This window comes from Protopterus annectens, chromosome 5.part0 (genome assembly GCF_019279795.1).
Source record: "Protopterus annectens isolate FY-2018-M chromosome 5.part0, PAN1.0, whole genome shotgun sequence".
Classification (NCBI taxonomy): domain Eukaryota; kingdom Metazoa; phylum Chordata; order Ceratodontiformes; family Protopteridae; genus Protopterus; species Protopterus annectens.
In genome coordinates, this window is record NC_056735.1 from 1808963248 (window position 1) to 1809035336 (window position 72089).

Here is a 72089-nt window from a genome sequence, read left to right on the forward strand (position 1 = left end):
TTAGGGAGCTGGAGGGAGGGTAAAGTACAGTTGTGTACACTTAGCATAAATGTAGATGTCAGAGTGTATTCACTGTTGCAGTCATTACATTTGGGTAATCTGCTGGCAGGTTGTCCTCAGTCGGCCTGCATAACAAAGTCTTGGGTCCTGCGTCAGTTGCAGTCTCCTCTTTTCATGACGTCAGGGGTATAAAACATGCAGCAGACGACATTTTATTCAGTTTTTCTTGCTCCATATGTCAGGTGCCCCCCAAATGGGGAGCAAAAATATATATAAACAGAAATGTATGTAAATGCACTTTTAGCAACATACACTTTACCTTCATCTAAAAGCAAATACACCACAAAGGCTTTACAATGTAGCGAAGGAAAGAGAAGTTATAGAAAAGGGGGATGGCGGATGGGTAACCCGGACTGCAACAGTGAATACACTTGAACATCTACATTTATGGTAAGTGTACACAACTGTACTATGTTCTTCGTGTTTCACTGTTGCAGTCATTACATTTGGGTAGAATCCCAAAGCTATGAATGGGAGGATGGAACTAAACAGCATTAGGAGCAGCTATAAGGCCCTGCAGAACTGCAGTGGCAAAGCCTGCCATGGATTTGGAGAAGAGAGGCAAATGATCATGCTTTGTGAAGGTATGAACAGAGCTGCAAGTAGCATCTTCTAGAATGTCTTCGGTTGGAACTCCTCTGAGAAAAGCTGCCGAGGTAGAGGCAGCCCTGGTGGAATGTGACCCGATCCCCTTGGGCACAGGTTTACCATGGTGCAAGTAGCAGAAACGAATGCAGTGGCTTATCCACTTAGAAATAGTCTGCTTTGATAATAGCCTTCCCCTCTGATCCTGCAGCAAAACCCACCAGTAGTTGCTCAGACATTTAGAGAGTTGGTCCTGTTTAAGTAGAATCTTAGTTGTCTGTGCACGTCCAATGAAAGCAGAATCCGCTCCTCCTTGTTCAGCGGATTTGGGTAAAATGTTGGCAGGTGAATTGTTTGGTTAAGAGCCACATTGGATACCATCTTAGGCATAAAAGGATTGGCCCTGAGGGACACCCTGTCCGGGTAAAATGCAATAAAAGGCTCCACTGCCATGAGAGCCCGTAGTTCTGAAAACCTTCTTGAAGTGACTGCCAAGAGGAAAGCTGTTTTCCAAGATAAAAAGTTTACATCCGCAGTAGCTGCAGATTCAAAAAGGAGGCAGGGTGAGTTTTTCCAGCACAAAACTGATGTCCCATGCAGGAGATGGTGATCTTCTGGGAGGCCTTAAATTTTTTGCCCCTCTAAGATACTGATTAAGCAGAGGATGAGAAAAGAGGGGAGGCTCCGTGTTGTAATGAGCCGAGATGGCAAAGGCATGGATTTTTATTGAAGAAAAAGATAAGCCCTTGTCAAGTATCTCAGTCAAATATTGAGAAATCGGAGGGATACTGGGCTTTGCTGTGTCCGTTCCTTGAGCTTGGTTCCAAGCACAGAATCTCTTCCATTTATCAGCATAAGATTCTAGAGTACTAGGCCTTCTGGCTTCCAAAATGACATGCATCACAGATTTTCTGAGAGGTGGTGTTCGAATAATTAAATGATCAGCCATGCTGCAAGGTTCAGAGTTTGGAGCGGAGTGTGCAGAATTTGATTGTTCTGCTGAGACAGCAGATGAGGTATTTGTGGCAAGTACCAAGGAGGAAGTTGAGATTCCACAAAATTGGGTACCAGTGCTGGCGAGGCCAGTCCGGAGCAACTAGGATCACTTTTGGTTTTTCCTGTCCGACCTTTAGTAAGACCTTGGAGAGCAGAGGCAGAGGGGGAAAGGCATAGACTGATAGGTTTTTCCAAATGAAGGATACGGCATCCACTTTCCATGCTTGTCTGTGATAAGTCCGTGTGCAGAATTTGTCCAGAAATAGATCTATGTCTGGGCTCCCCCATTTCTGTGTTGCCCTGAATGAATCTCCCCGCCAGGTGGGCCCCCCCAAGCATAGTCCGATGCGTCTGTAGTTAGGGTTTGGGTGGCAGGGGGTAGAGTGAATTGGTAATGCAAAAAACCTGCCTTGAAGCGGAGGTATCTTTTGCAAGATTCCCTTATTGGGATATGCAGGTATGTCTCTTAAGTCTAGAGTCACTAACCAAGCATTCCTGCCCAGCATAGGCAGTAGCTGTTATAAAGTCAGCATTTTGAATTTTGGAATGTCCAGGAACGTGTTCAAAATCGATAAGTCCAGTATAGGACGCCAGGCATTGTCTCTTCTGGATACCAGGAAAAGTCTTGAATAAAAACATTGTCCTTTTTCCTTTTCTGGTACTGGTTGAATAAGCCCCATATCCATGAGGGACATAACTTGTTTCTGAGCCTCTGCACACTGATATTGTGGCAGGTCTGGCCAACCATCTGGAATTGACAAAGTATGGAAATGAAATCTGTACCCCTGGGATACTATGTTTAATACCCACTTGTCCTGGGTAATTCACTGCCAATTTTGAGCATGAAGTGCTAATTTCCCCCCCAAGGGGGCTGCCAAAAGATAAGTGTTTGGTGAAGGTAGAGGGAAGTCATTGAGACTGCTTACTGTAGGGTTGTGCTGTGTTTCCTCCAGATTTGGAGGTGGAGGCTGGCACCCCATTGTTTTGACCTGTAGGAACCCTGTGATTGGCATCTAGAGCCTTTTGAGTGCCTGGATTTGCCTTGAGTGGCTCTGTTGGACACAAGAAAGGACCAATTTCTAGTAGGCCAGTGCCTGTTGAACCTGGGTGGCTGCACTTGTAAGAAATATTTTACAGTTTGCATAGATTTAGCTTTGTCGTCAATTTTCTTTAAAACCTCTTCTGCCTTTTTACCAGAGTATCATGCTGCAAGGGAGCATCCAACAATTTAGCTTTAACATGATCAAGCAGATTTTGCTCCATGAGCCAGGCATGCCTTCTAATCACAGATCCAGTAACTGCACCCCTGCAAGAGGCCTCCAAGGAATCAAAACCACATTGCAAAGTATGCTTTCCAACCTGTTCTGCTGAATGCAATAAATCCTGTAATTCTTTATTTTCCACACAATTAGAAATCATCATCATTTTCTGTTTCAATAAGCCCATAACATGCTGCTGATATTTAATCATATGAAAAGTACAGTTTTGTACCTACCATAAATGTAGATGCTCGAGTGTTCACCCTGCTGCAGTCATCACACTTGGATTATCCTGTCGTCAGGCGGCCCCCGCAGTCGGCCGGAATTCCAAAGTCTTGGTCCGGCGTCGGTTGCGGTCGCTTCTTCCCTGACATCAGTGCGCCAGGGGTATACATAATGCATCAAATACCATTTTCTTCAGTTTTTCTTGCCCCAGATGTCAGGTGCCCCCAAAAAGGTGGTCAGTAATTAGTACCAATTTAAGAAATTTTAGCACAAACACAAAATCCCTCCAGCTATAAGCAAATACATCAGGAAGGAATTTTAGAGATTTAGCCAGTTAGATCAGAGGGGATGGAGGGAGGGTAACCAGGACTGCAGCAGGGTGAACATTCGAACATCTACATTTATGATAGGTACAAAACTGTACTATGTTCATAGTGTTACCCTGCTGCAGTCATCACACTTGGGGAGAATCCCAAAGCCAAGGATGGGTGGTGGTCAGAGGAGGCTAAAAGGCCCTGCAGAACTGCAGTGGGGAAGCCAGCTCTAGTCTTAGATTAAAGTGGTAAGTGATGGTGTTTAGTAAAGGTGTGCACTGAACTCCAAGTTGCAGTTTCCAAAATCCCCTTGGTTGGAACCTCCCTGAGGAAGGCTGTAGATGTAGCTGCTGCCCTGGTAGAGTGGGGCCTAATGGTAGCAGGAACTTGTTTTCCATGATGGGTATAGCAAAACAAATGCAATGTCCTATCCATTTGGAAATGGTTTGTTTTGATATAGCCTTCCCTTGTGAAGCTGTAGCATAGGATACAAAGAGCTGGTCAGATTTTCTGAAAATCTTAGTTTTATCCAAGTAGTAACGAAGTTGCCTGTGAATGTCCAAGGAATGCAGAGTCTTTCTCCTTTGTTCTGTGGATTCGGGAAGAAGGTGGGTAAGTGGATGGCTTGATTTAAAGCCACACTGGAAACCACCTTAGGCATGAAGGAAGGATTAGTTCATAGAAAAACTCTGTCTTGATGGAAAATGAGGAAAGGTTCCACTGCCATTAGTGCCTGCAGCTCTGAGACTCTTCTAGCTGAAGTTATTGCTAGCAGCAGGGCAGTTTTCCATGACAGAAACTGTAGATCTGCAGAGAAAGCTGGTTTAAAGGGAGGTAGCGTAAGTTTTTCCAGAACAAAACTGAGGTCCCATGTTGTGTAGGTGCTCTCCTGGGGGGCCTAATGTTTTTTGCCCCTCTGAGGAACTGCCTTAGAAGTGGATGTGAAAATAAGGGTGGATTAGTGTTGTAGTGGGCTGAAATAGCTGAAGCATGGATTTTAATAGAAGAAAAAGTCCTTTGTGCAACATCCCCGTTAAAAACTGTAGAATCTGAGGCATGTGAGGCTGAAGTATGTTTTGGCCTTTAGCTTGGTTCCAGGCGCAAAACCTTTTCCATTAGTCCGAGTAGGCCTTCCTGGTGCTGGGCCTCCTAGCTTCCTGAACATCCATAACTGCTTGGGAAAGAGGAGCTGGCTGGATGCTTAGGTGATTTGCCATGCAGCCAGACTTAAGGTTTTGAGCTGGCTGTGTAGAATGACTGTTTTGTTGTGTGAGCAAATGGGCAATTTGTGGTAAAATCCAAGGTGGGCCCTGGGCCATATTCCTTAAAAGTGGGTACCAGTGCTGGCATGGCCAGTCTGGAGCTAGGAGTATCAGTTGTGGTCTCTCCTTTCCGACTTTCAGAAGCACCTTTGTGAGGAGAGGCAATGGAGGGAAGGCATATACGGTCAGATTTTTCCAACTGAATGAGAGTGCGTCCACTTTCCAAGCTTGATGGCGAAGTGTCTGCACAAAATTTTGTTAGCTGATGGTTTTGGGGGCTGGCAAACAGGTCTTTGTCTGGAAGGCCCCATTTTTGAGTTATCATTGCAAATACTTGTGGATCCAGTTTCCACTTGTGGGGATCCATGATGTTTCTGCTGAGGTAGTCTGCCAATGTGTTCTTTTTTCCTGGCAGGAATTGAGCTTGTAACTGAACTTGGTAAGCCAGTGCTGTGTTCCACAAGGTCATTGTTTGCCTGCATAGAGGGTAGGAGTGTGTACCCCCTTGTTTATGTACCACATTACTGTGGTGTTGTCTTGGATGTAATAGGTTCTTGAAGGCTGTCAGAGCATTCTGTACAGCTAGCATCTCTTTTTGATTGATGTGCAGATCCCTTTGATCTGCAGTCCATACGCCTTGAACGCACTGTCCTGCCATGTGTGCCCCCCAGGTGTAGTCCGATGCATCTGTTGTCATAGTTTGCCTGGCTGGGGGCTAGGTGAAAGACTGACCCTTGTTGAGGTGACATGCCTGTGACCACCATAGAAACTCCTGTTGTAGGCAGGGAATGAGAGATAGTGTCCAAGCTGTGGCGGTGTTGAGACCATACGCTTTTTAGGTACCACTGTAATTTCCTCATATGCAGCTTTGCAAATGGTATTAATAGTATGCAAAAAGTACAGTTTTGTACCTACCATAAATGTAGATGTCCGATAGGAATGCATCTGCAGTCCTTACAAATGGGTTGTCCTGTCGTCAGGCAGCCCTTCGGTCGGCCGGATTCCAAAGTCTGGGTCTGGCCTCGGCTGGTGTCGCACTTCACCCGACGTCATAGCTGCAGTTATTCGGGTATAAAGGCATCAGCCGACGCCATTTTCCTCTGTTTCTTGCCCCAGATGCCAGGTGCCCTCTTGGAAGGCTAAATTTGGATAAATGCCAATGATTCCAAATAGTAGACTGCAAACACAAAAAAAAAAAATAAGCATGTATGTACATATATACAAACAAATACACCATAATAGATCCCCCCAAGCTAGCTGAAGGCTGGCAAATACCCTAGGAGTACCTCAGAGGGGAAGGTGGGTGGGTAATCCTGACTGCAGATGCATTCCTATCGGACATCTACATTTATGGTAGGTACAAAACTGTACTATGTCCTTCAAGGATGCATCTGCAGTCCTTACAAATGGGTAGAATACCATAGCTAAACAAGGGGAGGAGGAAAGAGTAGAGATTATGGTGTAGCTAGGATCCCTTGCAAAACAGCAGTGGCAAAACCTGCTCGGGATCTAGAGTATAAAGGTAAATTGTAATGCTTGGCAAATGTATGCACGGAGGTCCAAGTAGCAGCCTCTATAATGTCCTTGGTAGCCACTCCTCGTAAGAAAGCTGTGGTAGTGGCTGTAGCCCTTGTGGAGTGAGGCCTGATGTTCTCTGGAGTTTTCTTTCCGTGGTAGGAGTAACAAAATCGAATGCAATTTCCTATCCATTTGGAGATTGTCTGTTTTGAAATTGGTTTTCCTTCCTTTCCTGTGGCATATGCTACCAGAAGCTGGTCAGTTTTTCTATTGGACTTAGTCCTGTCCAGGTAATAGCATAACTGTCTGTGTACATCCAAGGTATGCAAAAGTCTTTCTCCCCTGTTCTGTGGGTTTGGGAAGAATGTAGGTAGGTGGATAGCCTGATTTAATGACACTCTGGACACCACCTTAGGCATAAATGTAGGATTTGTTCTCATGGACACTATCTTGATGGAAGATCAGGAAGGGTTGCACTGTCATTAATGCCTGTAGTTCAGAGACCCTTCTTGCTGAAGTTATTGCCAGCAGGAAAGCAGTCTTCCAGGACAAGTATTGTAATTCTGCTGTTGCTGCTGGCTCGAAAGGAGGAAGTGTCAATTTTTCTAGCACAAAGTTCAAGTCCCATGCTGGCAATGGCGGTTTCCTGGGAGGTTTTACATTTTTAATTCCTCTCAGAAACTGTCTGAGCAGGGGATGAGAGAAGACAGGAGGATCCAAGCTGTATTGTGCTGAAATAGCTGATGCATGTATCTTGATTGAAGAATAGGACAGGCCTGTGTGGAAGAGCTCTGCCAAGTACTCCAGGATGTTGGCCATGTTTACCAGAGTCACATCTTCTCCCTTTGCAGTACTCCAAATGAGATATCGTTTCCATTTTGCTGCATAATTCTTTCTTGTTGAAGGTCTGCGAGCCTCCAGGATTATGTCTTTAACCCTTTGGGATAAGTTTGGGTTAATTGCTGTTATGTAATGTTCCAGGCAGTTAGCTGCAGAGTTTTCAGGTTTGGATGCATGATGTTGTAGTTGTTCTGTGTTAACAGTAATGGGATCAGGGGTAGTGTCCATATTTGTTCCCGAGACATGCTCCTCAGCAATGGGTACCAATGTTGTCTTGGCCAGTCTGGAGCTATCAGAATGATCCCTGGACGGTCCTCTGATCTTCAGAAGCACCTTGTGCATCAAAGGAAGTGGTGGGAATGCGTATGCTGTCAGGTTTTTCCAACTGAAAGATAGGGAGTCCACCTTCCAAGCAAGTGGGTGGTACGTCCTTATGCAGAATTTCTTTAACTGGTGATTGAATGGGGATGCAAACAAGTCTATTTGTGGTAATCCCCATTCCCTTGTGATGGCTTTGAAGATGTCAGGATGAAGCATCCATTCGTGGGCATCTGTGGTTGTTCTGCTTAATATGGCTGCTAGAATGTTTTCTTTTCCCGGTACAAAAATTGCTTTTAACTGAATGTTGTAGCTCAGGGCCACGTCCCATAGGTCCAGTGCCAGCCGGCATAGAGGATATGAATGGGTGCCTCCCTGTTTGTTGATGTACCACATAACTGTGGTGTTGTCTGTCCTTATCAACTGACCTTCTTGGAGAAATGGCCTGAATGACTGGATTGCCAATTTTACTGCCAGCATTTCCTTTAGATTTATGTGTAGGTGCAGCTGGTCTTGAGTCCATAAGCCTTGTATGCACTTGCCCTGCATGTGTGCTCCCCAACCGAGGTCTGAGGCATCTGTCGTGATGGTTTGGCTTGGTTGGCTGTTGCGGAAGGGCAATCCTGTGTTTGATTGACAGGCCTGAGCCCACCATAAGAACTCTTGTTTCAGGCATGGGATTATTGGGATTTTGGTTTCTAGGCTGTGCTTGTGTTGGGACCACAAATTCCTTAGGTACCACTGTAGCTTTCTCATATGCAGTCTGGCATGAGGGACCAGAATTATGCAGGATGCCATGAAGCCTAGAGCTTGCAGTATTTTTCTTGCAGTAAGGTGGTTCTGCTTTGTTAATGCCAAGAAGTAGAGAGGTAGTTGCTCTTTCTTTTCTGCAGTTAGGAATGCCATTTGTTTTGATGTGTCCAGCTCTGCACCCAGAAAGGTTATTCTTTGGGATGGAATCAGCCTTGACTTTTTTATATTGACTGTATATCCCAAGGCTTGCAGCAGGTAAATGACTCTTTGTAAGTCTTCTGCTAGCTTGCTTTTGTTGTCCACTTGTATCAGGCAGTCGTCCAGGTAGGGATAAATTTGGATTCCCTGAAGTCTGCAATGAGCAATTACTGATGCCAGGCATTTCGTGAACACTCTGGGCAGTAGATAAGCCAAAGGGCAATGCTGAAAATTGATAATGCTCTGATCCTGCAAGAAATCTGAGGTATCTTCTGCAAATTGGTCTTATGGGGGCGTGCAGGTATGCCTCCTTGAGATCTAGAGTTACCAGCCAAGACTCCTTGCCCAGCATGGGAAGAAGCTGCTGTAGGGTCAGCATTTTGAATTTTGGAACAATAAGGAATGTGTTTAAAGCGGACAGGTCTAGAATGGGTCTCCATTTGTTTTCTTTTCTTGGTACCAGGAAGAGTCTGGAGTAAAATCCCTTTCCTTGCTCCATAGATGGTACCTTTTCCACAGCTCTCATTCTTAATAGCTGAGATATTTGTTTTAGAGCTTCTGTCCTTTGAGTAGGTGGTAGGTTTGGCATTCCTCTCTTCCCTGGTAGAGTATGGAAATGGAACCTGTAACCTTGGTCTATAGTTTGCAAAATCCATTTTTCCCTTGTGATGCAATGCCAGTTTTTGAGAATAAGGTTAGTTTTCCGCCTAAGGGTGCTTCTAGTTGTTCCCTGGTAGGCGGTGCCACTGTCAAGTCACTGTGATTGAGTTGTTGTAGTGGTGGTGGCTGCATCTGTGCCTCGCTGGTTGTTACCTTGCCATTGGCGCCCCTGTAGGCACCCCTGGATTGGTTTCTGCCTCTTGAACGCCTATTCCTGCCTCTCTGAGCCTTAGAGGAGTCCGGAAAGGACCAATTCTTGGAGGGCCAGTTCCTGCTAAACCTTGGAGGTTGAACCTGTAAGAAATCTTTCACCGTTTGTACAGATTTCGCTTCTCTTCCATCTTTTTTAGCACTTGCTGAGCAGGGGAACCAAATAAATTGACCTTGTCCATGGGCGCATCCAAAAGCTTTGATTTGACATGGTCTGGTAATGCCTATTCTTTCAACCATGCATGTCTCCTGATAACTGTGCCAGTCATGGCTGATCTAAAGGAAGCCTCCAGTGCATCATAGCCACATTTTAAAGAATGGTTACTAACCTGCTGTATGTTATGTACCATTTCCTGAACATATTTTTTATCTAGAGATTCTTCAGAGGAAAGCTTTTTAGTTAACTGGTCAAGCATAAACTCAATTGGCAGTTCAAAGCCCTAGCTGACAAGGTAGCAGAAGTGTAAACTTTTTTACCCCATCTCTCTAAGGATCTGGATTCCCTTTCAGAGGGGAGGGGGTTTTTAGTAGAAGTAGCAGCTACAGCTTTAGGGCCCTGGGCGATGGTCTCTGGATCTGCAAAAGGAGCCTTGTATAAATGGTGATGAGTGTCCGGGACCCTGTAGAACCTATCGGGCTTAGCAGGAGCCGGAGGTAATGAATCAGGAGCAGTGCAAGCATCATTAAAAGCGTCATCTACAACAGAAAGAACTGGAGGTATAGCTAAAGGCCTATGTTGTGGCAAATGTAGAGCCTTTTTCTGGAGTCTGAGAAATCTTGGCCCTGCCAATGAAAATGTTCCCTCATAGCATGCAAGGTTTCCCCAAAGGAAAATTCCTCAGGAGGAGAGGCTGAAGGAATGGACTTCTTCAGCATCAGAGTCTTCGTAAGGAGAATAAGAAGCCTCAGGAAGGTCTGTATGTTCTGATTCATCAGAGGAACCATCAGTGGATACTGGTTCAGGGGGCTCTGCTCTAGGTCTCTTTTCTGGAGGTGGGAGAGAGGACCTGTCTGGATGAGGCTGGGATCCACGAATTAAAGAAATTAAATCCATAGCAAGATGAGAGCTGAGAGAGCTGGGTGGGCTGGGCCTGTGAGCAGGGGCAGATTTAGATTTTGAAAGCTTTTAGCCCTGGCAAACTGGCACTTGCCTTAACAGACATGGGGGGCAGGAGCAGCCAGCAGCAGGCAGGGGCTGCAAGGGATATCCAGGTGTCTGATGTCTGATGAGAAACCGCAACAGAAGGCTGGATTTCAGAAGCAGATTTTACCAGGTTAGAGGAGGCCTCGGTAGAAGGCATGGTTTCGCTGGAGAAAGAACTGCTTGCTCGGTTTCGCCGAAACCGAGACACTCGGTTTGCTTAATCGCGTTTCGCCGAGACCGCGGACCGCGAGTGTCGGTCCTTTTCTTTCGCTTTTGGAAATTTGCTGTCGGAGGATCCGACGGCATAATGTAGGCAAAATCAGAGCCGAAAATTTGTTCAGCAACTCCGACCGCGCCAAAGCGTCCGTCGGTTAAAAGAAGAGCAGGCTAGACAAGCTGCTACGTCGTGGTCTGGGCCTAAGCAATGTATACAGTAGGAGTGGAAATCTTTATGAGGTATTTGTTTCCCACAAGATAAACAGTTATTCACTTTCTCTGACATCGGCTGAGGCAAGAAAGAGTCCCCAATGGGGTACTTAGCTTTTTAGAAGTCTTCGAAGTAGTATTCGGTAGTAGTAATCTCTGGATCTGACCGACCGGCACTTGCGAACAGCTTCTGCTTCGGGCGCCACGCGGCAAGAAAGACTGAGGAAAATGGCGCCGGCTGATGCCTTTATACCCGAATAACTGCAGCTCTGACGTCGGGTGAAGTGCGACACCAGCCGAGGCCAGACCCAGACTTTGGAATCCGGCCGACCGAAGGGCTGCCTGACGACAGGACAACCCATTTGTAAGGACTGCAGATGCATCCTTGAAGGACATTGCCATGAAGCCCAAGGCCTGCAGAATTTTTCTTGCAGGGAGTTGGGTCTTTGCCGCCAATGTTTTGAAAGATTGAGTCAGTTGTAGTTTTGTCTGGCGTCAGATAAGCCTTCTGGGCCGTTGTATTCAAGCTGGCACCCAGGAATGTCATATTTTGTGAGGGTACTAGTTTTGATTTCGTTTTGTTTACTGTGTACCCCAGGCAACTTAGTAGATGCTTTACAAAAGCCAGATGTTGTAAGAGAATGTCTGCTTTCTGCTTGGATGAGGCAGTCGTCCAGGTATGGGTATATCTGAATTCCTCCGTCTGCAGTATGCTATTACTGGTGCCAGGCATTTTGTGAAGACCCTGGGCTCAGTAGGTAAGCCAAAGGGCAGTGCAGAGAATTGGTAATGGGTTGAACCTGCAATGAAATAGAGGTATCTTCGGCAACTTTGTCTGATAGGGACATGCAGGTATGCCTCCTTGAGGTCCAACGTTACTAGCCATGCTTTCTTGCCCAACATGGGAAGAAGCTGCTGTAGTGTTAGCATCTTGTATTTGGGAACTTGTAAGAAGGTGTTTATAACTGAAAGGTCCAGAATTGGTCTCCAGGCATTGTCCTTTCTGGGGACTAGAAAGTCTTGAGTAAAATCCTTGGCCTTGCTCTCATGCAGGTACCAGTTGAATGGCTCATGTCCATGAGAGCTGTAATTTGTTTTTGTGCCTCTGCCCATTGATTTTGTGGCAGGTTTGGCATGCCAGTTGTCTGAAAAAAGTGCGAGTTTTCCTCCCAAGGGGGCTGCCAAGAGACTGTTTGGCCAGATGAGGTGCAAGTCATTGAGTTTGCCTTCTGGTAGTTTGGGACTTGTCTTCTCTCTTCTGTGTTGCAGTGCCCCATTGTCGAGGTTTGTAATGGGCTTGTGGTTGTCCTCTGCCTCTTGAACGTCTGTATTTACCCCTCTGTGGTCTGTCAGTAGCTGGAAAGGACCAATTTTTTGTTGGCCAATTTCTGCTGAAGCGAGGAGGCTGTACCTGTAGAAAATCTTTGACTGTCTGCATAGATTTTGCCCTATCCTCCATTTTCTTTAAGACTTCTTCTGCTTTAACTCCAAATAGAACATCCTGCTGTAAGGGAGCATCTAGAAGCTTTGCTTTAACATGATCAGGGAGAGTTTGTTCCTTTAACCAAGCATAACAGAGCCAGTGACAGCTGCTCTGCAGGAAGCCTCCAAAGAACCAAACCCACATTGTATAGTGCGTTTGCCCACCTGTTCAGTTGCATGCAACAGATCCTGCATTTCTTTCAATTCAGACTGTCGAGGGAGTGTGCTCATTTTTTGTTTTAACTGAGACACTCGAAATTGCTATTTTAGCATGTGAAATTGGCAATTTAGTGCTCTCATAGCTAGAGTGGCTGAGGTGTAAACCTTTTTCCCCCCACCTGTCTAGTGCTCTGGATTCCCTTTCAGAAGGTACAGGATTTTTTGCCATAGAAGCCTTAGCCCCATTGGGACCCTGGGAGATGGTCTCTGGATCAGCAACAGGGCTTTTATAAAGGAATTTGTGGGAATCAGGCACTCTATAGTATCTGTCAGGTTTGGCTGGAGCAGGAGGCAGAGAATCTGGGTTCAAACTAGATTCAAAGTAAACATCATCCACAATGTCTAAAACTGGGGGGATGGCAAGTGGTCTGTGCTGGTGGAGTAAAAAAACTCTGGGCCTTTTTCTTTTAGTCAGAGTAGTCCTGACCTTCCCAGTGAAAATGTTCCCTCATAGTGTGTAAAGCTTCCCCAAAGGAGTAGTCTTCAGGAGAAGCTGAGGGAATAGAATCCCTCAGCATTAGAATCTTCATAAGGGGAGGAGTATTCTTGGTCCTCAGAGGAGCATGAGGAAATAAGACACTTGATCAGAGGAGGCAATCTTCCTCTTGTCTAGGCCTTTTGTCGGGTGGGGGTTGGGAACCCTTGATTAAAGAGATCAAATCTTCAGCCATTTTAAGCATCTGTTTCTTAGGCATGGGGCCTTGAACTGGAGACTGAAGTGCAGTCTTTTTAGATTTAATTGGAGTCTTAAGCTTAGGATACGTTTTTATGGTGAGCATAGTCGGTCTGAAGACACCTTTAGAAACCGAAGGTGTTTCTGCAGCGACATCTTTCTGCAGTGCCGTCGGTAGGGGCTAAACAAAATGGCTGCGTCGGCCTAGCACTCTCCGCCAAAGGCTCCGAAGTGGTCTCTGGTTCCAAATCTGCGGTAGTCAGGGGCTGCGTCGGAGCCTCACTGGAGATGGGTCCCAGCCAAGGCCTCGGAGTCTGGCTTGGGTCTAGGCTGCCTGTCTTTATCCTTGCGTTTTTTGTGCACACCAGTAGTCGGTTGCTCCGATGGCATTGTGTAGTTAAATTTTCTACTGAAGTAGTGTCGTGCGAAATCAAAGTGTCTTTTTATAGTGCGCTTATTAAACCTAGCACAAAAAAGTACAGTTTTGTACCTACCATAAATGTAGATGTTAGAGTGCTAATATAGCTGCAGTCATAACAGATGGGTTTTCCTGCCATCAGACGGGCCCTCGGTCGGCCGAATTCCAAAGTCTAGGTCCGGCGTCGGATGTCATCGCCTCTTCACTGACGCCAGTGCGCCAGGGGTATAAAAGAACCAGCAGACACCATTTTCTTCAGTTTTTCTTGCCCCAGATGTCAGGTGCCCCCAGAAGGAAGGCAAAACATAAATTTATGTAATAATGCAATGCAAAATAATCAAAAAACAGTAGTTGCAAGCAAATACACCATAAAAGAATACCCCAATCAGGTTGTATGAGGAGGTGCTAGCCATTAGGCCTGTCCCAAGAGGGGAAGGAGGGAGGGAAACCTGGACTGCAGCTGTATTAGCACTCTAACATCTACATTTATGGTAGTTAAAAAACTGTACTATGTTCATCGTGCATACAGCTGCAATCATAACAGATGGGTAGAATCCCAAAGCTAAAAAAGGGGTGGTAGGCACTAAGTGGAACTAGGAGGAGCCAGGATGTCCTGCAAGACTGCAGTGGCAAAGCCCGCTCTAGATTTGGTGTATAATGGCAGGTGATAGTGCTTGGAGAAAGTATGTACAGAACTCCAAGTGGCTGCTTCCAAAATATCTTTGGTAGGAACCCCCCCCCTGAGGAAAGCTGCAGAGGTAGCTGTGGCCCTTGTGGAGTGATATCTGATGCCTGTAGGTACAGTTTTACCATGAAAAGAGTAACAAAAGCGTATGCAGTGGGCTATCCATTTTGAGATTGTCTGTTTGGAAATAGGCTTCCCTTGAGCACCTGTAGCATAGGACACAAAGTTGCTCTGATTTCTGAAAGGCTTTGTTCTGTCCAAATTATAACGGAGCCGTCTGTGAATGTCCAAGGAGTGTAGTAGTCGCTCCACTTTGTTTTGTGGATTAAGGTAAAAGGTGGGTAAAGTGGATAGCCTGGTTCAAGGCTACCCTGGATACTACCTTTGGCATAAAGGAAGGGTTGGTTTGTAAGGAAACTCTGTCCTGATGGAAAATGATGAAAGACTGCACAGCCATGAGGGCTTGTAGTTCCGAAACCCTGCGTGCTGAGGTGATAGCCAGAAGGAAGGCTGTTTTCCATGACAAATATTGCAGTTTTGTTGAAGCAGCTGGCTCAAAAGAAGGCAGGGTCAGTTTTTCTAGAATTAAATTGAGGTCCCAAGCAGGTTCTGGTCGCTTCCTTGGGGGTTTTATATTCTTAGCCCCTCTGAGGAACTGTCTTGAGAGGGTGAGAGAATAAAGGAGGATCAGTGTTTTATTCTGCAGAAACGGCTGAGGCATGGATTTTGATGGAGGAGAATGAAAGTCCACTGCTTAGCATCTCAGCTAAGTACTGTAATATTTGAGGTAAATTCAGTATTCCAAGATTCTGACCCTTTTTCTGATTCCAGGCACAAAACCGTTTCCATTTTGCGGAGTAGGCTTTTCTAGTAGAAGGACTTCTGGCCTCCAAAATGACATCCGGCACCTCCTTGGAGAGTAGGGTCTGTTGTGAATTTAAGGAATTCTCCATGCGGCTAGATTGAGTGTTTTCAGCGTGAAGAATTTTGCAGTTGTGCTGAGTCAGTAGAAGAGGCATTAGAGGCAGGATCCATGGTGGGGAATGCATCAGGCTCCTCAGGAGTGGGTACCAGTGTTGTCTTGGCCAGTCTGGAGCAATGAGAATCATCTTTGGTCTGTCTGCTCTGGCTTTTAATAGAACTTTGGGCAGCAGAGGAAGAGGTGGAAAGGCATAAGCTGTCATCGTTGTCCAACTGAAAGAGTGCGTCCACTTTCCAGGCCTGTGGATGAAAGGTCCTTGAGCAGAATTTTGTCAATTGGCAACTTCTGTGGGTGGCAAAGAGATCCATGTCTGGCCTTCCCCATGCCTGGATTATCTTTGTAAAAACTTGAGGATGCAACTTCCATTCATGTGGATCTGTCATATTTCTGCTTAGGTTGTCTGCCAGCGTGTTTTCCTTGACTGGCAGGAACTGTGCTTTAAGTTGGATTTATAATTCCAGAGCCATGTTCCAAAGAGACATGGCTAGCCTGCATAGGGGATATGAATGGGTTCCTCCCTGTTTATGTACCACATCACTGTGGTGTTGTCTGTCCTTATCAATAGCTGGCCTGGATGCAGTAGGTCTTTGAAAGCCATAATTGCATTTATTACTGCTAGCATTTCCTTTTGATTGATGTGTAGGTGCTTTTCTTTTTGGGACCATTTGCCCTGAATGCACCAATCTTGATTTGCTTGAGGCTTGCAAAATGGGAGACCTATGTTTCTTTGGTATGCTTGAACCCACCACAGAAATTCCTTTTGAAGACATGGAATCAGTGGGATAATTGTTTCCATACTGTGGCTGTGTTGAGACCATACGGTTTTAGGTACCATTGAAGTTTCCTCATATGCAGCTTTGCACATGGGATTAGCAGGATGCAAGATGCCATGAATCCCAGAGCCTGCAGGATTTTCCTTGCAGTCAGCCTGGTGAAGGTTGCCAGTTTTCTGAAGTATTGAGTTAGTTGCCCTTGTTTCTCTGGCGTGAGGTAGGCCATCTGCGTGTTTGTATTCAAGCTGGCACCCAGGAAAATTATTGTTTGAGAGGGTATTAGTCTTTATTTCTTTTGGTTGACTGTGTATCCCAGAGAATTCAACAACATTATTACAAACGCCAAGTGTTTCAGAAGTATGTGTTTGCTGTCCGCTTGGATCAGGCAGTCGTCCAAATATGGGTATATTTGTATCCCTTGAAGTCTGCAGAAGGCAATTACTGATGCCAGGCATTTAGTGAACACTCTGGGCGCAGTAGATAAGCCAAAGGGCACTGCAGAGAATTGATAATGGGTTGAACCTGCAAGAAATCTGAGGTATCTTCTGCAATTTTGTCCGACTGGGACATGCAGGTACGTCTCCTTGAGGTCCAATGTTACCAGTCAAGACTCCTTGCCTAGCACGGGAAGAAGCTGCTGTAATGTGAGCATCTTGAATTTTGGTACAAGTAAATATGTGTTTAGGATGGATAGGTCCAAAATAGGTCTCCAATCTTTGCCCTTCCTTGGTACCAGGAATAGTCTGGAATAAAAACCTTGACCCTGTTCTTGTGCAGGTACCTCTTTAATAGCTTTCATGTCCATGAGATCTGAAATTTGTTTTTGTGTGTCTGCCCTTTGATTGTGTGGCAGGTTTGGCATGCCTCATTTTTGGAAGGGTGTGAAAGTGGAATCTGTAGCCTCTGTCTATAATGTCCAGGATCCATTTGTCTTTTGTGACAATATGCCAATTTTTCGAAAATGATGCCAGTTTTCCGCCTAAAGGTGCTGCCATTTGGGCCTTGCTTGGCATGCAAAGGGGAAGTCATTGGTTCTGCTTTCTGAATGGCTGTGAACTATCCTCACCACCTCTTGGTGTAGGTGCTTGCCATTGTCTGCCTCTAAATGATCCTTGAGATTGCCCTCTACCCCTCAGGCGCCTGTATCTACCTCTTTGAGGTCTGTCCGTGGCTGGAAAGGACCAATTTTTATGAAGGCCAATTTCTACTGAAACATGGAGGTTGTACCTGTAGGAAATCTTTCACTGTTTGCATTGATTTTAACTTTTCCTCCATTTTCTTTAATACCTCCTCAGCTTTAACACCAAACAATACTTTTTGAAGAGGTGCATCTAGTAATTTAGTTTTGACATGATCTGGTAAGGTTTGCTCTTTGAGCCAAGCATGCCTACGTATGACTGATCCTGTAACAGCAGCTCTACATGAGGCCTCTAAAGCATCAAAACCACATTGCAAGGTATGTTTACCCACTTGCTCTGCACTATGCAACATATCCTGCAACTCCTTCAAGTCTGGTTGTTCAGGTTGTGACATTTTACTTTTGAACTGAGATAAACTATTGATACTTTAACATATGGAACTGACAATTTAATGCCCTCATGGTTAAGGTGGCCGAGGTGTATACCTTTTCCCCCCACCTTTCTAAAGCTCTCGAATCTCTCTCTGAAGGTAATGGATTTCTGGCAGTGGAAGCCTTAATTCCCTTGGGACCCTATGAAATAGTTTCTGGGTCAGCCGCATGGCTTTTGTATAGGAATTGGTGTGAATCAGGAACCCGGTAATACCAGTCAGGCTTGACTGGAGCTGGAGGTAAAGAATCTGGGTTAAGGCTGGCCTCTGAATACACATCATCTAGTATGTCTAAGACGGGAGGGATAGCCAGAGGCCTGTGCTGAGGGAGCAAGAGGAAATCCCCAAGCCTTTTCTTGGAGTCTGAGTAATCTTGGCCTTCCCAGTGGAAGTGGTCCCACAAGGTATGCAAGGTTTCCCCAAAAGAGTAGTCCTCGGGGGGGGGGGGGGGGGGGAAGAGAGGGAATGGACTCCTCTGCATCAGAATCTTCAAAAGGGGAGTATGAATGTTCCTGGTCTTCAGAATGTTCTGAAGTAATGGAGGCCTGGTCCGAGGAAGGGTATTCTTCCTCCACTCTGAACCTTTTGTCCGAGGGGGGTTGAGTACCCCTGATAAGACTAATCAAATCCTCAGCCATTTTGAGCATCTGCTTTTTAGGCATGGGGCCTTGAGAGGGGCCCTGTGGAGCTTGTCTTTTAGTATGCATGGCTGCTTTAGATTTAGTGAAAGCCTTAATGGAAAAAGAAGAAAGCCTGAAGACACCTTGAGAGGTGGCAGGCCTGTCTAATAGTCGGGGTGTGGGCCGAAAAGCCTGCGACCTCGGGCACAGAAGACACCACTAATGAAGTGCCATCGGTAGTCAGGGGCTGCGTAGGCGCCTCGCTGAGAACCGGAGCACCTGTAGTCGGCTTTAGCGTGGTGTCGGTAGAAGTCACGGACCTCGTATGTCAGTCCTTATCTTTGCGTCTTTTACTCAAAACTGGAGTCGGAGTATCCTACGACATAATGTAATTAAACTTTTTGCCAAAAGAGTGTTGGGTGAACTCTGCCCAACGCTTAATAGTGCGTCTGTTGAATGTAGCACAAGAACGACAGGCCGAGACGTCATGGTCTGGGCCTAAACAAGGAATGCAGAGGGAATGGAAATCCTTATGCGGTATTTGCTTCCCACATGAAATGCAATTATTAACTTTGTCTGACATCGGTCTGAGGCAAGAAAAAAGTTTCCCCAACGGGGTACTTGGCTTTCAAGAAGACTTCGGTCGAAAGATATTCGTAATCTCAGGAGCTGGCCGACCGGCACTTGCAAACTGCTTCTGCTTTGGGCACCGCGCGGCAAGAAAGACTGAAGAAAATGGCATCGGCTGGTTCTTTTATACCCCTGCCGCACTGACGTCAGGGAAGAGGCGACTACATCTGACGCCGGACCTAGACTTTGGAATTCGGCCAACCAAGGACCCGCCTGACGGCAGGAAAACCCATCCTGTTATGTCTGCAGCTGTATGCACGATGAACATAGACAACCAGTGACGTCGTGGTCTGGGCCTAGGCAAGGTATGCAGTAAGAATGAAAATCCTTATGAGGTATTTGCTTCCCACAAGAAATACAATTGTTAACTTTTTCTGACATCGGTCTGAGGCAAGAAAAGTTTCCCCAACAGGGTACTTCGCTTTACTGAAGACTTCGGATCTGAAATTAGACTTCGAAAATCTCAGGAGTCGGCCGACCGGTGCTTGCGAACTGCTTCTGCTTCGGGCACCACGCGGCAAGAAAGACAGATGCATTATCTATACCCCTGGTGCACTGACGTCAGGGAAGAAGTGACAGCAACCGACGTCGGACCAAGACTTTGGAATTCCGGCCGACTGCGGGACTGCCTGACTACAGGATAACCCAAGTGTGATGACTGCAGCAGGGTAACACGAACATCTGGCAGTTTAAGGCCATAATTGCCAAGGTTGCAGACATACAAACGTTTCCCCATCTATCCAGTGCCCTGGAATCTCTTTCAGAGGGGGTAGGATTTTTGGCAGTAGAGGCCTTTACACCTCAGCAGCAGGATTTTTGAATAGAAATTTGTGGGCGTCAGGAATCCTGTAATATCAGTCTGGCTTACTAGGAGCCGGAGGCAGGGAATCAGGAGCCATGCTTGATTCCAAAAACACAACAATGTCTAACAGGAGGTATTGCCAAAGGCCTATGCTGAGGAAGGAGGAAATACCCTAAGCCTCTTTTTGATTCAGAGAAATCCTGACTCTCCCAGTGAAAATGCTCCCTTAAAGTATGCAAAGTTTCTCCAAAAGAGTAATCCTCAGGAGGAGATGCAGATGGGATGGATTCTTCTGCATCAGAATTCATCATAGGGTGGAATAGAAAATTCCTGATCAGAAGAAATGGAAACCTGATCTGAAGATTCATAATCAGTGCCTTGCCTAGGTCCCCTTAGCAGGGGGGGGGGGGTTGGGAACCCCTGATCAAGGTAATTAAGTCCTCAGCCATTTTGATCACCTGTTTTTTAGGCATAGGGCCCTAAAGCATGTGGCTCATGCGTCAGTTTTTTAGACATAGATGTTTTTGATCTGGTTTTTGAAGCAGGCGTCTGTTTTATATAAAAATGTTGAGGCCTGAAAACACCCTCAGAGGCCAGTGCCTGCTCAGCGGCTCCTGACCCATCAGAGGGAGAAACATCCATGGATTCAATACTCTGAGAATCTCGTGACATACTGGACTCCACACGGGTCTCGGTAGAGGTCTGCGATTCAAACGTAGCAGGTATCAGGGGCTGCGAAAGCGCCTCACTGAGTACCGGCGAACAGGTGACAGGCTTAGAAGTTTCGTCGGTTTTGGACCTTGACGGTCTCTCTCTGCATTTTTTTTGTGAACTCCGGTAGTCGGATTGCTAACAGGCATTTTATGGTAATTAAATCTTGATCCAAAATATTTAGAAGCAAAAATATACCAACGCTTAATAGTGCGCTGGTTAAATATAGCACAAAACCGACAGCAAGGCAAGTTATGATCTGGGCCTAGGCAAGAATACAGTACAAATGAAAATCCTTATGAGGTATTTGCTTCCCACAAGTAATGCAATTTTTAACTTTTACTGACAACAGTAAGGAGCAAGACAAAGATTCCCCAACGGGGTACTTTGCTTTAGTTGAAGACTTCGGTTCTGAAACTCGAATGTGAAAGTTTCAGGAGTCTGCCGACTGGCGTGTGCGAACTGCTTCTGCTTCGGGCACCGCGTGGCAAGAAAGACTGAATAAAATGGTGTCGGCTACATGTTTTACACCCCTCACGTCATGGAAGAGGAGACTGCAACAGACGCAGGACCCAAGACTTATTCAGGCCGACTGAGGGTAACCTGCCAGCAGATTACCCAAATGTAATGACTGCAAAAGTGAAACACGAAGAACATCCAGGACTGCAACAGTGAATACACTCTAACATCTACATTTATGGCAAGTGTACACAACTGTACTATGTTCTTCGTGTTTCACTGTTGCAGTCATTAAATTTGGGTATATTCCCAAAGCTATGGTTGGGAGGAGGAGTTTATATAGCATTAGGGCCAGTTATAAGGCCCTGCAAGACAGCAGGCAAAGCCAGCTCTGGATTTAGAGAAAATTGGCAAATGAGAATGCTTGGTGAAAGTATGTACAGAACTCCAGGTAACAGCTTCTAGGATGTCCCTGGTAGGAACACCTCTGAGAAAGGCTGCATTAACAGATGCAGCCCTGGTGGAGTGAGATCTGATCCCCTGGGGGATAGGTTTTCCATTGTGCTTATAGCAGAAATGAATGCAATGGCTTATCCATTTAGAAATTGTTTTGAAATAGCCTTCCCCTCTGCCCCTACAGCAAATGCTACCAGCAGTTGTTCAGATTCTTCGAGGTTTAGTCCTGGCCAAGTAGAAACCAAGTTGTTTGTGCACATCCAAGGAATGCAGAATCCGTTTCCCTTTGTTCTGTGGATTGGGAAAGAAGGTTGGCAAACAAATGGACTGATTAAGAGCCACATTGGATACCACCTTGGCCATGAAGGATGGACTGGTCCCGAGTGACACCCTGTCCGCATGAAAGATAAGCTCCACTGCCATAAGGGCCTGTAATTAAGATATCCTTCCAGCTTAAGTGATTGCTAAAAGGAAAGCTGTTTTCCAAGAAAGACATTGTAAGCCTGCAGTAGCAGCTGGCTCGAAAGGAGGTAGAGTGAGTTTCTACACTACAAAGTTAAGGTCCCAGCCAGGGGTTGGAGCTCTCCTGGATGGTCTCAAGTTTTTGGCCCCCGAGGTACTGCTTGAGCAGAGGATGAGAGAAAAGGGGAGGTTCTGTGTTATAATGAGCTGAAATGGCTGAGGCGTGGACTTTAATGGAGGAAAAAGACAGGCCCTTGTGAAGCATCTCACTTAAGTATTGCAAAATCTGAGGTAAATTGGGCGCTGCTGTGCTCATCCCTTGAGACTGGTTCCAGGCACAGAATCTTTTCCATTTTTCAGCATAAGATTTTCTAGTACTAGGCCTCCTTGCTTATAAGAGGACATCCATCACAGGTTTGCTGAGGGAGAAGGGTGAGTTTAAGTAATTAGCCAGGTTGCAAGGTTCAATGTTGGAAGCTGAGGGTGCAGAATCAGGGAAGGGGTCTGAGAAAGGTGCCATGGAGATAACTGCGACACTGCACAGGAGGGGGTACCAGTGTTGGCGCGGCCAGTCTGGAGCAATCAAAATCATCCTAGTTTTGTCCCGTTTGACTTTTAGTACAACTTTGGAGAGCAGAGGCAGCGGGTGGAAGGCGTAGACTGATAGGTTTTTCCAGCTGAAGGACAGAGCATCCACTTTCCAGGCTTGTTTGTGGGGAGTCTTTGTGCAAAATTTGTCCAACTGGTAGTTCTGGGGGGAGGCAAATAGGTCTATGTCTGGGCTTTCCCATTCACTTGTTCAACATGTTGAAAATCCTTGCTTCCAGTTTCCACTCGTGTGGATCCATGAGGTTTCCGCTTAGTCCGTCTGCCAGAGTTTTTAATTTTCCTGGCAGGAATTGAGCTTGTAGGTGCACTTGGTAGCTCAAGGCGGTGTTCCACAATGACATGGCTAGTCTGCAGAGGGGGTAGGAATGTGTACCCCCACCCCTGCTTGTTTATGTACCACATAACCGTGGTGTTGTCTTTCGTTACCATTAGTTGTCCCGGAAGAATGTAGTCCTGAAGGCGGTCAAAGCATTCTGTACAGCTAACATTTCTTTTTGATTGATATGCAAGTGCATTTGACTTGGGTTCCATTTGCCCTGAATGCACTTCCCTGCCAGGTGAGCCCCCATGCATAGTCTGATGCATCTGTTGTTAGGGTTTGGGCAGCAGGGGGTAGTGTGAATGGTAGTCCCTTGTTTTGGTAGCAGGCCTCTGCCCACCAGAGGAACTCTAGGCGTAGGCAAGGTATGATAGAAATCTCTTTCTAGGCTGTGAGAATGTTGACTCCATTGGCCTTTTAGATACCACTGTAGTTTCCTTATATGCAGTCTTGCATATGGAATTAGAAGAATGCAGGAGGCCATGAACCCAAAGGCTTGCAGTATTTGTCTTGCAGAGAGCAGGGTTTTTGTGGCCACTTGTTTGAAGTAGGTTATGAAATTAATTTGCTTTTCTGGTGTGAGGTAAGCCATCTGGGAAGTTGTATTCAAGTTGCTCCCAGAAATGTAATTTGTTGACAGGGTACCAGTTTTGATTTCTTTTCTTGAGTACCCCAGACAAGTTAGAACCCTTTTTACAAACGCCAGATTATTCAAAAGTATGCCCTGGCTTTCTGCCTGAATTGGACAATCATCCAGGTATGGGTATATTTGAATACTTCTTTGCCTGCAAAATGCAATCACTGGAGTCCGGCACTTTGTGAATACCCTGGGCGCAGTAGACAAGCCGAAGGCCAGTGCAGAGAACTGAAGGCATGTAGCCTGCTTTGAAGCGTAGGCATCTTCTGCAAGATTCCCAGATTGGGATGTGCAGGTATGCTTCCTTTAAATCTAGTGTTGCCAACCAGGCGTCTTTGCCTAGCATAGGAAGTCATTCGTGAAGAGTCAGCATCTTGAACTTTGGAATCTCCAGAAAGGTGTTTATAGTAGACAGGTCCAGGATTGGAAGTCATGATTTGCCTTTTCTGGGTACCAGAAAAAGTAGAAACCTTGTCCCTTTTCCTCTTCTGGTACCAGTTGAATAGCCCCCATGCTTAAGAGAGAAAGTACTTGTTTTTGAGCCTCTGCCCACTGATTTGGGGGCAGGTCCGGCCACCCATTTGGCACTGGCAACGTGTGGAAATGAAATCCGTATCCCTGGGACACTATATTTAAAACCAATTTGTCCTGGGTTATGAGTTCCCAGTTCTTTGCATGAAGAGCAATCCCCACCCCCCCCAAAAGGGGTGGTCAGAAGATAAGTGCTTGGAAATTTTAAAAAGGAAGTCATTGAAGCGTTTACCATAGGGGGGTGTCTTGTTATTCCTAGATTTGGAAGTGGAGGCCCCCCACTGGCTAGTTCTGAGAGTCCCCTGGGACTGAAACCTGCAATTTTTGCTGCGTCTGGGTTTGGCTTGAGAAGACCTGGAAGGGGCTGGAAAGGACCAATTCTTAGTAGGCCAGTGCCTACTAAATCTAGGAGGCTGCACTTGTAAAAAATATTTTAACAATTTGCATAGATTTAGCTTTATCTTCCATCTTTTTAAGAACTTCTTCAGCCTTGTTGCCAAACAGGTGGTCCTGATTTAAAGGAGCATTCAACAATTTAGCTTTAACATGATCAGGCAAAGACTGCTCCTTAAGCCAAGCATGCCTTCTAAGCACAGACCCATTAACAGCAGCCCTGCAAGAGGCCTCTAAAGAATCAAAACCACATTGCAAAGTATGTTTTCCAGCTTGCTCAGCAGAATGCATTAAATCCTGTAAATCTTTATTTTTCCACACAGTCAGGAATCAACATTTTCTGTTTAAGCAGTCCAATGACATGTTGCTGATATTTTAACATATGAAATTGGCAGTTTAAAGCTCTGATTGCCAAGGTTGCTGAAGTAAAAACCTTTTTACCCCATCTATCCAGCGCCCTGGAGTCTCCATCAGAAGTGGTAGGCTTTTTAGCAGTTGAAGCCTTAATGCCCTTGGTCCCCTGAGAAATAGTCTCTGGATCTGCAATAGGATTTCTGAGAAAGAACTTGTGGGACTCAGGAACCCTGTAGTATCTGTCAGGTTTACTAGGAGCAGGAGGCAGGGAATCAGGGGCCAAAATGAATTCTGAGAAAACTTCTAGTACAGGAGGAAAGTACAGTTGTGTACACTTACCATAAATGTAGATGTTGAGTGTATTCACTGTTGCAATCATTACATTTGGGTAATCCTGCTGGGAGGTTGCCCTCAGCTGGCCTGAATTCCAAAGTCTTGGGTCCTGCGTCGGCTGCTGTCACCCCTTACCTGACTTTAGTTTTTCTTGTCCAATATGTCAGGTGGCCCCCAAAACGGTTACCAACATTTTGACATGTATAATTACATACACCAATATAAAATTTACCTTCAACTACAAGCAAATACATCACATAGGTTGTATAAATCAGAGAAGGAAAGATAGGTTCCATCAGAAGAAAGAGGGGGATGGTGGGTGGGTAACCTGGACTGCAACAGTGAATACACTAACATCTATATTTATGGTAAGTGTACACAACTGTACTTATGTTCGTGTTTCACTGTTGCAGTCATTACATTTGGGTAGAATCCCAAAGCTATGGTTGGGAAGCTGGAGCTAAACAGCATTAGGTGAGGCTATAAGGCCCTGCAGCACTGCAGTGGCAAAGCCTGCCCTGGAATTAAGAGTAGAGGGGGAAATAGTAATGCTTTGCAAAGGTGTGAACAGAACTCAAAGTAGCAGCCTCTAGAATGTCCTTGGGTTGGTACTCCTCTGAGAAAGGTTGCTGAAGTAGCTGCAGCTCTGGTGGAGTGAGACCTAATGCCCTTCGGCACAGGTTTGCCATGCTGTAGCAGAATAGGATGCAATGGCTTATCCACTTTGAAATTGTCTGCTTTGAAATAGCCTTTCCTTCTGATCCTGCAGCATATGATACTAGTAATTGCTCAGTCTTTCTTAAGAGCTTTAGTCCTGCTCAAGTAGAATCTTAACTGTGTGTGTACGTCCAAGGAATGCAGAATTCTCTCCCCTTTGTTCTGTGGATTTGGATAAAAAAGTTGGCAGATGAATTGTTTGGTTAGGAGCCACACTGGAAACAACCTTGGGCATAAAAAGTACGACTTGTCCTCAGACACACCCTGTCTGGGTAAAATATGATAAAAGGCTCTAAAGCCATGAGGGCCTGTAGCTCTGAAACTCTTCTTGCTGAAGTAATTGCTAGTAGCAGTGCTGTCTTCCATGATAGGAACTTTTTATCAGCGGTAGCACCTGGTTCAAATAGAGGCAGGGTGAGCTTTTCCAACACATAATTGAGGTCCCATGCAGGTAATGGTGATGTTCTAGGAGGCCTTAAATTTTTGGATCCTCTAAGATACTGCTTTAGTAAAGGATGAAAAAAGACTGGTGGCTCTGTATTGTAATGAGCTGAAATGGCAGAGCCATGGACTTTGACTGAGAAAGATAGGCCTTTGTCAAGCATCTCAGTTAAGTATTGTAATATCTGAGGAATATGTGGTTCTGCTGTATTAGCTCCTTGTGTTCTATTCCAAGCACAGAATCTCTTCCATTTGTCAGCATAAGATTTTCTTGTACTAGGCCTTCTGGCTTCCAAAATGACATTCATCACAGCTTTACTGAGAGGTGTTGTTTGTATGATTACAGGATTAGCTATTCTGCCAGATTCAGAGTCTGTATCTGATTATGCAGGATCTCATTGTTTTGCTGGGACAGTAGTTGTGATTTTTGAGGCACGGTCCAAGCTGGTATTGAGACAAGTTCCTTAGGATTGGGTACCCGTATTGGCGGGGCCATTCCGGGGCAATTAATATCTTTGGCATCTCTTGTTTGACTTTTAGGAGGACCTTGGGTAGAAGAGGCAGAGGAGGAAAGGCGTAAACCGATAGGTTTTTCTAACTGAAGGACAGTGCGTCCACTTTCCATACTTGTCTGTGATAAGTCCTTGTGCAGAATCTTTGCAGTTGATAATTTTGAGGAGAGGCAAATAGATCTATGTCTGGACTCCCCCATTTCTCCGTTATGCTGAAGACTTGTGGATTTAGTTTCCACTCGTTGAGGATCCAAAAGGTTTCTGCTTAAATAGTCTGCCAGAGTGTTTTGTTTTCCTGGCAGGAATTGAGCTTGAAGATTTATTTGGTAGGTCAAAGCTGTGTCCCACAGTGCCATGGCTAATCTGCAAAGGGGGTATGAGTGTGTGTGCTCCCTTGCTTGTTTATATACCACATGACTGTGGTGTTGTCCGTCTTTATCAGTAGTTGTCCTGGATGAAGTAAGTCCTTGAAGGCTGTTAGGGCATTTTGAACATCTAGCATCTCTTTCTGGTTATGCAGACGTATTTGATTTGGTGCCCATATGCCCTGAATGCATCTTCCTGCCATATGGGTCCCCCAGCCATAATCTGAAGCATCTTTTCTTAAGGTTTGGCTGGCAGGGGGTAGAGAGAAGGGCCGTCCCATGTTTTGGTGACAGGCCTTTGCCCACCACAGAAACTCCCGTTGCAGGCAGGGAATGAGAGGAATCATTGTTTCCAGACTGTGTGAATGTTGCCTCCATAAATTTTTTACGTACCACTGAAGTTTCCTCATATGCAGTCTTGCATATGGAATTAGTAGGATGCAGGATGCCATGAAGCCCAGAGACTGCAGAATCAGTCTTGCAGAAGACTGGGTTTTTCTTGCCATCAGTTTGAAGTAAGTAGCCAGTTGCCTTTGTTTGTCTGGCATGAGGTAAGCCATCTTGGCAGTTGTATTTAAGCTTGCACCCAGGAATGTTATCTTTTGAGAGGGTACCAGTTGAGATTTCTTTTTGTTTATTGTGTACCCTAAGCATTTTAGAAGACTTTTCACAAATGCCAGGTGTCATAGGAGAGTGTCTGTTCTCTGCTTGAAAGAGACAGTCATCCAAGCAAGGATACATTTGAATACTTTGCAAAATGCAATTACTGGTGCCAGGTACTTTGGCTTATCTACTGCACCCAGCATCTTTACAAAGGGCAGTGCAGAGAAAGTACAGTTTTGTACCTACCATAAATGTAGATGTTAGAGTGCTAATACAGCTGCAGTAATCACAGATGGGTTTTCGGCCGTCAGGCGGTTCCTCGGTCGGCCGAATTCCAAAGTCTAGGTCTGGCATCGGTTGTAGTCGCTTTCTCTCCTGACGTCAGTGAGGCAGGGGTATACAAGACAAAGCCAACGCCATTTTCTTCAGTCTTTCTTGCCCCAGATATCAGGTGCCCCCAGAAGGAAGGCAATACATAAATTATATTTATATACATGAAATGCAATATAATCAAAAATCAGTAGTAGCAAGCAAATATACCATAGAAGGATAACCCAATCAGGTTGTATGAAGAGGGGTTAGGCCCTAGGCCTTTACCAAGAGGGGAAGAAGGGAGGGAAAACTGTACTGCAGCTGTATTAGCACTCGAACATCTACATTTATGGTAGGTACAAAACTGTACTATGTTCATCGTGCATACAGCTGCAGTAATCACAGATGGGTAGAATCCCAAAGCTACGCACAGGGTGGTAGGCACTAGGTGGAACTGGGATGAGCCAGAATGCCCTACAACACAGCAGTGGCAAAGCCTGCTCTAGTTTTGGAATATAAAGGCAGGTGGTAGTGTTTTGTGAAGGTATGCACAGAACTCCAAGTGGCTGCCTCCAAAATATCTTTGGTAGGAACTCCTCTGAGGAAGGCTGTAGAGGTAGCTGTGGCCCTGGTGGAGTGGGATCTGATGCCTGTAGGGACAGAGTTTCCATGATAGGAGTAACAAAACCATATGCAGTGGCCTATCCATTTTGAAATTGTCTGTTTGGTAACTGGCTTCCCTTGAGCTCCTACAGCATAGGACACAAAAAGTTGTTCTGATTTCCTGAAAGGCTTTGCTCTGTCCAAATAATAACGTAGCTGTCTATGGATGTCTGAGTGTAGCAGCCTTTCCCCTTTGTTTTGAGGATTGGGGTAAAAGATAGGCAAGAGTATGGCTTGATTTAAAGCTACCCTGGATACCACTTTAGGCATAAATGACGGGTTGGTTCGAAGGGAAACCCTGTCCTGATGGAAGATGAGAAAGGGCTGCACAGCCATGAGGGCTTGTAGTTCCGAAACCCTACGAGCTGAGGTAATGGCCGGAAGGAAAGCTGTTTTCCAGGACAAATATTGCAAATCTGTTGAGGCAGCCGGTTCAAAGGGAGGCAATGTTAATTTTTCTAGAATGTAATTAAGATCCCAGGCTGGCATTGGTTGTTTCCTTGGTGGTCTTATATTCTTAGCCCCTCAGAGGAACTGTCTTAAGAGTGGGTGAGAGAATAAGGGTGGATCCGTGTTGAATTCTGCAGAAATGGCTGAGGCATGGATTTTTATGGAGGAAAATGAAAGTCCACTGTTCAGCAGCTCAGCTAGATACTGTAATACCAGAGGCAAATTCAGTTTTCTAGGGTCCTGGCCTTTTTTCTCATTCCAAGAGCAAAACCGTTTCTATTTTGCGGAGTAAGCCTTTCTTAGAAGATGGCCTTCTGGCCTCCAAAATGACATCCTGCACCTCTTTGGGGAGTAGGGTCTGTGTGGTGTTAAGGAATTTTCCATGCAGCGAGATTGTTTTTTTTCAGCTGACTGAAGAGTTTTGTAGCTGTGCCAAGTCAGCAGAAGAGGCATTAGAGGTAGGGACCAGGGAGGAGTATGCGTTAGGCTCCTCAGGAGTGGGTACCAGTGTTGTCTTGGCCAGTCTGGAGCAATCAGAATCATCTTCGGTCTGTCTGCTCTTGCTTTCAAGAGCACCTTGGGCAGAAGAGGCAGAGGTGGGAAAGCGTAAACTGTCCATGCTGTCCAACTGAAAGAAAGGGCGTCCACTCTCCAGAACTTTGGATGAAAGGTGAAAGGTCCTTGAACAAAACTTTTCCAATTGATGATTCCTGTGGGAGGCGAAGAGATCTATGTCTGGCCTCCCCCACGCTTGGATTATCTTTGTAAACACTTGAGGATGCAACTTCCATTCGTGTGGATCTGTCATATTTCTGCTTAGATTGTCTGCCAGCGTGTTTTCCAAACCTGGCAAGTACTGTGCTTGAAGTTCGATTTGCCATTCCAGAGCCAAGTTCCAAAGTGTCATGGCTAGTCTGCAGAGGGGGTATGAATGTGTTCATCCTTGTTTATGTACCACATTACTGTGGTGTTGTCTGTTCTTATCAGAAATTGTCCTGGATGCAGGAAGTCCTTGAAAGCTGTAATTGCATTTATCACTGCTAGCATTTCTTTTTGATTGATGTGAAGGTGCTTTTCCTTTTGGGACCATTTGCCCTGAATGCACCTGTCCGTCATGTGCGACCCCAGGCGTAATCTGAGGCGTCTGTTGTGATGACTTGATTTGCTTGAGGCTTGCAGAATGGGAGACCTGTGTTTGACATGCTTGGGCCCACCATAGAAATTCCTTTTGCAAACATGGAATTATTGGTATTATTGTTTCCAAGCTGTGGCTGTGCTGAGACCAAAGGTTTTTTAGGTACCATTGAAGTTTCCTCATATGCAACTTTGCACATGGGATTAAAAGAATGCAAGATGCCATGAAGCCCAGAGCCTGCAGGATTTTCCTTGCAGTAAGCCTGGTACAATTTGCTAGTATTTTGAAGTATTGAGTTAGTTGCCCCTGTTTTTCTGGCGTAAGATAGGCCATCTGGAGGTTTGTGTCCAAGTTGGCACCCAGGAAAGTTATTTTCTGAGATGGTGTTAGCCTGGATTTCTCTTTGCTGATCGTGTATCCCAGAGAATGCAGTAACCGTGTTACATAAGCCAGATGTTCCAGAAGTATGTGCTTGCTGTCCGCTTGGATCAGGCAGTCGTCCAAGTAAGGGTAAATTTGTATCCCTTGAAGTCTGCAGTAGGCAATTACTGATGCCAGGCATTTCGTGAATACTCTGGGCGCAGTAGATAAGCCAAAGGGCAATGCAGAGAATTGACAGTGTACTGAACCTGCAAGAAATCTGAGGCATCTTCTGCAGCTTTGTCTGATTGGGACATGCAGGTATGCCTCCTTGAGGTCCAATGTTACCAGCCAAAACTCCTTGCCCAGCATGGGAAGAAGCTGCTGTAATGTGAGCATCTTGAATTTTGGTACGAGTAAGAATGTGTTTAGGATGGATAAGTCCAAAATGGGTCTCCAGTCGGATCCTTTCCTTGGTACCAGAAATAGCCTGGAATAAAAACCTTGACCTTGCTCGTGAGTAGGTACCTCTTGAATAGCTTTCATGTCTATGAGCTTTGAAATTTGTAGTTGTGCCTCTGCCCTTTGATTGTGTGGCAGGTTTGGCATGCCTCTCATTTTTGGAAGAGTGTGAAAATGAAATCTGTAGCCTCTGTTTATAACATCCAGGATCCATTTGTCTGTTGTGACAATATGCCAATTTTTTGTAAATAATGCCAGTTTTCCTCCCAAGGGTGCTGCCAGCTGAGACTTGCTTGGCATGGAAAGGAGGAAGTCATTGGGTTTGTTTCCTGTATTATTGTGCACTGTCTTCGACACCTTTTGGTGCTGGAGTTTGCCATTGCCTGCCTCTATATGATCCTTGTGATTGTCCTCTGCCCCTTGTGCGCCTGTATCTACCTCTTTGGGGCTTGTCCGTGGGTGGAAAGGACCAGTTTTTTTCTGCTAAAACGTGGTGGTTGAACCTGTAGAAAATCTTTGACAGTTTGCACAGATTTGGCTTTTTCTTCCATTTTCCGTAGTATCTCCTCAGCATTAGTAACAAATAACACATCCTTTTGTAAAGGAGCATCTAATAGTTTAGCTTTCACATGATCAGGCAAGATTTGTTCCCTAAGCCAGGCATGTCTACGAATGACTGATCCTGTAACAGCAGCTCTAATTGAGGCCTCTAGGGCATCATAGCCACATTGTAAGGTGCGTTTACCCACTTGTTCTGCACTATGCATCATATCCTGCAACTCCTTCAAGTCTGGTTGTTCAGGTTGAGACATTTTATTTCTTAATTGTGGTAACAGAAAAGTACAGTTTTGTACCTACCATAAATGTAGATGTCCGAGAGGTATGCATCTGCAGTCCTAACAAATGGGTTGTCCTGTCCACAGGCAGCCCTTCGGTCGGTCGGATTCCAAAGTCTGGGTCTGGCCTCGGCTGATGTCGCACTTCACCCGACGTCATAGCTGCAGTTCTTCGGGTATAAAGGTATCAGCCGACGCCATTTTCCTCAGTGTTTCTTGCCCCAGATGCCAGGTGCCCTCTAGGAAGGCTAAATTTGGATAAATGTAAAAGCTTCCAAATAACAGAGAGCAAATAAAAATGTATGTACATATATACAAACAAATACACCATAATGGATTCCCCCAGCTAGCTAGAAGATGGGTAAATACCCTAGGAGTACCAGAGGGGAAGGAGGGAGGGTAATCCTGACTGCAGATGCATACCTCTCGGACATCTACATTTATGGTAGGTACAAAACTGTACTATGTCCTTCAAGGATGCATCTGCAGTCCTAACAAATGGGTAGAATACCATAGCCAAACTGGGGGAGGAGGTAATAAGATTATGGTGTAGTTAAGATCCCTTGCAAAACAGCAGTGGCAAAACCTGCTCGGGATCTGGAGTATAAGGGTAGATTATAATGCTTGGCAAATGTATGCACGGAGCTCCAAGTAGCAGCCTCTAAAATGTCTTTGGTAGCCACTCCTCGTAAAAAAGCTGTAGTAGTGGCTGTAGCCCTTGTGGAGTGAGGTCTGATGTTTTCTGGAGTTGCCTTTCCATGGTAAGAGTAACAAAATCTAATGCAATTTCCTATCCACTTAGAGATTGTCTGTTTTGAAATTGCTTTTCCTTCCATTCCTGTTGTATATGCTACCAGTAACTGGTCAGTTTTTCTATTGCTCTTGGTTCTGTCCAGGTAGTAGCGCAATTGTCTATGTACATCCAGGGTATGTAATAGTCTTTCTCCCCTGTTTTGTGGGTTGGGGAAGAATGTAGGCAGGTGGATAGCTTGGTTTAAAGATACCCTGGAGACCACCTTTGGCATAAAAGTAGGATTAGTTCTCATGGACACTATCTTGATGGAAGATAAGGAAGGGCTGTACTGCCATCAATGCCTGTAATTCAGAAACCCTTCTTGCTGAAGTGATTGCAAGCAGGAAAGCAGTTTTCCATGATAAGTACTGTAATTCTGCTGTTGCTGCTGGCTCAAAAGGAGGGAGTGTCAACTTTTCTAGCACAAAGTTAAAGTCCCAAGCGGGCAATGGTGGCTTCCTTGGTGGTTTTACATTCTTAATTCCTCTCAGAAACTGCCTGAGTAGAGGATGTGAGAAGACTGGAGGATCCATGTTGTATTCTGCTGAAATAGCTGATGCATGAATCTTGATGGAAGGATAGGACAGGCCATTGTGGAAAAGCTCTGCCAAGTATTCCAGTATGTTAGCTATGTTTACCAGTGACACGTTTTCTCCTTTTGCTGCACTCCAAATGAGATATCTTTTCCATTTTGCTGAATAAGTTTTCCTTGTTGAGGGTCTGCGAGCCTCCAAGATAATGTCTTTAACCCTTTGAGATAAATCTGGGTTATTTTGTCTTATGCAATGTTCCAGGCAGCTATTTGCAGCGTTGTTAGATTTGGATGCAGGGTTTTGAAGTTGTTCTGTGTTAGCAGTAAGGGAACTAGGGGCAGAGGCCATATATGTTCCCGAGACATACTCCTCAGTAATGGGTACCAATGCTGCCTCGGCCAGTCTGGAGCCATCAGGATGATCCTTGGCCGGTCTTCTTTGATCTTCAATAGCACCTTGTGCATCAAAGGAAGAGGTGGGAATGCATATGCTGTCAGGTGTTTCCAACTGAAAGATAGGAAAGTCCACCTTCCAAGCAAGTGGGTGGTATGCCCTTGTGCAGAATTTTTTCAATTGGTCGTTGTGTGGGGATGCAAATAAGTCTATTTCTGGTAGTCCCCATTTCCTTGTAATGGATTTGAAGATGTCTGGATGCAGCATCCATTCGTGGGCATCCGTGGTAGTTCTGCTTAGGATGTCTGCTAGTATATTTTCTTTTCCTGGTACAAATATTGCCTGTAGCTGAATGTTGAAGCTCAGGGCCACATTCCAGAGGTCCATTGCCATCCGGCATAGTTGGTATGAATGTGTGCCTCCCTGTTTGTTGATGTACCACATAACTGTGGTGTTGTCCGTCCTTATCAGCAATTGACCCTGTCGAAGAAATGGTCTGAATGTCTGAATTGCCAGTTTTACTGCCAGCATCTCCTTTAGATTTATGTGTAGGTTCAGCTGGTCTTGAGTCCATAAGCCTTGTATGCACTTGTCCAGCATGTGTGCCCCCCAACCGAGGACGGAGGCGTCCGTGGTGATAATCTGGTTTGGTTAAGGGCTGTGGAAGGGCAGTCCCTTGTTCAATTGACAGGCCTGAGCCCACCATTGGAATTCTTGCTTCAGGCATGGAATTATTGGAATTTGGGTTTCTAGGCTGTGCTTGTGCTGAGACCATAAATTCCTTAGGTACCATTGCAACTTCCTCATATGTAGTCTGGCATGTGGAATCAATATTATGCAGGATGCCATGTAACCCAGGGCTTGCAGAACTTTCCTTGCTGTTAGCTGGTTCTGCGTTGTTAATGCCATGAAATAGAGAGGAAGGTGCTTCTGCTTTTCTGCTGTGAGGGATGCCATTTGATTTGATGTGTCCAGTTCTGCACCCAAGAAGGTTATCCTTTGGGATGGTATCAGCCTTGACTTTTTTATATTGACTGTGTATCCCAAGGCTTGTAGTAGATGAATGACTTTTTTCAAATCTTTTGCCAATTTGTTTTTGTTGTCCGCTTGTAACAGGCAGTCGTCCAGGTAAGGATAAATTTGAATTCCCTGGAGCTTGCAATGAGCAATTACTGATGCCAGGCATTTCTTGAATACTCTGGGCGCAGTAGATAAGCCAAAGGGCAATGCTGAGAATTGATAATGCTCTGATCCTGCAAGAAATCTGAGGTATCTTCTGCAATTTGGTCGTATGGGGACGTGCAGGTATGCCTCCTTGAGATCTAGAGTTACCAGCCAAGACTCCTTGCCCAGCATGGGAAGAAGCTGCTGTAGGGTCAGCATTTTGAATTTTGGAACAATGATATATGTGTTTAGAGCGGACAGGTCGAGAATAGGTCTCCATTGGTTTTCTTTTCTTGGCACCAGGAAAAGTCTGGAGTAAAATCCTTGCCCTTGTTCCATAGACGGTACCTTTTCTATAGCTCCCATCCTTATTAAGTGGTCTATTTGTTCTAGAGCCTTTGTCTTTGGATTTGGAGGTAGGTTTGGCATTCCTCTCTTCCTTGGTAGAGTATGGAAGTGAAACCTGTAACCTTGGTCTATTGTCTGTAAAATCCATTTGTCTCCTGTGATGTGATGCCAGTTCTCCGAAAATAAGGCTAGCTTTCCGCCTAAGGGTGCTTCTAGTTGTTCCCTGGTAGGCGGTCTGAGCCAAGTCACTGTGATTGTCCTGTGGAAGTGGTAGTGGTTGGATCAGTGGCAGTACTTCTCTGGTTGTTAGGCTGCCACTGACGTCCCCTGTAGGCACCTCTGGATTGACCCCTGCCTCTTGGGCGCCTATTTCTGCCTCTCTGTGCTCTGGTGGTGTCTGGAAAGGACCAATTCTTGGAAGGCCAGTTCCTACTAAACCTTGGAGGCTGGACCTGTAAGAAATCCTTGACTGTCTGGACAGATTTTGCTTTCTCTTCCACCTTCTTCAGCACCTGCTGTGCAGGGGAGCCAAACAAATTGAGCTTATCCATGGGAGCATCTAGGAGCTTTGATTTAACATGGTCTGGTAAGGACTGCTCTTTTAACCATGCATGCCTTCTGATCACTGTACCAGTCATAGCTGATCTAAAGGAAGCCTCCAGTGCATCATAGCCGCATTTTAAGGAATGATTACTGACCTGCTGAATGTTATGTACCATTTCCTGAAGAGATTTTTTTGTCTAGTGGTTCAGGCGAGGACAGTTTTTTAGTTAACTGATCTAACATAAATTCCTGATACTGAATCATGTGGAACTGACAGTTTAAGGCCCTAGCCGAAAGAGTAGCAGAAGTATAAACTTTTTTACCCCATCTCTCTAAGGCCCTAGATTCCCTTTCAGAGGGGAGGGGGTTTTCGGAAGAGGTAGCTGCTACTGCCTTGGGTCCCTGAGAAATAGTTTCAGGATCTGCAAAAGGAGCCTTATACAAACGATATGTGTCCGGAACCCTGTAGTACCTGTCGGGCTTAGCAGGGGCCGGAGGAAGTGAATCTGGAGCAGTACAGGCATCATTAAATGCATCATCCACAACAGTAAGTACTGGAGGAATGGCTAAAGGCCTATGCTGTGGCCAATGCAAAAAGGTCCTAAGCCTTTTCCTAGAGTCTGAAAAATCCTGGCCCTGCCATTGAAACTGTTCCCTCATAGCATGCAAGGTTTCCCCAAAAGAAAATTCCTCAGGAGGAGAGGCAGAAGGAATGGAGTCTTCTGCATCAGAGTCCTCATAAGGAGAATAAGGGACCTCTGGAGGGTCTGTATTTTCTGAATCATCAGAGGAGTAGTCAGAAGACACTGGCTCAGGGGGTTCTGCTCTAGGCCTCTTCTCTGGAGGTGGGTGAGAGGCCCTGTCAGGGTGAGGTTGGGATCCCCGGATCAAAGAAATAAGATCCTCTGCTAGACTAAGCATTTGAGTACTAGAGCTAGGCCTGTGAGAGGGGGTCTTAGCAGGCACATTCCTGGTTGATTTTGCTGCTTTAGCCCTGGCAAAAGCCTTACTCGACATGGATGCAGGGGGCCTAGCAGCTCCACGTGCAGGAGTAGATATATCTAAAGGAATAGTATCAGATAAATCCTGTGAACCTGCAACAGCAGGTGGGATTTCAGTAGCAGATTCAGCCATGCTGGATGAGGCCTCGGTAGGAGGCAAGCTTTCGGCCGAAGGAAGAACAGAGGACTCTGTTTCAGCCAAAACAGAGACACTCGCCGTTGACTTAACCGCGGTTTCGGCCGAAACCGCGGACCGCGAGTGTCGGTCCTTTTCCTTGCGCTTTTTAGTTAATTGCAAAGTCGGAGTTTCCGACTGCATGTTGTAAGCAAAAGCGAAGCCGAAAAACTCCTCAGCAAATTCCGACCGATGTCTAAGTGTCCGTCGGTTGAAAGAAGCACAGGCTAGACAAGCTGCTACGTCGTGGTCTGGGTCTAAACAAGGTAGGCAGTTGAGTGGAAATCTTTATGAGGTATTTGTTTCTCACAAGTTAAATAGTTATTCACTTTTTCTGACATCGGCTGAGGCAAGAAAGAGTCCCCAACTGGGTACTTAGCTTTTTAGAAGTCTTCGGTAGTAGTAATCTCTGGTTCTGACCGACCGGCACTTCGGAACAGCTTCTGCTTCGGGCGCCACGCGGCAAGAAAGACTGAGGAAAATGGCATCTGCTGATACCTTTATACCCGAAGAACTGCAGCTATGACGTCGGGTGAAGTGCGACATCAGCCGAGGCCAGACCCAGACTTTGGAATCCGGCTGACCGAAGGGCTGCCTGTGGACAGGACAACCCATTTGTTAGGACTGCAGATGCATCCTTGAAGGACATCTGCTGATATTTAAGCATATGAAACTGACAATTTAAGGCCCTCATGGCTAGGGTGGCCGAGGTATATACCTTTTTCCCCCCACCTTTCTAAGGATCTTTACTCTCTTTCGGAAGGTAGTGGATTCTTAGCAGTAGAGGCCTTCATTCCCTTGGGGAATTGAGAAATGGTTTCAGGGTCAGCATTATGGCTTTTGTAGAGAAATTGGTGAGAGTTAGGAAAGTACAGTTTTGTACCTACCATAAATGTAGATGTCCGATAGGAATGCATCTGCAGTCCTTACAAATGGGTTGTCCTGTCGTCAGGCAGCCCTTCGGTCGGCCGGATTCTAAAGTCTGGGTCTGGCCTCGGCTGGTGTCGCACTTCACCCGTCATAGCTGCAGTTATTCGGGTATAAAGGCATCAGCCGACGCCACTTTCCTCAGTGTTTCTTGCCCAAGATGCCAGGTGCCCTCTTGGAAGGCTAAATTTGGATAAATGCCAATGATTCCAAATAGTAGAGAGCAAACACAAAAAATAAGCATGTATGTACATATATACAAACAAATACACCATAACAGATCCCCACCAAGCTAGCTGAAGGCTGGCAAATACCCTAGGAGTACCTCAGAGGGGAAGGTGGGTGGGTAATCCTGACTGCAGATGCATTCCTATCGGACATCTACATTTATGGTAGGTACAAAACTGTACTATGTCCTTCAAGGATGCATCTGCAGTCCTTACAAATGGGTAGAATACCATAGCTAAACAAGGGGAGGAGGAAAGAGTAGAGATTATGGTGTAGCTAGGATCCCTTGCAAAACAGCAGTGGCAAAACCTGCTCGGGATCTAGAGTATAAAGGTAAATTGTAATGCTTGGCAAATGTATGCACGGAGGTCCAAGTAGCAGCCTCTATAATGTCCTTGGTAGCCACTCCTCGTAAGAAAGCTGTAGTAGTGGCTGTAGCCCTTGTGGAGTGAGGCCTGATGTTCTCTGGAGTTTTCTTTCCATGGTAGGAGTAACAATCTAATGCAATTTCCTATCCATTTGGAGATTGTCTGTTTTGAAATTGGTTTTCCTTCCTTTCCTGTGGCATATGCTACCAGAAGCTGGTCAGTTTTTCTATTGGACTTAGTCCTGTCCAGGTAGTAGCGTAACTGTCTGTGTACATCCAAGGTATGCAAAAGTCTTTCTCCCCTGTTCTGTGGGTTTGGGAAGAATGTAGGTAGGTGGATAGCCTGATTTAATGACACTCTGGATACCACCTTAGGCATAAATGTAGGATTTGTTCTCATGGACACTATCTTGATGGAAGATCAGGAAGGGTTGTACTGCCATTAATGCCTGTAGTTCAGAGACCCTTCTTGCTGAAGTTATTGCCAGCAGGAAAGCAGTCTTCCAGGATAAGTATTGTAATTCTGCTGTTGCTGCTGGCTCGAAAGGAGGAAGTGTCAATTTTTCTAGCACAAAGTTCAAGTCCCATGCTGGCAATGGTGGTTTCCTGGGAGGTTTTACATTTTTAATTCCTCTCAGAAACTGCCTGAGCAGGGGATGAGAGAAGACAGGTGGATCCAAGCTGTATTGTGCTGAAATAGCTGATGCATGTATCTTGATGGAAGAATAGGACAGGCCTGTGTGGAAGAGCTCTGCCAAGTACTCCAGGATGTTGGCCATGTTTACCAGAGTCACATCTTCTCCCTTTGCAGCACTCCAAATGAGATATCTTTTCCATTTTGCTGCATAATTCTTTCTTGTTGAAGGTCTGTGAGCCTCCAGGATTATGTCTTTAACCCTTTGGGATAAGTTTGGGTTAATTGCTGTTATGTAATGTTCCAGGCAGTTAGCTGCAGAGTTTTCAGGTTTGGATGCAGGATGTTGTAGTTGTTCTGTGTTAACAGTAATGGGATCAGGGGTAGTGTCCATATTTGTTCCCGAGACATGCTCCTCAGCAATGGGTACCAATGTTGTCTTGGCCAGTCTGGAGCTATCAGAATGATCCTTGGACGGTCCTCTTTGATCTTCAGAAGCACCTTGTGCATCAAAGGAAGTGGTGGAAATGCGTATGCTGTCAGGTTTTTCCAACTGAAAGATAGGGAGTCCACCTTCCAAGCAAGTGGGTGGTATGTCCTTGAGCAGAATTTCTTTAGCTGGTGATTGAATGGGGATGCAAACAAGTCTATTTGTGGTAATCCCCATTCCCTTGTGATGGCTTTGAAGATGTCAGGATGAAGCATCCATTCGTGGGCATCTGTGGTTGTTCTGCTTAATATGTCTGCTAGAATGTTTTCTTTTCCCGGTACAAAAATTGCTTGTAACTGAATGTTGTAGCTCAGGGCCACATCCCATAGGTCCAGTGCCAGCCGGCATAGAGGATATGAATGGGTGCCTCCCTGTTTGTTGATGAACCACATAACTGTGGTGTTGTCTGTCCTTATCAACTGACCTTCTTGGAGAAATGGTCTGAATGACTGGATTGCCAATTTTACTGCCAGCATTTCCTTTAGATTTATGTGTAGGCGCAGCTGGTCTTGAGTCCATAAGCCTTGTATGCACTTGCCCTGCATGTGTGCTCCCCAACCGAGGTCTGAGGCATCTGTCGTGATGGTTTGGCTTGGTTGGCTGTTGCAGAAGGGCAATCCTGTGTTTGATTGATAGGCCTGAGCCCACCATAGGAACTCTAGTTTCAGGCATGGGATTATTGGAATTTTGGTTTCTAGGCTGTGCTTGTGTTGGGACCACAAATTCCTTAGGTACCACTGTAGCTTTCTCATATGCAGTCTGGCATGAGGGACCAGAATTATGCAGGATGCCATGAAGCCTAGAGCTTGCAGTACTTTTCTTGCAGTTAGGTGGTTCTTCTTTGTTAATGCCAAGAAGTAGAGAGGAAGTTGCTCTTTCTTTTCTGCAGTTAGGAATGCCATTTGTTTTGATGTGTCCAGCTCTGCACCCAGAAAGGTTATTCTTTGGGATGGAATCAGCCTTGACTTTTTTATATTGACTGTATATCCCAAGGCTTGCAGCAGGTAAATGACTCTTTGTAAGTCTTCTGCTAGCTTGCTTTTGTTGTCCGCTTGTATCAGGCAGTCGTCCAGGTAGGGATAAATTTGGATTCCCTGAAGTCTGCAATGAGCAATTACTGATGCCAGGCATTTCGTGAACACTCTGGGCGCAGTAGATAAGCCAAAGGGCAATGCTGAAAATTGATAATGCTCTGATCCTGCAAGAAATCTGAGGTATCTTCAGCAAATTGGTCTTATGGGGACGTACAGGTATGCCTCCTTGAGATCTAGAGTTACCAGCCAAGACTCCTTGCCCAGCATGGGAAGAAGCTGCTGTAGGGTCAGCATTTTGAATTTTGGAACAATAAGGAATGTGTTTAAAGCGGACAGGTCTAGAATGGGTCTCCATTTGTTTTCTTTTCTTGGTACCAGGAAGAGTCTGGAGTAAAATCCCTTTCCTTGCTCCATAGCTGGTACCTTTTCCACAGCTCTCATTCTTAATAGCTGAGATATTTGTTTTAGAGCTTCTGTCCTTTGAGTAGGTGGTAGGTTTGGCATTCCTCTCTTCCCTGGTAGAGTATGGAAATGTAACCTGTAACCTTGGTCTATAGTTTGCAAAATCCATTTTTCCCTTGTGATGCAATGCCAGTTTTTTGAGAATAAGGTTAGTTTTCCGCCTAAGGGTGCTTCTAGTTGTTCCCTGGTAGGCGGTGCCACTGTCAAGTCACTGTGATTGAGTTGTTGTAGTGGTGGTGGCTGCGTCTGTGCCTCGCTGGTTGTTACCTTGCCATTGGCGTCCCCTGTAGGCACCCCTGGATTGGTTTCTGCCTCTTGAACGCCTATTCCTGCCTCTCTGAGGCATAGAGGAGTCCGGAAAGGACCAATTCTTGGAGGGCCAGTTCCTGCTAAACCTTGGAGGTTGAACCTGTAAGAAATCTTTCACTGTTAGTACAGATTTCGCCTTCTCTTCCATCTTTAGCATCTGCTGAGCAGGGGAACCAAATAAATTGACCTTGTCCATGGGTGCATCCAAAAGCTTTGATTTGACATGGTCTGGTAATGCCTGTTCTTTCAACCATGCATGTCTCCTGATAACTGTGCCAGTCATGGCTGATCTAAAGGAAGCCTCCAGTGCATCATAGCCACATTTTAAAGAATGGTTACTAACCTGCTGTATGTTATGTACCATTTCCTGAACATATTTTTTATCTAAAGATTCTTCAGAGGAAAGCTTTTTAGCTAACTGGTCAAGCATAAACTCTTGATATTGAATCATATGAAATTGGCAGTTCAAAGCCCTAGCTGACAAGGTAGCAGAAGTGTAAACTTGTTTACCCCATCTCTCTAAGGACCTGGATTCCCTTTCAGAGGGAGGGGTTTTAGTAGAAGTAGCAGCTACAGCTTTAGGGCCCTGGGCGATGGTCTCTGGATCTGCAAAAGGAGCCTTGTATAAATGGTGATGAGTGTCCGGGACCCTGTAGAACCTATCGGGCTTAGCAGGAGCCGGAGGTAATGAATCAGGAGCAGTGCAAGCATCATTAAATGCATCATCTACAACAGAAAGAACTGGAGGTATAGCTAAAGGCCTATGTTGTGGCAAATGTAGAAAGGTTCTAAGCCTTTTTCTGGAGTCTGAGAAATCTTGGCCCTGCCACTGAAAATGTTCCCTCATAGCATGCAAGGTTTCCCCAAAGGAAAATTCCTCAGGTGGAGAGGCTGAAGGAATGGACTCTTCAGCATCAGAGTCTTCGTAAGGAGAATAGGAAGCCTCAGGAAGGTCTGTATGTTCTGATTCATCAGAGGAACCATCAGTGGATACTGGTTCAGGGGGCTCTGCTCTAGGTCTCTTTTCTGGAGATGGGAGAGAGGGCCTGTCTGGATGAGACTGGGATCCACGAATTAAAGAAATTAAATCCTCAGCCAAAGATAGCATATGAGAGCTAGTGCTGGGCCTGTGTGAGGGGGGTTTGGCAGGCACAGATTTTGAAGCTTTGGCTGCTTTAGCCCTGGCAAAGGCCTTAATAGACATGGCTGCAGGAGGCCTAGCAGCTCCACGTGCAGGGGTTGAAATATCCAGGGGAATTGTGTCTGATAATTCCTGAGAAACCGCAACAGAAGGCTGGATTTCAGAAGCAGATTCTACCAGGTTAGAGGAGGCCTCGGTAGAAGGCATGGTTTCGGCTGGAGAAAGAACCGCTTGCTCGGTTTCGGCCGAAACAGAGACACTCGCGGTTTGCTTAATCGCGGTTTCGGTCGAGACCGCGGACCGCGAGTGCCGGTCCTTTTCATTTTTTGGAAATTTGCGTTGTCGGAGGATCAGACTGCATAATGTAGGCAAAATCAGAGCCGAAAATTTGTTCAGCAAACTCCGACAGACGTCTAAGCGTCCGTCGGTTAAAAGAAGCGCAGGCTAGACAAGCTGCTACGTCGTGGTCTGGGCCTAAGCAATGTATACAGTAGGAGTGGAAATCTTTGAGGTATTTGTTTCCCACAAGATAAACAGTTATTCACTTTCTCTGACATCGGCTGAGGCAAGAAAGAGTCCCCAACGGGGTACTTAGCTTTTTAGAAGTCTTCGAAGTAGTATTCGGTAGTAGTAATCTCTGGATCTGACCGACCGGCACTTGCGAACAGCTTCTGCTTCGGGTGCCACGCGGCAAGAAAGACTGGGGAAAATGGTGTTGGCTGATGCCTTTATACCCGAATAACTGCAGCTATGACGTCGGGTGAAGTGTGACACCAGCCGAGGCCAGACCCAGACTTTGGAATCCGGCCGACCGAAGGGCTGCCTGACGACAGGACAACCCATTTGTAAGGACTGCAGATGCATCCTTGAAGGACATCTCTGTAGTACCTATCAGGCTTGACTGGGGCAGGAGGCAGGGAATCCGGATTAAGGCAAGCCTCCGAATAATCATCATCAAGTATGTCCAAGACAGGAGGTATCGCCAGAGGTCTGTGTTGAGGTAACAAAAGAAATTCCCTAAGTCTTTTCTTGGAATCAGAAAAGTCTTGGCCTTCCCAATGGAAGTGTTCCCTCAAGGTGTGCAAGGTTTCCCCAAAAGAAAAATCCTCAGGAGGAGATACAGAAGGAATGGACTGCTCTGCATTAGAATCTTCAAAAAGGGAGTAAGAGTGTTCCTCTACATCAGAATGTTCTGAAAAAATGGAGCCCTGATCAGAAGAGGGAGAATCTTCCTCCACTATGGGTCTCTTGTCTGGAGGGGGTTAGGAACCCCTGATAAGAGTAATTAAATCCTCAGCCATTTTAAGCATCTGCTTTTTAGGCATGGGGCCTGGAGATGGGCCCTGTGCAACAGACCTCTTGGGATGCCTGGCTGATTTGGACTTAGTAAAGGCCTTAATGGAAAAGGAAGATGAGGGTCTAAAGACACCATGGGTGGAAGTGGACCTGTCCACATTAGGAGGCTCAACGCTCACAGTGGCTTTGGTGATTGTAGTCTGGGCCGAGGTACCTGCGGTCTCGGTTACAGAAGACACCGCCAAAGAAGTGTCGTCGGTAGTCAGGGACTGCATAGGCGTCTCGCTGAGAACCGGACCACGTGTAGCCGGTTTTGGCGTGTTGTCGGTGGGGACCGCGGACCTCGCGTGTCGGTCCTTGTGTTTTTTGGACAAAATGGTAGTCGGAGTCTCAGACGACATTTTATAATCAAAGGCTATACCAAAATGTTGGGCGAACTCCGCCCGACGCTTAATAGTGCGTTTATTGAAAGTAGCGCAAAAGCGACAGCCTGAGACGTCGTGGTCTGGGCCTAAACAAGGTATGCAGAGGGAATGGAAATCCTTATGCGGTATTTGCTTCCCACAAGAAATACAATTAACTTTTTTTGACATCGGTCTGAGGCAAGAAAAGTTTCCCCAACAGGGTACTTAGCTTTAATGAAGACTTCGGTTTCCAATTTTTCGTAAATTCAGGAGCTGGCCGACCGGCACTTGTGAACTGCTTCTGCTTCGGGCACCGCGCGGCAAAAAAGACTGAAGAAAATGGCGTCAGCTGTGTCTTGTATACCCCTGCCTCACTGACGTCAGGAGAAAAAGCGACAACAACCGACGCCGGACCTAGACTTTGGAATTCGGCCGACCGAGGACCCGCCTGACGGCAGAAAACCCATCTGTGATTACTGCAGCTGTATGCACGATGAACATCTGGTAATGCATTAAGCCAGCCTTGAATCTGAGGTATCTTCTGCACAACCGTCTTATTGGGACATGCAGGTATGCCTCTTTTAGCTCTAAAGTCACCAGCCAATCATTCTTGCCCAGAATGGGCAGAAGCTGCTGCAAAGTGAGCATTTTGAATTCTGGAATGTCCAGGTGTGTGTTCAAAAATCGATAAATCCAGTATTGGCCGCCAGGTCTGGTCCTTTCTGGGTACCAAGAACAGTAGAGTAAAAAACTTGTCCTTTTTCCTGTTCTGGTACTGCCTGAATGGCCCCCATATCCATGAGGGACGTAACCTGTTTCTGTGCCTCTGCCCATTGATTTTTTGGCAGATCTGGCCAACCATTTGTCATTGGCAGTGTGTGGAAATGGAATATGTATCCCTGTGATACGATGTTTAGTACCAACTTGTCCTGGATTACTAACTGCCAATTTTGAAAAAAAAAAAAAGTGCTAATTTTCCCCCTATGGGTGCTGCCAAAAGATAGGTGCTTGGTGTAGGCAGAGGGAAGTCATTGGGATTGCTTTCTGTAGGTTTGCGCTTTATCTCCTCCAGATTTGGAGGTGGATGCACCCCATTGCTTTGACCTGTATGAGTCTTGAGCCTGGTACCTGGAACCCTTAGGGCGTCTGGATTTGCCCCGTTGAGCTCAGACACAGGAAAGGACCAATTTTTTGTAGGCCAGTGTCTACTGAATCTTTGTGGCTGCACTTGTAAGAAATCTTTAACAGTTTGCATAGACTTAGCTTCGTCTTCCATTTTCTTCAAAACCTCTTCTGCCTTACTACCATACAGAGAATCATGCTGTAAAGGTGCATCTAGCAATTTAGCTTTAACATGATCAGGCAAATTTTGTTCCTTTAACCAGGCATGCCTCCTAATCACAGATCCAGTAACTGCAGCCCTGCAGGAGGCCTCTAAAGAATCAAAACCACATTGCAAAGTATGCTTTCCAACTTGTTCTGCGGTATGCAATAATTCCTGCAATTCTTTATTTTCTGCAAATTCTGAAATCAACATTTTTTGTTTCAGCAATCCCATAACATGTTGTTGGTACTTAGGCCTACGAAATTGACAATTTAAGGCCCCGATTGCCAAGGTTGCAAATGTATAAACCTTTTTTCCCCATCTGTCCAGTGCCCTAGAATCTGTCAGTGGGGGTAGGGTTTTTTGCTGCTGAGGCCTTAACTCCCCTTGGACCCTGTGAAATAGTTTCAGGATCAGCAGCAGCAGCAGGGTTTCTGAATAAAAATGTATGTGAGTCGGGGACTCTATCTGTTAGGCTTACTGGGAGCCGGAGGTAAGGAGTCAGGGGTCAAGCTTGACTCTGAAAACACATCCACAATGTCTAAAACAGAGAGAATGGCTAAAGGCTTGTGCTGAGGGAGAAGGAAATCCCTGAGCCTCTTTTTTTGATTCTGAGAAGTCTCGACTCTGCCAGTATGCAAGGTTTCTCCAAATGAATAATCCTCAGTAGGAGATGCAGATGGAATAGACTCCTCAGCATCAGAATCCTCATAGGGAGGTATAGATAATTGCTGATCAGAAGGGGAATCAAAAGAAACAGAAACCTGATCTGAAGATTCATAATCAGTGTCTTGCCTAGGCCTCTTATCTGGAGGGGGATGGGTACCCCTGAGAAAGGTAATAAGGTCTTCAGCCATTTTGATCATCTGGTTTTTAGGCACAGAGGCCAGTGCATGTGGCTCATGCGTCTTTTTTTTAGGTTTAGAAGTTGCTTTTGTCTGGTTTTGCAGCTGTCTGTCTGATGTACAAATGTTGAGGTCTGAATACACAGTCAGAAGCCGGTGCCTGCTCAGTGGCTCCGGACCCATCAGAGGGAGATACTAAAGGTATTGGACCGACGAATGTATCTTGCGGCATGCCAGACTCCACATGGGTGTCGGTAGAGGCCTGCGACTCAAAAGTAGCGGATATCAGGGGCTGCGAAGGTGCCTCACTGAGTACCGGCGACTGGCTTAGGAGAAGCTTCTTCGGTTTTGGATCTCGACTGCGTTTCTCTTTCTTTGCGTTTATGTAATCTGGTAGTCTGATTGCTATCCAACATTTCTGGGTAGTTAAATCTGTTTCCAAAATACTTGGAAACAAAAATATACAGATGCTTAACAGTGCGTTGGTTAAATCTAGCACAAACCAGACAGCCAGGCACGTTGCGATCAGGGCCTAGGCAAGGAATACAGTATAAATGGAAATCCTTATGAGGTATTTGCTTCCCACAAGTAATACAATTATTAACTTTCTGACATCAGTAAAAAGCAAGAAAAAAAGTTTCCCCAACGGGGTACTTCGCTTTAGTAAAGACTTCAGTTCTGAAACTTCAACTGGAATATTTCAGTAGTCGGCTGACCGGCACTTGCGAAATGCTTCTGCTTCGGGCACTGCGTGGCAAGAAAGACTGAAGAAAATGGCGTCGGCTGCATGTTTCATACCCCTGACGACCTGACGTCATGGAAGAGAAGACTGCAACAGACACAGGACCCAAGAATTTGGAAATCAGGCCGACTGAGGGCAACCTGTCAGCAGATTACCCCAAATGTAATGGCTGCAACAGTGAAACACGAAGAACATCCGAAATATTTAGAGGCAAAAATATACAGACGACGGACAGTGCGCCGATTAAATAAAGCACAAAACTGACAGCAAGGTATGTCGTTGTCAGGGCCTAGGCAAGGAATACAGTTGTTGAGTCTTTTGAATTTTCCCGGTTAGGGGTCGCCCACAGCGGAACTCTGGTCCGCTAATGTTTGGTAGTGGATTTTTACATGCCGAGTTACCAGCCCTGATGCACAACCTTCAACGAAGGCACGCCGATTCACGCATGCCTCCACACAGAAGACGCTCTAGCTGAGAATCGAACGGGACAACATCTTGCTGTGAGGTATGAATGAAAATCTTTGAGGTATTTGCTTTCCACAAGTAATGCAATTATTAACTTTTAATGATATCGGTAAGGAGCCAGAAAAAAAAAAAAGTTTCCCCAACGGGGTACTTGGCTTTTAGTTGAAGACTTGGGTTCTGAAACTCGAAAACGAAAATTTCAGGAGTCGGCAGACCGACACTTGCGAACTGCTTCTGTTTCAGGCACCACATGGCAAGAAAGACTTGGGTAATGGCGTCGGCTGCATGTTTTACACCCCTGACGGCCTGCCGTCATGGAAGAAGGGACAGCAGGACCCAAGACTTTGTTAATCAGGCCAACTGAGGGCAACCTGCCAGCATATTACCCCAATGTAATGACTGCAACAGTGAAACACTATGAACATCTGTTTGATGACAGGGTGAGAGAAGAGAGGTGGCTCAGTGTTGTAATGAGCAGAGATGGCAGAGGCATGGATCTTAATGGAAGAGGAGGATAGACCTCTGTGGAGTAGGTCTGCTAAGCAGTCAAGGATGAGAGGCAAGGAGGGCTGTGCTGTATCTGCTCCTTTATAGGGAATCCAGAAACAATACCTTTTCCATTTATCAGCATAGAATTTCCTAGTACTGGGTCTTCTGGCTTCACAAATGACATCCAGCACCTGCTTGCTTAGGCTGGCCAGTGTAGGAGAATTCAAGGAATGAGCCAGGCTGCAAGTTTCAGGGTTTGCAGATGCGAATGAAAGATCTGTCCTTCCTGCTGAGTGAAAAGGGTTGGGAGCAGAGGTAGGTGCCATGGTAGCACCGGTGACCGACTGCGCAGAAGTGTGTACCAATGTTGGCATGGCCAGTCTGGGGCAGAAGTGGGTACCAATGTTGGCATCGCCAGTCTGGGGTAATCAGGACTGCCCATGATCTTTCCTGCCTTATCTTGAGTAGTACACTTGTAAGAAGAGGCAGAGGGGGAAATGCATAGATTGAGAGGTTTACCCACTGGAAGGATAGGGCATCCACTTTCCAAGCCTTGCTGTGAGATACCCTAGTTCAGAATTTGGTGAGCTGGAGATTGCAGGAGGCGGCAAATAGGTCCACCTTCGGGGTACCCCATTTCTGGGCTATAAGGTTGAAGGTGTTGAGGTCTAATTGCCACTCGTGTGGTTCTAGGAGATTTCTGCTAAAGTCATCTGCCAGAGTTTTGCTTGCCTGGCAGGAATTGAGCTTACAGGTGAATATGCATAGCCAAGGCTGTGTTCCACAGGGTCATGGCTAGCCTGCAGAATGGGTAAGAGGTTATCCCCTGCTTGTTGATGTACCACATCACTGTGATGTTGTCGATTTTTATCAGAAGGGGCCCTGGTTAGAGTAGGTATATAAAAGCAGTCAGAGCGTGCTGAACAGCTAGCATCTCTTTTTGGTTGATGTGCAGGTGAATTTGGTTTGGGCTCCAGAGGCATTAAATGCACCTGCCGTCCAGATGTGCACCCCAGGCACGGTCTGATGAGTCTGTGGTTAGGGTCCGGGTGACATGGGGTTGTGTAATGGGAAGCCCCTTGTTGTGGATGCATGCTGCTGCCCACCAAAGAAACTCTGTCCTGCGACAAGGTATGATAGGTAGGATAGTTTCCTGGTCCTGAGAATGTTGGCACCAGAGACTTTAAGTCCACTGATGTTTCCTCATATGCAGTCTGGCATATGGAATTAGTAGAATGCAGGAGACCATAAACCCTAGGGCATGCAGGATTTTCCTTGCAGATTGCTGGGTTCTGGTGGCCATTTGAGTGAAGTAGCCTGTCAGTCTTGTTTTTCTGGAGTAAGGAATGCCATCTGGCATGCTGTGTCCAAGCTTGCTCCCAGGAATACACATTTTTGGCTGGTGACTAGTTTTGATTGCTTTTAGTTTATAGTGTACCCCAGGGAGGTGCGAAGGTCCTTTACAAAATGTCAGGTGGTGCAACAGCTTTTCCTGATTGCCTGAATCAGGCAATCGTCCAAGTAAGGGTAAATCTGAATCTGTCTCTGTCTGCAATAGGTAAAGGCTGGGAGCCAGGCATTTTGTGAAGACTCTGGGAGCAGTGGATAAGCCAAAGGGAAGTGTAGAGAACTGATGATGTATAGATCCTGCCCTGAAACGTAGATATTTCCTGCATGAGTTCCTGACAGGGATGTTCAGATAGGCTTCCGTTAGGTCTAGGGTGGCTAACCAGGCATCTTTGAACAGCACAGGGAGAAGCTGCTGTAGGGTGAGCATTTTGAATTTTGGTACTACCAGGAATGTGTTTAGAATGGATAGATCTAAAATTGGGCGCCAGGTACCCTCTTTTCTGGGTACCAGGAAGAGTCTGGAATAAAAACCTTGGCATATCTGTTCTGCAAGAACAATATGAATTGCCCATATGGAGAGCAGGGATTTAATGTGGTTTTGTGCCTCTGTCCACTGGTTTGATGGAAGGTCTGGGAACCCTTTTGGGGTTGGCAGCGTGTGGAAATAAAATTTGTACCCCTGGGATACTATGTTGAGGACCCAATAGTTGGTGAAGGTCCAGTTTTTTGCATGGGGGGGCAAGTTTTCCTCCTAGGGGCACGAGCAATTGGGCAGAAGTGAGGAGAGGAGTTGACAAGTCATTGTGAATTCTTTCTGGTAAGGGGGTGGCTTAGCACTCCCTGTTTTAGAAGTGGATGTACTCCACTGCTTAGATCTCTGGATACCCTGAGACTAATCTGGGGTGGGGGGGTCTGTTTCCCCTGGGTCTAGTCTGAGATGGCCTTGAGGGAGCTGGAAAGGACCAATGCTTAGAGGGGCAATGCCTACTAAATCTTAGAGGCTGCACTTGCAAAATATCTTTGTCTGCACAGACATGGCCTTTAATTCCATCTTTTTTAAAACCTCTTCTGCTTTGGTGCCAGATTGTCCTTGTCTAAAGGAGCGTCCAGTAATTATGATTTGACATGGTGTGGCAAGGCATGCTCCTTAAGCCAAGCATACCTTCAAAGTACAGAACCTGTGACTGCTGCCCTGCAAGATGCTTCTAAGGCGTTAAACCCACACTGCAGGGTATGTTTGCTGACTTGGCTTGCAGAATGCATAAGCTCCTGTAATTATTTTCTGCACAGTCAGGAAAGGTAGATAATTTGTGCTTAAAAAGTTCCATGGTATGTTGCTGGTATTTCAGCATGTGGAACTGACAATTCAATGCTCTAATGGCGTGAGTTGCAGAGGTGGATACTTTCTTACCCCATCTGTCTAAAGCTCTGGAATCCCTGTCCGAAGGGGTGGATTCTTAGCTGTAGCTGTTTTTATTCCTTTAGGCCCTTGGGAGATGACCTCTGGGTCAGCAGTAGGATTTTTGAAAAGAAATTTGAGTGCGTCAGGGACTCTGTAGTACCCGTCTGGTTTCCTTGGAACAAGGGGTAAAGTATCAGGAGTTGGATGGGATTCCATGAAGACATCCACATTCAGAAGAGAAGTAATTGCTAAGGGTCTGAGCTGTGGCAAGTCTAAAAATTCAGAGTCTCTTTTTTGACTGAGGATAATCCTGGCATTCCCTGTGGTAATGTGAGGATAATCCTGGCATTCCCTGTGGTAATGTTCTCTCCAAGTATATAGGGTTTCGCCAAAAGAAAAAATCCCCTGGAGGGGTAGCAGAAGGAATGGACTCCTTTGCATCTGAATCATCATAGGCAGATAAAGGTATGTCTTCATATTCTGAAATCTGAGAGTCAGACTCTTGGTCAGTCAAAGCTGCTGGGGACAGGTCTCTTTCTTTTAGCAGGGGAAGGCTGGCTTTCTCTAATCAGCATGATCAGGTCTTCTGCTATTTTAAGCATTTGCGATTGTGGCAAGGAAGCAGGCGCTTGAGTTTGGGTAGTCTGTTTTTTAGGCATAGCTCGTACTATGGCCTTAAGAAACTTGGTAGTTTTAGAGAGAAATAAAGACGCGAAAGAAGTCCGTTTGTGTCGTATATGGTAATGCGAACAACTTCCTCAGAAGCTGGTGCCTGCACAGCGGCTCCGGTCCCATCCAAAGTAGAGACAGCCGCAGATTCCGTAGTCAAAGAAGAGTCTCGCGGCATACCAGTCTCCGAACAGGTCTCGGTAGCGGCCTGTGAATCCACCCAAGCGAGCACTGGGGCTGTGAAAGTGCCTCACTGAGTACTGGCGACTAGCTTAACAGAAGAGTCATCGGCAGTTTAGGACTCGTGAGATTTTTCTTTATCCTTACACTTTGTTCAGAAGATCGGTAATCACATGGCTTACCGGAGTCATTTCAGAATACGGAGATCAAGAACGAAAGTATTTAGCTACAATAAGGGCCCAATGACTAATAGTTCAGGTGTTGAACAAAGCACAAAACCGACAGCGACGTACATCGTGGTCTGAACCTAAACAGGTGATGCAGTAAGAATAGAAATCTCGGTGTGGTATTTGCTTTCCACAGCCAAGACAGCTGTTAACATTTTCGGACATCGGTTAGAGCAAGAAAAAAGGATCCCCAACAGGGTACTTGGCTTTACAAGACTTCAAGATGATTCAATTTCGGAAATGAAAAATAAGGTAGCGGCCAACAGGCACTCGTGTCAACTGCTTATTCTTCGGGCTCCTAGGCAAGAAAAACTGATGTGATGGCATCAGCTGCCTGTTTTTATATCCCTTATGACCTGATGTCAGTCCTGAAGCGACAGCAGCAGACGCAGAAATACCAAGTCTCTGGTACTCGGGCCGACTGAGTGCTACCTGCAGGTAGATAACCCAAGTGTAATGACTGCAACAGTGACACATGAACACATGGAAACAAAATGAAGAGCTTGACAAAACATAGAATTATGTAAGAAGGTAGGCAAAAGAACCAAGGTCAATAAAGAGAAGTAAAAGCAAGTATATTACTTGTAAGCGGAAACTGAGACCACAGTGTGCAGACGTTACATGTGGTTTAGAAAAGAAAAAAAATACAACAGTCTTGTAAAGTAAACAGTAAAAAGTACAGTTTTGTACCTACCATAAATGTAGATGTCTGATAGATATGCAACTGCAGTCATAACATATGGGTTGTCCTGCCTCAGGCAGCCCTCGGTCGGCCGGATTCCAAAGTCTGGGTCCTACGTCGGCTGATGTCGCATTTCTCTCCGACGTCAGAGTGGCTGGAGTACAAAAGCATCAGCCGACGCCATTTTCTTCAGTGTTTCTTGCCCCAGATGCCAGGTGCCCTCCAAGGAAGGCTGTAATCAAATTGGAAGACAAAAACAGGATTCCAGACAAATAAGTAAGCAATAAACAGATACACCATAACAGACATCCCCAGCTAAGAGAAACAGGGATAGGAGTGGACCCAAGGCATAGAGGGGTATGGAGGGAGGGAAAATCCGACTGCAGTTGCATATCTATCGGACATCTACATTTATGGTAGGTACAAAACTGTACTATGTCCTTCAAGAATGCAACTGCAGTCATAACATATGGGTTGAATACCATAGCTTAGCTGGGGGAAGAGGAATGCTCTAGGAAAGAGATGGTGTGGCAATCAAACCCTGCAGGACTGCTGAAGCAAAGCCTGCTCTGGATCTGGAATATAAAGGGAGATTGTAGTGTTTGGAGAATGTATGCACGGAGCTCCATGTAGCAGCTTCTAGAATGTCTTTTGTAGGCACCCCTCTTAAAAACGCTGTAGAGGTGGCTGTAGCTGTGGTGGAGTGTGGTCTGACATTGGCTGGAACATTCTTCCCATGGAAGGAATAACAAAATCTGATGCAATGTCCAATCCATTTTGAAATAGTCTGTTTGGAAATTGCTTTTCCTTGTACTCCAGCGGCGTAAGCTACAAAAAGCTGATCAGACTTCCTACTGGTCTTGGTTCTGTCCAGGTAGTAGCAAAGTTGTCTGTGAATGTCCAAGGTATGCAACAGTCTTTCCCCTTTGCTCTCAGGAATGGGGAAGAAAGTAGGCAGGTGAATATCTTGATTTAAAGAAACCCTGGATACCACCTTTGGCATTAAAGTAGGGTTGGTTCTTAAGGAGACCCTGTCTCTGAAAGATTATGAACGGTGGTGTTGCCATTAGGGCCTGTAGTTCCGAAACCCTTCTTGCTGAGGTGATTGCCAACAGGAAAGCTGTCTTCCATGACAAAAATTGTAAGTCCACTGAAGCTGCTGGCTCAAAGGGAGGTAGAGTCAGTTTTTCTAGGACAAAGTTGAGGTCCCAAGCTGGCACTGGAGCCTTTCTTGGTGGCTTAATGTTCTTGATTCCCCTGAGGAATTGTCTTAAAGGATGTGAAAACACAGGCGGATCAGTGTTATATCTAGCTGAGATAGCTGAAGCATGTATCTTTATGGAAGAATATGAGAGTCCATTCTGTAGCATATCTGCCAAATATTCCAGGATGAGTGGGATATTCAATAATGATGCATCATGTCCCTTGCTGGTATTCCAAATGCTGAATCTCTTCCATTTTGCTAAGTAAACCTTTCTGGTGGATGGTCTTCGAGCTTCTGTTAATATCCGCTGAACTTCCTTGGAGAGAGATAGATTGAGGTTATTCATGGGATCTCCCAGGCTGTTAGCTGCAGTGTCTGAAGGTTTGGATGCACTGTTTTGAAGTTGTGTTTAGTCAAAAGTAGGGGCCATTGGGGAAGGGCCCACTTTTTGTTGTGACATATGCTCCGTAGTAGTGGATACCAGTGTTGTCTTGGCCAGTCTGGAGCTATTAGGATCCCCTTGGGTCTCTCTGCTTTGATCTTTAGTAGTACTGTGGTCATCAGTGGCAGAGGTGGGAATGCATAGATTTTTAGAAAGTTCCAGTTGAATGAAAGAGCATCTATTTTCCAAGCTTGTGGATGGTATGTCCTTGAACAGAATTTTTGTAGATGATGGTTGAGATGGGAGCCAAATAGGTCTACTTCTGGCCTGTCCCATGTCGAAGTGAGTTGTGTGAAGATTTTTGGATGTAACCTCCACTCGTGTGGATCTATGAAGTTCCTGCTTAGGCTGTCCGCCAGCACATTGTCTTTGCCTGGAACAAACTGGGATTGCAACTGTATGTTTAGGCTCAGTGATTTTTCCCAAAGATTCACTGTCAGTCTGCAAAGGGGGTAGGAATGGGTGCCCCCTTGCTTGTTTATGTACCACATCACAGTGGTGTTGTCTGTCTGTATCAGTAGATGGCCTTGCTGAAGCTGTTGTCGAAAGGCCTCGATGGCATGCATTACTGCCAGCATTTCCTTTTGGTTTATATGCAGATGTGTTTCCTTTGGAGACCATTGTCCTTGTATACATCTGCCCTCCATGTGCGCCCCCCCATCCAAGGTCTGAGGCGTCTGTGGTCATGGTCTGTGTTATCTGAGGTTTTTTGAATGACATACCTGTGTTTACCTGGCTTAGCAAGGCCCACCATAGGAATTCCTTTTGTAGGCATGGAATGAGCGGTATGGTTGTCTCTAGGTTGTTGCTGTGCTGAGACCATAGGCTTTTTAGGTACCATTGAAGCTTTCTCATGTGTAGTCTTGCTAATGGAACCAGGAGAATGCAGGATGCCATGTAACCCAAGGCCCGTAGGAATCCCCTTGCAGTCATCTGGGTGAGTTTTGCCAAACCTTTGAAATAATTTGTTAACTTCTCTTGCTTGTCTTCTGTCAGGTAAGCCATTTGAGAGACTGTGTCTAGATTGGCTCCTAAGAAGGTTATTTGCTGGGATGGCTGAAGTCTTGACTTTTGGAAGTTGACTGTGTATCCCAGAGCCTGTAGCAATTGTGACATAGTTCAAGTTTTTTGTCAAAATCAATTTGTCGTCCGCTTGTATGAGGCAGTCGTCCAGGTATGGGTAAATTTGGATCCCCTGGAGCCTGCAATGAGCAATTACTGAAGCCAGGCATTTTGTAAATACTCTGGGCGCAGTAGATAAGCCAAATGGCAATGCTGAGAATTGACAATGCTCTGGCCCTGCAAGAAATCTGAGGTATCTTCTGCAGCTGTGTCTGATAGGGACATGCAGGTATGCCTCCTTGAGGTCCAGAGTAATCAGCCAAGACCCCTTGCCCAGCATGGGAAGGAGTTGCTGTAGAGTTAGCATTTTGAACTTTGGTACTATGAGAAAAGTGTTTCATGCAGACAAATCCAGTATTGGTCTCCATTGAGTTTCTTTTCTTGGAACAAGGAACAGTCTTGAGTAAAACCCCTGGCCTTGTTCTTGTTGTGGAACTCTTTCTATTGCTTTGATCTGAGCAAGCAGAGAAATTTGCTTGATAGCCTCTGCCCTCTGGTTTTGTGGTAGGTTTGGCATGCCTTGTTTTCTTGGTAAGGTATGAAAGTGGAACCTGTAACCTTGGTCTATAATGTCCAAAACCATTTGTCCTTTGTCAATCTGTGCCAATTGTCTGAAAACAGAGATAATTTTCCGCCCAAGGGAGCTTCTGTTTGCTCCTTGGTCAGCGGGAGTAGAGGAAAGTCATTGAGATTGTCCCTGTGGGGCAGGGGAGACCCCTGTGTCACTTCTTTGGTTTGCTGGTTGCCATTGTCGTCCCCTGTAAGAAACTCTGTATTGTCCTCTTCCTCGGCCACGCCTGTTTTTACCCCTTTGAAATCTTTCAGGATTAGGATAGGACCAGTTTTTAGAAGGCCAATTCCTGCTGAATCTGGGTGGCTGAACCTGGAGGAAATTTTGACCGTCTGAACTGATTTTGCTTTTTCCTCGATGGACTTCAACACATCTTTAGCATTAGTACCAAAAAGCTTGTTCTTTTCCAAAGGTGCATCAAGAAGTTTTGCCTTAACATGATCTGGTAGAGGTTGTTCTTTTAACCATGCATGTCTACGAATGACCGCCCCTGTCACAGCTGCCCTACATGAAGCTTCTAATGCATCATATCCACACTGCAGAAAGTGATTGCTGACTTGCTGAGAATTATGTACAGCTTCCTGCAAAGACTTCCTGTCTAAAGGTTCAGGAGAGGTCAATGTTTTCTGTAAATCATCTAACAGGGAATCCTGATATTGAAACATATGAAAGAGGCAATTCAGAGCTCTCATAGATAAATTTGGAGGTGGATGCTGAAACCCCTTTAGGTCCCTGAGAAATAGTTTCTAAATCCACAGCATGGGCCCTAAAGAAATGAGAATGTGTTCCTGGGACCCTATAATATCTGTCTGGCTTGGCTGGGGCAGGAGGAAGAGTATGCGGGGTAACACTGGAGTCAGAGTATAGGTCATCCAAAACATCAAGCACAGGAGGTATAGCCAGGGGCCTGTGCTGGAGCTTTTTAAGGAAGGTTCGAAGGCGCTTTCTGGAATCAGAATATTCCTGGCCTTGCCATTTAAAATATTCCCTCATGGTATGCAGAACTTCCCCAAAAGAAATATCCTCAGGGAGGAGAGGCCGAGGGGATGGAATACTCTGCATCCGAGTCCTCATAGGTCTGGAAGGGCTCTTCCTGGCCATCGGAGTGAACAGAGTCCTCAGAATCTTCATCTGAAGGGATAGGGTCAGAGGGTTCAACCCGGGGCCTCTTATCAGGAGGAGGCTGGGATCCTCTCTCAGGATGGGCCTGTGAACCTCTAATCATGGAAATTAAGTCTGCGGCCATAGTCATGATTTGTGTTTCAGGAGTAGGCTGAAGTAAGGCCTTAACAGTAAGGTGCTTGGTCTTGCTGGCTGCCTTAGTACGTGTGTAGGCCTTAATAGACATGGCCATAGGAGGCCTAGCAGCTCCACGTGCAGGAGTGACCTTATCTACAGCAATGGTCTAGGGCATTTCCTCGGTTTCAGTATCTGGAGGAAAATCTATAACTGGCGTCGGTATGGCCTCCGGTATCGGAGGTGTCGGTAAAGCGGTGTCTTCGGTTCAGAGCGGTGAAATAACCGTCTCGGGGGGAACCGGAGCACTCATGGTAGGTTTTGGTGTGGAGTCGGAGGAAGACGCGGGCCGAGGATGTCGGTCCCGGTCTTTTCGTTTCTTAGGAGTCTGCGATGTCGGAAGTTCCGACGGCATTGTATAAGCAAATTTATCGCCGAAAAAGTCTTCAGCGAACTCCGCCCGGCGCCTAAGAGTGCGCTTATTGAAGCGAGCACAGGCGACAGGCCGAGACATCGTGGTCTGGGCCAAGGCAAGGAAGACAGTAAGAGTGGAAATCCTTATGAGGTATTTGTTTACCACAAGACAAACAATTGTTAACTTTTTCAGTAATTTCTGACATCGGCTGAGGCAAGAAAGGTCCCCAATGGGGTACTTAGCTTTTTTGATGACTTCGGATTCGAATAATACAGGAGCTGACCGACCGGCACTTGCGAACTGCTTCTGCTTCGGGCACCGCGCGGCAAGAAAGACTGGAGAAAATGGCGTCGGCTGATGCTTTTGTACTCCAGCCGCTCTGACGTCGGAGAGAAATGCGACATCAGCCGAAGTCGGACCCAGACTTTGGAATCCGGCTGACTGAGGGCTGCCTGAGGCAGGACAACCCATATGTTATGACTGCAGTTGCATTCTTGAAGGACATCTGTACTATGGCTCACTTGACATTGAGCTTTATAATTACTGGCACTAGCCAAATCTGTACAGCGTATTAAACAAGGAGACAGTAACCTAAGAATGGAGAATAGGATCTTCAGCCAGTGAGTTTTCCAAGTGCTCCATGCAGAAGGACTATGCACTAAGTATTAAATTAGCAGTGACAAACTTACCTTCCAATATTTTTCATTCTCATTTTTGCTTCTGGAGGCATCTCCTCTGGCTCACTCTACAAAACAAAACATACCATTTAAGCACAAGCATCAAAACAGGACACAGACGTCTCTGTTGTTCACAGAAGTGGATTTTAACAGATGTACAGAGATTACATTACAGCTCTATTTTCCTTAACGGAGACTCGGTCAATACAAAACCTAAATATAGTTTTACAGTATCTATACAAAAAGAATGAGTACAAAAAAATTATGTACTCACCATAACATTCCATCTGTGCTGCCCATTTTCAACTATCCCCTACATATGAGTTAAGTTCTGAGCACCTTTACTACAGCTTTTGAAAGTCAAAAACTCTTGAGCTCAACCCTTACCCACAGTGCTCAAGTTCCCTCAGATAAAGTTTGCTGAAAGACCAAGAATAAACCACAAAAACCTTCATAAAGACCATATCTGGGACCAGATAACAATAAGCGATACTTTAAGGGCGAGGGAAAGTGGGATGGAAGTCTAGAACAAATGAAAATGAACACAGATGGAACATTATGATGAATATCTGATGGTCAATTTTCATTTTATCCTTGACATATGGGACAGAGTACTCTACTACCTTTGACCTTGGGTGGACTCGAGGCTACTCCTGAGCGCCAGTAAAACAAAGGACGCTCTTCCTCTGGAGACCAAATCCAATTTGGAATGAGTAATAAAGGTATGAGGGGAAGTCCAAGTTGCTGCTGCACAGACATCATCCATAGAAGCTTTAAACTGAAATCATGCTGAAGTAGCTACAGCTCTTGTAGTATGTGCCTTTAAAAGGTCTAGGCAATTTAATTTTCTTCTTACTGTAGATGAAAAAAAGTTATGTCTTAACATAACGTTCCATCTGTGTTGATCTTCATCCATTCATTACAAATGGGTTAGGTTCCGAGCCCACGGAACAGTCTCTGCCTTGTACCAAGCTCACGTGGCTGCTGACTCAAAGGAAGGCAGTGTCAAAGACCGTAAGACTAGTCAGAGTTCTGTGGGCTACTTAACTAGAGGTCTTGAATGATAGATTCCTTTCAAAAAAGGTTTTGCTCAGACGAGAGATTAAAGAGGAGTCACCGAAATCATTATGAAAATTAGAAATGGCAGCTAAATGAACATTAACCGTTGATGCTGCGGTGCCCTCCTCAAAGTTAGATAGGTAATGGAGGACAGCAGAGATGGGTACAGAGATCTAGTTCTCAGTCTAGACCAAATCGAAAATCTTTTCCATTTGTCAGCATAAAGTTTTCTGGTAGATGGTTTATGAGAAGCCAGAATAATGTCACATACTGGATATGAAAGATTACAATGCCTGGCAATCACTGGAAATGGAGAAAGAATAGTTGTGTAAAATCTTATCATAACCATAGTATGCCCTTCTCTTCCCTGTTGCAGTATTCTTGTTGTGGGATTTCCTACCCACAGGCGACTCGTACGTCGGCTGCAGCTGCATGGGACATCACACAAGGCCATAAACAAGGGGCCTTAAATGTGACATCTGCACACGCTATCTTCAGAACTTTAAACTCAGCAGGTAGAGTAGAAGGCCCAGAAGGAGGAGATGCTAATCGTGTAAGGTATGGGACCCTGTGGTTCTTCTGTAGCACAGATAGGTCCAGGGTGATGCTGGGATGAAAGGAGAATGATGAGGGGGCGTTACTGATGAGTGGGAAGGAATACTGCAACATGAAGAGAAAGACATCTATGGTTATGGTAAGATTTTACAAAACTATTCTATGTACTTCTATTCCTATGCTGCAGTATTCCTGCTATGGGAGAGTAGCACAGCTTTGCTGGATGAGAGGGTGGCAGATGCAGAAGAGGATTCTACAAAGCCCTGTAGGATTGCCCCAGCAAATCCTGCACATGCTCTGGAGACTTGGTCTAGCTTACATTTGGTGAAAATGTGGATAGTGGACCATGTGGCTGCTTCCATAACAGAAGACATGTCCAGACCTTTTAGGAAAGCCTTGGAGGTGGCCACTGCCCCGGTGGAATGGGCTTTTACTCCCACAGTTTTTCTTTCCCCCGTGGTAGGAGTAGCAAAGACAGATGGCTTTCCTGATCCAACAAGCGATTGTTTGGAGACTGCCTTGCTCAATGCTCTGGGTTAGAGTTTTTTAGCTTTCCTAATTGATTTTGTTTTGCCCAGGTAAAATCTTAGCTGCCTGTGTACATCCAGGGAGTGGAGTATCCTCTCCCCTATAATTTGCTTTTCCAAGACGAAGTTAAGGTCCCAGCGTAGAAGAATAGGCTTTTTTGGAGGTCCAATGTGTAAAGTACCGATGTGTACACTTACCATAAATTGTAGAGTGTATTCACTGTTGCAGATATTACATTTGGATCTGCTGGCAGGTTCCCCTCAGTTTAACAAAGTCTTGGGTCCTGCGTCGGTTGCTGCCTTTTCTTCCATGACATCAGGTCATCAGGGATATAAAACAAGCAGCCAACGCCATTACATCAGTTTTTCTTGCCCCAGATGTCAGGTGCCCCTGAAATGGGGAGCCAAATATTTAACTATAAGCACAAAAATATACCTCCAAACAAAAGCAAATACACCAAAAGGGCTTTTAAGCATAGTAAAGTAAAGTAGAGGTATAGTAAGAGAAAAACAGTGGGTTGGAGGAAGTGTAACCAGGACTGCAACAGTGAATACACTCAAGACATCTACATTTATGTAAGTGTAGACAACAGTACTATGTTCTTAGTGTTTCACTGTTGCAGACATTACATTTGGACAGATGCCCAAAGCTATGGTTGGGAGGATGGATATATACAGCATTTGGACCAGCTATAAGGCCTGGCAGGACAGCAGTGGCAAAGCCAGCTCTGGATTTAGAGAAGGAAGGTAAATGGTAATGTTTGGTGAATGTATGAACTGAGCTCCAGGTAGCAGCTGCTCGAAAGTCTCTGGTACGAAAACCCCTGAGAAAGGCTGTAGAAGTAGATGCAGCCCTGATGGAAAGAGATCTGATCCCCTGGGGGATCGTTTTTCCATGGTGCATATAGCAGAAATTAATACAATGGCTTTTCCATTTGGAAATAGCCTGCTTTGAAACAGCCTTTCCCTCTGCCCCTGCAGCAAAAGCCTCCAGTAGTTCAGATTTTCTTACAGATTTTGTCATGTTTAAGTAAAATCAAAATTGGCTGTGTACATCCAATGAATGCAGAATCTGCTCCCCCTTGTTCTGTGGACTGGGAAAGAAAGTTGGCAAATGAATGGTCTGATTAATTGCCACAATGGACACCACCTTAGGCATGAAGGATGGATTGGTCCTGAGAGACACCCTGCCCGCATGAAAAATAATGAAAGGCTCCACTGCCATAAGGGCCTGTAATTCGGAAATCCTTCTAGCTGAAATGACTGCCTAGACCAAATCGAAAATCTTTTCCATTTGTCAGCATAAAGTTTTCTGGTAGATGGTTTATGAGAAGCCAGAATAATGTCACATACTGGATATGAAAGATTACAATGCCTGGCAATCACTGGAAATGGAGAAAGAATAGTTGTTTCCAGGAGAGAAATTTTAAGTCTGCAGTAGCAGTTGGCTCGAAAGGAGGAAGAGTGAGTTTTTCCAATACAAAATTGAGGTCCCAGGCAGGGGTTGGAGCTCTCCTGGGTGGTCTTAAGTTTTTGGCCCCTCTGGGGTACTGCTTTAGCACAGGATGACAGAAGAGGGGAGGCTCTGTGCTGTAATGAGCTGAAATGGCTGAGGCATGGATTTTTACAAAAGAAAAAGGACAGGCCCTTGTGAAGCATCTCAGTGAAGTATTGTAAAATCTGAGGAATATTGGGCACTGATGTGCTTATCCCTTATGATTGATTCCAGGCACAGAATAGTTTCCATTTGTCAGCATAAGATTTTCTAGTACTAGAACTTCTTGCCTCCAAAATGACATCCATCACAGATTTGCTGAGGGATGCCAAGGGTGAATTTAGGAAATTAGCCATACTGCAAGATTCAAAGATTGGAGCTGTGTGCGCAGAATTTGGTTAACCCCAGAACTGGACTCCATTATTACAGAAGTCACAGTGGTTAGACCAAGTAAATTTTCACCAATCATCAAAACTGGCTTCCTTCCCAGAAATAGTAATGTTTCTGGATCTAATGACTCCAAACTCTGTCATGGAAACTGTCAGTTTAGCTAAAATAGCACACAGAGACCCCAACCAATCGAATTTCATCTAAAAGTCCACATCCCACTTCTGGTTCTTTACATACTAATTCCATGTATTCTGAGGACGCTCCTACTTCTTCCAAAACTCCCTCACAACCGAATGCCTTGCGTGATTGGGCAGTGGCTTTTCCTATTCCCAATTTGCAGGGTTTCCACACTGATTAAGAGAATAATTCTCAAAAACTTGGACATATTAACTAATACCCAGGAAGTTGCAAATAGACTAGATGTTTCTCCTGTTTTTTTTTTTTTTACATAAAAAACAAGATCACTCAAATTTTCTTTAGAGAATAGAGATCAATGCTTGTCACAAAATTTAGATATTGGAATGTTTTCATGTGGTCTGTGTTGCCTGTCCTCATTTTTATAAGAAACCGGTTTGTTTTCAATCATAATAATTTTACATTGCAATTTTATGAACATTATGACTGTAAATCTAGAAATATCATATATGCTGCTGTGTGTGATTCCTGCCCAGATTTCTACACTGGGAAGACCACAAGAATGCGGTCTTCCAGGATCAAGGAGCATTTGGCTGCAGTCAGAAGTAATGACACTAGAAATGCAATGGCAAAACACAGATGGTTGTCAATTATTTTGGCTTTAAATTTCTGATCTTAGAGAAAATAGATTCCTTTTTTAGAAATAAAAATCCATTAGAAGTGAAAGAATTGTTGTGGCAGCTGAAACTGCAGATTCCCCTCCTGGGTTAAATGAGAGTTTAAATGTCAAATATGTTTTAAGGTGGAGACAATTGAACTTTTAACATGTTGACTGACACCTGGTTAAGTCACTCAGGTTCACTCATTTAGTTGATTGACACTTGTTACCGTTATCTTATTGGCACACAATTCGACAGTGCAAAACATTAATGGTTAGAGCTGTTTAATACCACCCTTTACATGCATTCCCTATATATATATATATATATATATATATATATATATATATATATATATATATATACACGGCAACACATACCCTGATTTGCTTATAAAATGGCAGCAAATAAACCTCAGAGCCAGTACAGCCTACTTACAATTGTTGCTCGATTATTTTCATCAGATAGAAACAGACTTGAGAAATGGTATTGTTGAGCAACAGCAAAAATTGACAGAAATATGTGGCAATGATTTAGCAGAGATTTTCATGCATGAACTTATAGACAGGGTTATGCGTTATGAAAGTAACTTGTTGCTACAGAAAAAGAAAAAGTTAGAGGGACAAGGAAGATTTCTCAAATCATGTGTTCATGTGGCCCAAAACCACTAATACCAATGACTACATACCTTCAAATAAAAGAAGGCTCAGTGTCAATAGTGAACGTGGTTTAATTAAACAAACTGTTAATCCTATCACTGAAGGTGATGTTCAGGTTCTTGACAAGCAGAAACAACTCAGGTCGGAAGAGACTGAACTGTGCGAGTCAGGAGTTGCAGAGGGATCCAAACAATGTGATAAAATGTTGAATGGAGTAACATCACCCAATTTGGTGACCTCTGTGTATTTTACACCGGCCGAGGCCCCCTTGAATCAATCACACAATGAGGCTAGTGGCCCAGCCTGTACTAGCACGGTCGTCAGACGGAAAATACAACTTGATAAAATACAACATGGTAGGATGGACGAACAGGATTTTCCTGCGATTCCACTACCGATCAGACCAGGAAGGAAGAGGTCGACAGAACAAGATTTTGTGAGGGGAGCCAAACGCAAAGAACTGTTCAAGGAAAATGCGGGATTTCCCACAAAGAGAACTTGGACCTAGGGTCCTTAGTATGGAATATCTCGCAGCATCAATTGACGCAAGATGAATGTACTGTCCTTAACAAGGGCATGTGTTTCGTACCCACTATGAATATGGATATCAGTGATGCAATATTAGCAGTTAGACTATTCACACGGAATGTTACATTGAAACTTATGTTTAATGAATTTTCAAATTCTAATGAAAAAATTTTTAAAAACAGGAGTTTAATGAATCCGCGCATGCCTCCGAATTTGGAGGTTTTCCTTAAAGCTGTTGAGAATGACCTTTATGATGGTTTTTACAACTCTTAATAACTTGATGGGTAATTTGACTAATAGTGAAATCAAGGCCCTAAATGAACTCAAGTTAAATAATGATATAATAATACGACCAGCTGATAAGGGTGGTTTAGTCGTTGTTATGGATAGATCGTTTTATCTACAATCGATGTCTGATTTACTAAATAGTGAGGCCTATGAGTGTATGCCCTTTGACAACATAGATAAGATGCTCAATAGTGTTTATGCCATGTTATATGATTGTAAACTGTTAGGTCTGTTAACTACAGAGCTATACAACTATTTATAAACATCCAATAATTAATACTAAGAATTAATGAATTACCCAAAATCCACAAAGATCCACGGCTACCACCTTTTAGACTGATTGTAGCGGGCTCAGGTTGGCTAACTGAGCCTATCTCTATTTGAACCATAAACTTAAAACTGTCCTAGCCCACTTTGACTGTGTTTTGAAAGATACTGGACAGTTTTTGAGAGAGTTATATGATTTTACAGCACAAATGGAAAGTGTTGACAACATCTTATTGGTTACAATGGATGTTGCTTCGCTTTTTACCTGTATCCCGAATAGACAGGGTATAGAAATGGTTAGGAATTTATTAATTGATTTCATGACTAACTGAAGCTGATTTTATTTGCCTCCTATTGGAATCAGTACTAGACAACAATATTTTTCTATTTCAAGATAATTGTTATAAACAGGTACGAGGCATGGCTATGGGCACCAATTGCGCCAATACCTATCCCAACTTGGTAATGGTGGCGTGGGAGAGGGAGGTCATTTTTAACCATTCTAACAGTCTTTTATAGATGTTTTGTCGATGATCTCCATCTTATGGAAAGGGCCCGGAGCCCTTTTAACTAGCTTTGTACACTATTAAGTATAATTTTTGTGGCTTTCCACTTCTATTTATCTAGCAACTGTATTTCGCCTGCTTGCTGATACATTGTTACTGTTTTTCTGCATTTATTCTGTTTTTGCACTTGTTTCTCAATTTGTTACTTTTAAAATCTGTAACTGTTGCAAATTGTTTGTGTAGGCTGTGATAGCCGATTTATAGCATTTATAAGTGTTTACTGTATCTGTTTCTGCTTGTTTTCTGAAAAAAAAAAAAAAAAAAAAAAAAAAAATATCTCTTGTTTTCCCGCCTTACTAAGCTAGAATAGTCCAGTTTCAGAGCTTGCTGATTCCTGGGCTTTGTTTGCAGTTCCTGTTACTGAATCTTTACCTAATTTGGAACAGAGGAAGTTCCCTTGCTTACCAGTGGGAGTGGGAAGCATTGAGCTGCCTGTTGGTCCAGTTTTGTGAGGTTTCAGCCAGCAACTTGTAGTTTATTGGTCGTTTTGGGCCAGTTCCTAGCTTCTTTCAGCCCCCTGATATAAAAAACGCTAAACGTGCGTTTTTTGGCTTGTACCTACTCAGCACAGATCCTCGTGGTGGCCAGCAGAGTAATCCAAGCTTCAGAGAGCTAAAAAAGCGACTTTACCTGATTTAAGTATAATTTTGTGGCTTTCCACTTCTATTTATCTAGCAACTGTATTTCGCCTGCTTGCTGATACATTGTTACTGTTTTTCTGCATTTATTCTGTTTTTCCACTTGTTTCTCAATTTGTTACTTTTAAAATCTGTAACTGTTGCAAATTGTTTGTGTAGGCTGTGATAGCCGATTTATAGCATTTATAAAAGTGTTTACTGTATCTGTTTCTGCTTGTTTTCTGAAAAAAAAAAAAAAAAAATCTCTTGTTTTCCCGCCTTACTAAGCTAGAATAGTCCAGTTTCAGAGCTTGCTGATCCCTGGGCTTTGTTTGCAGTTCCTGTTACTGAATCTTTACCTAATTTGGAACAGAGGAAGTTCCCTTGCTTACCAGTGGGAGTGGGAAGCATTGAGCTGCCTGTTGGTCCAGTTTTGTGAGGTTTCAGCCAGCAACTTGTAGTTTATTGGTCGTTTTGGGCCAGTTCCTAGCTTCTTTCAGCCCCTGATATAAAAACGCTAACGCAGCGTTTTAGCGATTTAGCCGAGCTGCTACCGTTGCACACTAGGGCAGCGGTTAAGCAGATTTGAACTATTAGGGCTACCTAAATTCCACTCTTCAAATTTTCCCTTAAAGCTACCTTCCTCGAACTATACTACTGATCTAATCAGCGTATCCTATAACTAAAAAGATCATCTCTACTTGACTCCAAGTAGACTATTCTCTATCTGTTAAGTCTAGCACTTGCTCCTACAGTAGTTATTACCTTGATACGGTGCTCTTGTCATAGATAGTACCCAAAAAAGGCAACCCCCCATTTCTCGGTCATCCACGTCCCCCGGAATCGTCTTTAAAGTTTTTTTTTGTCTATTCCTTCTAGCATGTCGAGGGATCAGTTGCTAGTGTCCTCTCCTGCTCAGCTGGTGAACCTGGGAATATTGAGGCAATGTTACAATTGCCTCATGTACACAGACAACCCTCTCCTCCTCCCACAAAACACAAATACATGCGAGAGATGCAACTATACAGCCAAACTGGAGGCTGAGCTCTCTCAACATAGGACTGGCAAGACCAGTCAGGAGGAGAAGGTTACCACACACACTACAGACCCAGTCTCACATAGTACAATCACAACCTCAAATCATACACATAAACACACAAATACATACTCGGAGGCTCTGATCAAAAATCTACCAAAACAGCAGAGGCCACCAAAGCAGACACCCAAACAACCACCACCTCAGAACACATCACCTGCAACACATAGACCTCACAGTCAGAGTGTCAAACAGTCACAGCCCTTAAGGCCAAACAAAATGCCAGACACACTAGTCATTGGTGACTCCATAGTCAGACACACTGACGTCCCGCTCACCAGACTGAGTAAGGAGAAGGTCACAGTAAGCTGCCTGTCGGGCGCTAGAATCCGCCACAACGCAAGCACTCAGGTCTCTCGACAGCAGGTACAAATACGACTCAGTCATTGTCCACGCTGGTGTAAACGACCTGAGACGTACCTCCTTGGACTACATGAAGAGAGACATCGAGGAGCTCTCTGATTATGTAGCCCAGGCAGGTATGACCCTGACCTTGAGCAGTATCCTACCTTCACCAAGAATGATGCCACAATACAGAGATAAGATGATCAGCTTTAACAATTGGCTTAAACACTGGTGTCATTCAAAGGGGATCCAGTGTCTGTCTGCCTGGGATGACATGCTGGACAAGCCACGCTGCTTCGCAAGGGACGGCTTGCACCTGTCACCCCTGGGATTCCGGATATTGGCAAAGGCTCTTGCCACCCCATAGTGCCTTTTTAGGCAAGGCTCAAATTCTAAACCTACCACCCTAGAACACAAAAAAGGAAAAAAACTAAGGGTAATGCTGCTCAATGCCAGAAGTCTGAATCTCAAAATGCATGCACTCGAGGCCCTTCTCAGTATGGAGAACATAGATGTCTGTGCTGTGACAGAAACCTGGTTCAAGGCTCCTGAGAGCACCCCAGCACTATCAAATTTTACCTCATATCATGCGTTCCGGCCCCAAAATCCGGACAATACCAAGAAAGGAGGGGGTGTATCCATATTCATCAAGGACTCCCACACCTCAAGACTGGTTGCAACGCACGATGCATCGGAGACCATCCAGGTGCAATTAACCATAGGCAAGACTGCTCTGCAAATTGCAGCATGTTACAGGCCACCCTCACAAACTCAGGAACCTCACATGGCCTTCCTGAAAACACTAGAGGGGATAAATGTATCACCAAACACCATCATACTAGGTGACTTCAACTACCCTAATATAGACTGGGAACACTACTCAAGCCCAAACACCCTAGCCCAAAAGTTCCTGGAATTCATAAACTCAAATGCCATGGAACAACTAGTTACCATCCCCACAAGAGGAGATAACATACTTGACCTCATCATCACGAACATGGGAGCACAATGTTCAACACCGAAGTATACCCCTCACTGGTGAGATCAGATCACAAACTAATCTCGCTGGAGGTCCTCATCCCACCCCACCTGAAATAAAAAGACCACAGTAAAGAACTTCTCGAAAGCCGACTTCACACTTCTAAAGACTAGTGTGGTCTCCTTTAAGGCCCCCGAGCCAGCGGAAAACAGTACACATGCCGCTGAATCACTTACAAATGCCTTCTACCAGCACCTGCAGGACTGCATGGATAAGGCAATCCCAAGCAAAACAGACTCTTTGTACCAAAGGCAAGCATCCAGTCTGGTGGACCCCAGCCATAAACAAACTCTACAACAAAAGGAGGAAGCTACTACAAGATAGAGCAAAATCCTTAAAAGGTAAGACACCCTTGATCACTATAAGTAAAAAACTAAGAGCTCTCATAAAATCATCCAAAGCAAATTTTGAGAGAAAAATAGCTAAAGACTCAAAAGACAATCATAAGGCCTTCTTTAGCTATGTTAGAAACCTGGGAGGAAACTCCCAGATATGCTCAGAACTAGTTCAAAATGATGTGAAGATTACTGATCCTACGGACATTGCCAACATACTGGCTGACAGGTTCAGTGCAAACTTCTCCCCTCCCCAAAGGAGAGATATCTATACCAAATGATTGCAGCCCCACAAACATCTCCAGCGCCCAAGTAAGAACTGGTCTCTCGAAAGCAAAAAACACAGCATCAATGGGACCTGATGGTGTCCCCGGCTGTGTGCTCCACGAACTCAATGAGGAATTAAACCCACAGCTAGGACAGCTGTTTAATCAGAGCCTTACCTCTGGATACGCACCCAGGAGTGGCGCACTGCAACTGTGGTCCCACTTCACAAAGGCGGTGCCTCCACCGACCCTGGAAATTACCGCCCATTAGCTTGACAAGCCTTATCTGCAAAGCCATGGAGAGGATCATAATGGACCTCATAAATAAAGACATAGGAATTTGCAGACTTTGGATCCAACCCAGTATGGCTTTGTCAAAGGCAGATCATGCCTTTTAAACTTGGTTGACTTTTTGAAACAGTCACCAAAGCCATTGATGAGGAAAGGCAGTCCATACAGCCTACCTCGATCTGGCGAAGGCCTTCGCTACAATACCCCACTCGGGTATCATTGAAAACTCATCAGCTTAAATATTAACCCATACATCACAAGATGGGTTGCAAACTGGCTGAGTGACAGAACCCACAGGGTCAGAGTTGCTGGCGCCATGTCAGATTCAAAGCCTGTCACAAGTGGTGTCCCACAGGGCTCAGTCCTAGGCCCACTCTTGTTTGGCATCTACTTCAAGTACAAGCAAACACAGGAGGGTTATGGCTGACAAAGTTTGCAGATGACTGCAAACTGGCCATAGTAGAAAACACATCTGACACAGATATCCTTCAGAAGGGTCTCACAGAAGCGGATAACTGGTGCCAGAGCCATGGCCTAAAGTTAAATGCCAAAAATGCATAGTCATACCCTTCGGGAAAAACAAGGTTACCCCTAGCTACCAAATAGGTGGCAATCCACTGAGCACAGAAGAAGTTATCAGGGACTTGGGGACCCAGGTTGATAGTAGTCTGTCATTCGACACCCATGTAGCTAAAGTAGTTAGGAAGACCTTCTACATTGCCCACCTTATCATGAAGGGATTCTCATCTAGATCAAGGGAGGTCATTGTCTCCGCCTACTCATCACTCATCAGACCAATGATTGAGTACAATGCCCCATTCGAATGTATCTGACCCGACACTTGCAGCAGCTGGAGAGGCCACAAAAGTTCCTCACCAAAAGGATAAAGGGTCTCAAAATCTGTCCTATGCTGCCCGACTGAAAGAACTCCAGCTCTATTCAGTCGCCTACTTGCTCAGAGGTGACCTTTGCCTAACATACAAGGCCATGTCAAACCCAGATTTGATGAATATGCTTCACCTCAAAAATCTAGATCCATCAGAGCCACAAGGGCGGAGACTTAAACCTCGACACGGCTATTAATAGGACGTGCTGGAGGGATAGATTCATCACCCAAAGACTCCCTATGCTGTGGAACAAAATCCCGGTATATGTGAGGCAGAGCACCTCGCTGGCCTTGTTCAAGAGAAATCTTGACCAATGGATGGGAGATCGCAGATATGCCCCAGGGATTACCTCAGTGTCACTGCTCGACAGAGGCACAGCAAAATAATGGGTATAGTTCCCCATACTAAAGGGGTGGCGTAAGCCACAAAACTATGGGCTAGGCTAGGCTTGTAAATGCCCTCGGGCAGATAGCCTAGTATGAACCTATGAACCTATGTTAATAATATGGATGGTTTTCTGAGATTTACTTTGGAGTTCTCAGAATTGGAGATAAACTATCTAGATGTCACCATCTATCGAGAACATAACAAATTTTTGACAAAGGTCTTTAGAAAATCCTGTTATAAACCAGCTTTTCTCTATAGGGACAGTATGCATGATCCCAGAGTTTTTTGTAACATAGTAAAGGGGCAAGCATTGAGAATGTCAAGGCTCTGTTCTGAAGACGGTTCCTTTAAACAGGAAATAAATAAGTTAGAGTAGTTTTTTAAACAGAGGCTATTATGCCGAATAATTAGATGCTGTAAATACTGTAGTTAATAACCTCAGATCAACCAAGGGAAGACCTTATTATTCTGCTAGGGGACAAGATCCCAGTATGAGGTATAATTCTGACATGAAACTATCAGTTATATTGCCCTACAGTAAGAATATTTCAGTTGTACAGGGGGCAATACTGAAGAACTGGAATATGCTTCTAGTTGATGATAAAACTAAAGCGATAGTGGGGAATTGTCCAACATATACCTACAGGAATATGAAAAATTTATAACAGTTATGTTTTCCGAATCCAGGTCCCATTAATAGGACTGTTTTTTCTAATGTAGAATATGGCACAAAGAAGTGTGGTTCTTGCCTACAATGCAAGAACATAAATGAGTCAAGGTATTTTAGACACTCTGATACTGGGAAATTATGGGAGATTCGCTATAGTTCGAACTGTGAGACTAGGAATGTTGTTTATGTAGCATATTGTAAGGTATGTTTCAAATTCTACGTGGGCAAGACAAATAGAACCCTTAGGGAGTGCATACGTGATCATTTGTATTGCCTTGCGAGAGAAAGTACAGTTTTGTACCTACCATAAATGTAGATGTCCGATAGGTATGCATCTGCAGTCCTTACATATGGGTTGTCCTGCCTCAGGCAGCCCTTCGGTCGGCCGGATTCCAAAGTCTGGGTCTGGCGTCGGCTGATGTCGCCCTTTCCCCGACGTCAGAGCGCCTGGGGTATAAAAGAGTCAGCAGACACCATCTTCCTCAGTTTTTCTTGCCCCAGATGCCAGATGCCCTCTAAGGAAGGCTAAATTTGGAGAAATGCAAAATATTCCAAACATGCACAGTAATAAAAAACAAATACACCATAATAGATGACCCCAGCTAGCTATAAGAGGGATAAGTACCAAAGAAATACCACAGAGGGGAAGGAGGGAGGGAAAACCTGACTGCAGATGCATACCTATCGGACATCTACATTTATGGTAGGTACAAAACTGTACTATATCCTTCAAGGATGCATCTGCAGTCCTTACATATGGGTAGAATACCATAGCCAAGCTGGGGGTGGTAGGATCTAAGAAAATGATGGTGTAGCTAAAATGCCCTGCAGGACTCCCGTAGCAAAGCCTGCTCTGGATCTGGAATATAAGGGCAAATTGTAATGCTTGGTAGATGTATGCACGGAGCTCCATGTAGCAGCTTCTAAAATGTCCTTGGTAGCCACCCCTCTTAAAAAGGCTGTGGAGGTGGCTGTGGCTCTGGTGGAATGAGGCCTGATGTTA